We start from the raw sequence: 71,227 nt of genomic DNA on the forward strand, positions 1-71,227 counted from the left end.
CATAAGCTAGACAAATAAAGCCTTTCCTCTGTCAGAAGAAGAAACTAATCCGCTGCTGACTTGGGGGAGAAAAAAGAAAGAAAGAATGGGGCTCTGTTTCAAGATCCCTGTACATCCGCTCTTCTATCCTCATTCCTGCCCTCAATTCCCAAAGCAATCTCAAGTTAGTGCTTCTATTAAAACAATACCACCTCATGCAAATTGCTACTGCCAAGCCCCGTGATTTCGTTTCTGGTCCATACTACTACTGCTCTCCGATGCTTTAATGGAGACTGCGCCAACCTGACACTGCAGGAGGTACGTTCAATGTTATCAATAAAACAATCTGATAACGATCGCTGGCACTTTCAGGCTGAAAGGAGCAATATGTGACACTAAACCGATTAGCAGTTCATTGAAGACCGCTGCCAACAAACCAGGGCAATTACAAAACAAAACAAATCTAACCTGCACCTGCACCGCTTCCAGATTGCACAGCTTTTTTGGTATTTAAGCACTGTTATCCTAATTGGCAGGTAGCAGCTCATGCCACAGATACATTTCAATAGGAATGTTAATGACCCGACACACACTGCCGGTTAGCTTCCCTGAGCATACTTTTAAAGGAAAAGCCTTTACAACTCAACACAAGATTTACCTGGTCTGTGCCTTTAGCAACTGTTTAATTAAATAACTGATTTACATGCTGGGCACCTTGGTGCTGCTAACCTCTCCTCTTATAAGGTGTTACAGCGTGCACAAGGGCACTTGCAGAGTACCCTGTTGAGTTCATTAGGGCTGCTGCCTGCTCCGAGGAATATTCTTGTTTCTTCAGCTCAGACGATTGACTCGGCTGAAGTCAGCTGAACTCTCTTGGTAATGAGGACTTTGCTGCAGGTCTGTTGCTGGACTTGACTCAGCCATTTATAGCTTTATGAATAAAGTTAACTCTTTGGTCTGAGGGAATAAATTGTCAGCTCAGGCCGTCCAGCTACTCCACCCAAAGAATGACATCAAATGCAGCTGTCATCAACGCCGCTTTGTTAGTGGAGTCAAAGGTTGCATGTTATGTTGTAAAAGCAACGTCCACCGATAACTAAACAGAAACCCAAAAAACAACCCGAGATGTTTTCAAAATGAACCGAGCACACTGAACTCCAAACCAATTTCAATAGATTTATTATGTCAATTATTGGGATCATGTCTGTGAAAGGTGCTTTATAAAAAATTAATATAGTGCTTTTCTACTCTGAGTACTCAAAGTGCTTTTATACTACAAGCCTTTCACCCATTTATTTACAAACACACACACACACACTCACACACTCTACAAGCACATTTTTCAATGCCAATGTGTTTTTCATCTAACATTCACAAATTCACACTCCACTGGATGTATTGGGGACAACTTAGGTTTCGATATCTTGCCCATAGATACTTCACTGATCTTTCGATTAGTTATTAGTAGATCCATTTTACCTCCCGAGCCACAGCCGCCGCTGTGTCCAAATTTCTGAGTATGACTGGAGATAGTAAACAACGTTTATCATCTAAACTAGAAAAACTTCCATAGGAAATTAACCTTAAGGGCTTTGTATGACTAACAAGATGAAAACAAGCCAGCTTCCAAAGTAAGTTCATTTTAATTTTGAACCTGCTGTTACTTGTGATAAAGTTGAGTAAATCCTAAAGACGGAGCAGTTAAACTGCACTAAAGGGTTAACTTTGGCCCGATTTAGTTCTTGCATACAAGCAGAACACAGCAGAAGTACAAGAAGGAACTTCTGAGCCTCTAAACAAATAAGCTTTCTGTGCCACTGTCAGTCATTATGTTAATTCACTAATGCAGATTAAAAAGTAATTGTTAACAATGTTTACACATAATAATCTGCCTTGGCTGACTGCTGTGGAGCAGATAAGAATAGGCTGTAAAGATGTCCAGTGTAGGGCTTTATATGCTTCATTACACACTTTTGTTCCCAGTGAGTTAATTTAAATAGATTCTGTGGGCACAAAACCAACTGTAACCTTATCTTCCCCTTTCATTTTCTCTCACCCGCTCCACACTCACCTTGTGTTCAGTAATGAGGTGTCGGTTTAACCTGCAACTTTTTGTGGAAGTTGACTTTGTGTTGATCAGAGAAAAACCTGAAAGTTTTCTGTGAATGCTCACACAAGCTGTATGTTGCTCAAATATACAGTCTTAGAAAATACTAGCATTCAGAGCAAAGCTTCACTTTACCTTGGCTCGATAAAACTCAAAAACCACACACGACTGTTGTAGAAAGCTTGGGAAAAACGGCAGCCTCAAAAATAATCATGCATTATGAAAGTTTTACATTTTGTTCCAGAGGTAAGAAAACCTATTACACAACCCAAATGAAATTTGTTATGCTAATAACTAAAAATCCAACCACTGAACTGAAGTTCCTCATTAGTATGTCACACAGTGCACTTGGCTAAGTGTTCATTTTATTTACTTATTTAATATTTTTCAGCTTAGATGCCTCCACTCAACAATTTTCCTCATAACCTCTGGATGTTCAGTGGATAAATGTCACGACGCAAGAGTCGTGCCCACGAACTAACGGAGAGAAGAGAAATCTGTTGAAGGTTTTAGATTAACGATTATGGGTGTTGTGTTGTCTTAAAGTCAAGCGCAAGGACAGGCTTCATTTTTCAATACTGACAAAGGAAATGCTACATTAGATACTGCATTGAGTTGCAGATACTCGTGGAGACCATCCCTGGATAGACGTGACATTACGACTTCCACTCTCTTCACGTCCTTTCATTCAATAGTGACTTGAGGATAAATGACGCTTCAAAGAACTTAAAGGACACTTTGCTCACAATTTATTCAAGGGACATATTTGTGGTACTGACTCTCGACAAACCTCAGAGCAGTTCACGCTCCAACAAAGAGAGGTTGAGTAAAAATGGAAGGTGAAACAAAAGCTTAGTCTATTTTGTAATCTCAGAAATTCCTGCTCTCCCTCAAAGATTGGCACTGACAAGCTGATACTAGTCAATACTAGTGTTCGACTTTATGACTGAATGTGGTAAATTTGACTTCTAATCTCTGAACGAAATAATCAATTGGCCTAATCATCGTTTCTCCTTAAGAATGAGTCAAAACTGAAACCAGATGCAGTGACTTTACAATGGCAGTCAAATGAGGCGTTTTCAGAAGTGGGATTTATTAACATTGCAAGAGAAGCACTTTTGTCATAAATGCTCACCTGGCAGTTGTTTCTGTATCTATACCACATTGCCTGCACCTTCTGCATCCCCATTTAAGTGATGATTTGTACTTCTCGAGTTACTTTAATGATGCCTAAAAATCTAGGGACAGCAATGCCGTTCTACAAGGAGACCACATCTGTTTCTTACATATGCCACGTGAAAGTACAGGCGACACAGCTGACAAAATGATATGAGAAATGTTTGTTATTCGGGTGGGCAACCAGTGAAATTAGTGATGAAATCCATCATAGAGCAGGAACAGCAGAACAGAACGAAACAGATCACTGTGGCGTCGATCCGTAAGCTGCCGACATTGTGTGGAGAAGGAAAACATCCATAAAGCTTTTCATAGTGTACAATGGTTTCTTTAGGATACCAGTAAAACACTGTTTTATTCTTTCCATTTATGTGCAAGGTATGAGTTCATGGCAGAAATTACAATATAAACACTTCGTGTGCGTATCGTAGTTGAAATAATCGGGGTTTACAGACACTGTAGGGGCATATCCACCTCCAGACTCAGGCTGCTCATCTCAATTTCGAGGCAGGGGGTAAGAGGTCAGCTGCCTTCTTGCGCAATTTACAACATCTTCCTCTTCTCAAACTCCTGCAGAGATGGACAACACAGAGGAAGAAGAAAAGAAACAACGTGACATGAAGTGAGACAGACGTGAATGATTTATTCATGCAGAATTCACTCAGCTCTGTTTTGATCCCATGTATCAGATCTGCTGTTGAAGGGGGAAAACAGAGGCGGCTAGAGCTGTGGAGTGCCTGTTTTTTTTTTTTTTGTTTTTTTTTCCTGGAGAGTGCAAATCATGTAGCACGCACATCTCACTAAGTTCCAGTTGCCAGCATTAAAACAGCACACTTCCTCTGATTGATAGGGACTACCCATCTGCAAAAATCTGATTTATGCGTGGTTATGGTTGTTCTGTTTATCAGCACGGTCCAACCATGTGACTATAAATGAGAAAGCATTATGTTAGCCATTAAAAAGGATGTTGCTATTTACATATTCAATTTGGGAAATATCACACAAATCATAGGATGATAGAATACGTCGTTCCCAGAGAATTTTCCATTCCACAGGAGGAAAGTAACTTAATGCAAAAGTCATTTATCAGGTCTACAGAACACACAAGTAGTCATGCACATGTCGGCCTATTCCTCTGTGGCGTCTGGATACCTGAAGGTCTACTGCCACCTTCAGGAGGAAACAGGCTTGTGTTTGAATAATGTAAAATGCTCGGTAGCCAACGCAAGCGCATTCTTTAAAGCAACAATTAGATGGAGTGGGAGGAGGGAACTGGGGAGCCATGATCTTGTTCACCAAGTTTGTGCTTTACAGATGAGGTACAATTAGAAAAGGGGAGGAGGTTAGGCTTTTGGCTAAAAAAAAGAAAAAAAAAGAAAAAAAATTAGAGGACACAAAAAAAGGGTAATGGGTTGGAAAGAGTGGCAAGAAAGACAAGAGGGGGTGTTTGTGACAAGCAGACAGATGCTTTGTTGGTCCATGTCAACAGACACTAACTCAAAGGTAGGAATCATAGCACTAAGGTAAGAAAGCAGAGCCGTCTGTGAGGGAGGGGGAGGAGAAAAAAAAAAGGAAGAAGAAAAAAAGAAGCCTTCTTTGTGAGACAGCGTCTAATGGTTGACAAGTCAAGAGCAAGAGGGGGAGTAAAAATGAGCAAAGTAGAGGTTGCCACTCAAAAGCGACAGGTGAGAACACGCCTGGATTGAAACTGGGGAGAGCAGACGAACATGTAATGTGAAAGAAAAGCAAAACCTTTACAAGCGAGCAATGACAGCTGTGACACTTGGGCGCGGATACATGAAGAAAGCAGGCATTGTAAATATGGTCAGCACGCCTGCTTTAACTTTTAAATATATTACAAAAACAAAATCCAGATTCGATATTTTTGTGTCTCCATAAACCTTTGCAGCTTTATCAGCAGGATAAGATAATACTGTGATTTTGTAAACAAGTAAAAGGTCATAATTATTCTTCCTTTGCATATAAATTAAGTTGTTCTCAGATAAATATAGGTTTACTGATTTCTTCTCCTTGCACCCAGCGCAACTAAATTTTGCCTTTGTTTATCATTGCGAGTGTGTTACTACTAATTTTTGGCTTTGTGTGGGACGTGGAAACCTACAGGAGCTTATTGTATTTTTTGCATTTCTTGCTGGTCTGCAGTGGGCAGAGATTGTTTTGAAATGGATGTCACACACATAGTTCAGCAACAAAGGAATCTCATGACATTTGTAAGGCTGTTTGCTTATAACTAATACTGCATGATAAAAACCACATCCATGCAGCTCTGTTGAAGATTTTTTTTGTAGTGGGGTGCACATAAGATTTTCTTTTCCCCCTTAATTTGGGCGTTTAATGTTATTTGGAGATTCAACAGTTTAGAAGTTGTACTGTAACAAAAACATACAGTACATGCAAAGAAAATGTTTTTAGTTAACTTGAATAAGAAATAAAAAGGGTGTCCTAGCACTGCTGAAACAATAAAAATGGCACAAACACTAAAAGGATGATCACAATCCTGAGATCTGTGGGAAAGAAGGTGCAGCAAACAAATTGTAAAGATGAATAAAATATTCCACAATAAATATCAGGAAAAAAGAGAAAACTTCAGGCTTTAAATCTTTTAAGGCTATGACTTTATATCTAGTTAAAAATGAGCCATGAACTGGTCGTTGTCTAATCTTCATCCTGTTACCCCCCGTCTGATAGAAAAAAAAAGCCGCTGATTCAGTGCGTTAGTGCAGCTTGATGCTGAAGATGTACACCTTGTTCAGTTTCATTTTCCTGTCTAACATGCATTAGACAACAAAGGACCAAAGTTACACCCGAGGAATAAATATTCCTCATTCTGCTGCATTTTATTATTAATATTATTTTTTTTACTTTTACTAAATTTTCAAATGGCTACACACAGAATGACAGAAGGAGGCACTATTAGTATACTGTGTCCTACTTACAAGTGAGCTCTCAGTCTGAACTTGATTATTCTTATGATGAACATGGTGCAAGGATTGGAGTGGGAACAAAAAGCAGTCATGTTCCATTAAGATGTTTAAGAGGTTAAACTATTATTAACACTTGGAATTAGAGATTTTACTGAAACCTTGGCCCTTCTGAAATGTCAAAGTTTTCTCGAGCTCACAAAATACTGTTATAACATCTGATTGCATTTGATGACGCATGTATAGATTTCTGCAGATGCACGTTTGGACTCCTGATGTTCAGGTTCATGCAGGTCAGCTGACACAGTAATTCCCCGGTTGTTGTTCCTGCCTGCGGAGATAGCATTATTTCTACTTTCTTCTCTTACATGTTATTACTCCGATTAAGGCGGTCAATGAGATTAACAGAGATGTATGAACACAACGTGCAGCAATATGAGCAACCACGCAGCACGTTTTTCATCATTACACGCAATGATTATGAATTAAACTTTGGGAAAGAAAGTCATGTAAATCTATATCTGCGTGCAGTTGTGCCAGCAGTGGTAATGAAAGTATAAGATGATGAATGGGTGTAATACATGCTTTCACTTTTTATACATCTTGTTAACAGTTCTTCCCTAGAGATAAACTGAAATAAAGAGGCAATGCCAGCAACTCTGCCACAGTAAACACACATTTATTAATTTCTGCCCTTCTCTTCTGCCTTTATAGCATATTAAAAGTTCAATCTCAGCCTTTGCTACTCAGAAGAGATAAATAACTAAATAAACCTCCTTACATGAGTACATTAACTGTGATAAGAGATACAAGTGACCAGGATCACAAGATATTTTGGTCTGCAAACTAAAGAGAAGAATTATCACAATTTCACTTACATGTAATTATGCTTAAAATATGTTTATTCATTAGTTGATACATTGCATAAACTTTAAAAATAAAATAAATGCAAACAAGTATATTTTATAGTTCTACATTAAACAATGAACCACATATTTATGCATGGGGTAGATATCATAATTTTTTGCTTTCTATGCATTTCTTGTCCTAATTTTTAAATTGCATGTATCTGAAAAAACATAAGTGTGACATAAATTGTTTGGGATATAGTTAAATTAATAAGAATTCTGCTTGCTTCTGTTTAAAGCGAAGCATTTTTAACACCGTTCCCACCAATGACTAAATATTCCAGCAATAAGTATTTTCATATCATGCGATACTGTTAAATTTAACTATCAATCAGCTCTGATCCACACACAGACACATGGGGGGGATTAATTATTTATTGGATCACCTGCTGAATTTGTAACTTCGCCCATGACATTAATAGTCTCTAATTTTTGTGGCAGTTTTGTTTGAGAGAGAACAACTAAAAAAAAATGCATTTTTCACTCAATGAAATTCAAATAGATTTGTATATATGTATGCATGTACAGTATGTAGGTAAAGTATTTAAAACCCAGCCAGAATTCCCAAAGCAACGGATTGCAGTTTGTGTGCCTCATGGGGACACATGCCAATGAATTACAGATACCCCTGATCACAATTCAGTATGTTTAGAAATCACACTTGTTCACAGAATCTCTTCCTTCTATTCCAACCTTTCCACCACCACAGGTGAGACCAAAGAGCTGTCAAAAGACTGCAGAAGACTACTGGTTTAAGCCAGGGCCTCCTCGCGGTAGGATATCCCAGACCGGAAAACCTTACCCAAGAAGCAGCCGTCTCCCTTCGATGTGGAGGAGTAGCAGTTCTACTCTGAACCCCTCGCAAAGCACTGAACTCTTCACCCTATCGCTCAGGGAGAGACCATCCACCTTTCGGAGAAAGCTAGATTAACAGATTGATGGCTTTCTCATCAACAATGCGCCATTTGGTGACAGACTGTTGCATAACATTTAAGACAGTTTACCGACATAAGCCATCAATTCAATTTTACCAATTAGATTAAACGTCAGCTAGTCGACTAATTACACACATACCTAGTCGTGGGTTTTCCAGTATGACAATGTCCCAAATCATATATAACAAAGACGCCAACAAAGGAGTGCCTAAAGAAGCACATTAAAGTCATGGAGGAACCTATCCAGTCTCCAGACCTCAGTCCTATTGAAATACTGTGAAGATTCAAGCTGCCAAGTATCATTTAGAGAGTGTCAGTAAAGAGGGGTGAACCAAAATCCCTCCTGTAATCTTGCAAACCTGGTGATCACCTTAGAAAGCATCTTACCACTGTGCTTTCCAACAAGGGTTTCTCCACCAACTACTAAGTCACATCAAATACTTATTTCAATCAATGACAAGCAAAATTTATTAAAAATAATTTTGCAGTGATTTTCTGTCTCCCTCCATTAAAACAAAGCTATAACAATAATAATTTCTTTATGTGACCAAACTTAAAAATTCAGGAGGGATCAAAATTATATCCCTTACTATAGAGACTTTTTTTTTCTTTTTCAGGGCTGTCAACACTAACGGGTAAACGCCATCATCACAATTAACGAGATTAAAATTTTTAACGCAATCAACCCATCTGGAGCGTAGAATGACTCTGAATGTCTCTGCCAACGCATTTTGGGCAGTTTATTCAAAGTTTGTCCGTTCTGCGGTCCAGATGCGCTCCAAAAATTTTAATCCCGATGACGGCGTTAACACGTTAACGTTGGCAGCCCTAGTTTTTTTTTTTTTCTTATAAGAATCTTACTGAATTTAGGTTTAAAAAAAAAAAAAAAAAAAGAAAAAAGAAAAAAGTGCTCCTTACACAAAATAAACCTTTTGCAAAAGTTAATGTACGTCACTGGACTCCCTGAGCATTTTACTGCTGTAGGTGGATGAAGCAGAACTTGTTGATCAATGGTTTAGCAGTTTAATATATAGCACTGAATCATAATTTATGAACTCATCATACATTTCATTTAAAGTTTTTAATCTGAATAATACTGATAATGATAATAGATGCGGACAGATAATTTTTTTCTAAAAAAGAAAGAAAGAAAGAAAGAAAGAATAACTATGGCTTTTTCTCTAAAACAGACTCTCATTAACCAACTAGTTTGCAAACACAGAACAGTAGAAAAATGTTTAAAATGTGGATTCATGATCAATTTAAAAAATAGAGATATAGATAAAGAGAAAACTCCAGACAGTCAAGAGAATTCGGTTTGAAATGTTTGTATATATAATGTGTGTATACACGTGTTTGGAAGGTGTGTGTGTGTGTGTGTGTGTGTGTGCGTGCGCGCAAACTATTGATGTGGTTTTTGCCCTTTATTGCAACTTAGAGACAACACTGTTAAACTAACTTCTTAAAGACTACAACCACAAAAACATGACAATGTAATTTCACCTTTCATTTTCAGCAAGACTCTGATTTTAGGCGACAAAATTGGGTTACTCTAACAAATACCAGCTCTGGATCAAGCTTAATTTCACCATGACAAAACCATGCAAATACACCCACCTGGGCATTTGTTATTTATGGCACTGCTAGCTAAAAAGCTTGCTGTTCTCAACTGATCTAAAGTTGCCTGCAGTCATTTCTGACAGTTATCAACCACTGACACATTGGAGCCGTACTTTCCATCACTGTTCATGATTACTAATCTTTGATCCTTTGAATATTTACTGGTCCAAGTGACTCACCTTGAACATAGTGCTGCCCAACTGAGCAGGGGACATGCTGACTACAACTCCAGCTGACTGGAGGGCTGCAATCTTCTCTTTGGCTCCACCCTTTCCGCCAGCGATGATGGCACCAGCATGGCCCATTCTACGGCCAGGAGGAGCAGTTAGACCAGCGATGAAGGATACCACAGGCTTTGAATTATCACCCTGGAAAAGGAGGAAAAGGAAAATCGGAACATAAAAATGGGGTGAAGATGCACAGAAAAGGGGAAACTGCTCAAGAGAAAGTGTCAGATGCAAATAGCATCAGAAAGCACAAGAAGAGAAAAGTTGAATCCTCTTTCTGCACCTGCATTTTATTCATTCATTAGAAATGAAACACCCCTTGTCCTCCTATTAGAGAATCCCATGATAACAGGCTTGTCTAACCTGCCATCTCTGTCTCAGTCTGCAATATTAAAACAAAAGGGTCAATCAAGCCATTTAATTGCATGGGTTGGTGTATGACCAGATAGGGGTTCAGGCTCCCGCCGTTTCATATCATCTCATTTCTAAAATGGTAATTAGTCATGTAGGCACTGATTAGCTCAGCACCCATCTATACTGCTTTCTCACTGATGGATGATACATTCAACAGTTAAGATCATTTCCAAGGTGAAGAGAGCTAATATTTCATCTTCACCAATAACACAACTAGCAAGGGGGACTGTGTGTGTGTGTGTGTGTGTGTGCGCGCGCGCACACACACACACACACACACACACACACACACACGTACAGCAGCTAATATTTCATACTTAGGAATAACAACATAATTGCAGAGGACTGCTTGGTGCGTGTGCGCATGCACAAATTTAAACTAGCGCACAAACAAACACAAGTGCACGCACACAGTCTTAGTCCTGTGCTTTCAACAGAGGCTGTGGCTCATCCGGTGAGCTGCTTTCAGAGGGTGAATGTGGCATGCTTTACAGCCTTTACAGCAATATAGTGAGGTCCTTCAAAGACACACACTTCAAACTGCCATTTCAGCTTCAGATTCAAACCTGACACTGGCAGGAACAAAATGGCAGCTACTAATATATACTAGAGATGACTTCTGATAATTAAGACTCACAGGACATATACCAGCCGGGGAAATGCTGAGGACCTTGGCTCAGAAATGCACCACTAATGAGGCATTAACACTTGAATAGTTAACAGGGAAATGAAAATAGGGAGGGAACATCATTTTAAAGTGCTCTAAATATGTTGGAAGCATCTGCTCTATGCATCGAAAATGTATGCATAAAAACAAATTAGCACAAACAGCCCACTCAGTATTCAGGAGTCAAATCACGTTCTAAATAAACAAACCAACCTCGTGTGGATCAAGTCTTAAATCTAACTCAAACGCAAGAGGTTTAATTACTCCATTAATCCCTGCTTCCCCGGGCTCCAAGTAACAACTCATACAGGGAAGGGTGTCATATTACAATATCCCTTTACCCGTCTTTTGTCTTCCACTGTTAGCTGTACAGATTTATTACCTTAATTATGAGACCAATCGCATAATATAACGTTCTAACACCTCCTCTGTGCCAACATGACTGGAAAACGCCTTTGTTCTATAAACACAAAATACCCTGCTCTAAATTGAGGAATTGTTTTCATAAGCTTAAAAGTAAAACTGGGACACGCAGGTGGCCTCACCAACATGATGAGGGCGGGGTGTAAATAACATGTGCCAGCGCTTCAACTTCAGACTTCATCCAAACTACAGCCTTCCTTCATTTTCAGGGTGTTTTTTTTTTCCTCACAGAATAAAATGCTTATTTAAAAGGTCAGTGGAGATGGGGTGAGGACATTTTATTTATACATACCCACCACAGTAGTCGAGGTGCCAAATACTATGACGTATTTGGCATGCATGACCCAAATTTTAATATGGCGTGGAAAGCCTTTTTCTGTTAGAAAGCCTGTGAGACTCTTGTATTGATAAACCGCTGATACAGGTGATGTTATAAAACCACTTTTTACTTGGCAATAGAGGGCATCAACACCAATGAAGGCTTAATGCTGACATATGCCCTACATCATAAAATCTGACAGCAGAACCTAGTGGGAAGTATGAGTTTGTTTTCTTGCATTTCACTGAATTAAAGCAGCGGTAGACAAAATAGTGTGCAGTAACTCAGCTGTAACACTGATGGATACTGAAATCAATACTTTCTCCCCTTTTGGTCTAATATGTCGTTCGCACGTCAGGAGATCAATTTATTAAATGTTGCATAACATAAATCAATCATGACACTCAACCTTTAATTTCAATGGGCATTGAATACACAACGTGTCCAATGTGGCACAATTTGTCAAGCTAATGCGAAACGGGGCATTTAAGAAACAGTTTTGGGTTTAACGTCTTGAAATGAGTAATGTGGCCCTCTGTGAATACATACTGAAAAAGCTCAGCACAAAACTGTTTATTTCACATGAGATATTTTAATCTTTCCTGTACTGGCTGTGTTGTGCCAGGTTCAGCCAAGGCTCAGCTGGGAAAAATAATAATTTGCTAAAAATAAAACGCATCCCTTCAATAAAACCCAGTTATTATGGAGTATGAACCTGTTTTTGAAAGATGTCGAATCAGTTCGGAGGTCTGGTTATATAAAAAGAGAGTGGATGATGTAACCACGCTAAAAGACCAGAGAATAGTAGATTTGTGGTGGTGCTGGTGTGTCGAAATTTTAGCAAATAAAAAAAAAAAACAAAAAAAAAACTGATCGATTTATACTGTAAAAAAACAAACAGAAACAAGAATGACCTCCATGATTTATGAAGTCTGCTACATGTGCTGCGCTCTAGGGACGGCCATATCGTTTTAATCTTTGAGCGTTTGTTGAATTACACAGAAGTTGATAGTTTATGTGACGACATGTTGGTCTGGTAGTGAGCATATCTACAGCTGCTGGTAGAAGGTGATGGCAAGGCACCGTTGATACTAAAAGATGGAAATCCAAAGACTATGCCAGCTCTGTGTTCAAATCCAAAATAAGATTAATAAAAATAAGAGCCTTTTTGAAAAATCACAAATCTATCAGAGGAGATCAAACCAAATACCAGAATATCAAACAATGACCATTAGAGAGATGTGTAAGATTAATGCTTAAATGTGGGATTTCGTTTGGAACAAGACATAAGGTGGGTTGATCGCTTATATCACTGCTGTCAATCAAATTTAATCAAATCACACCTACGCTACCCTGATGACGCACATTGCCTGTTTTATAATGTGCTTGACACTAAACAATAATATTTGATATGTTCTTTTTCCCTCCACTCACCTTAGACCTTATTTTAGATAAATCCAAGTTTCAAATCAAACTGAAAGTTTACTGGACCAGGTTTTGGAGTTTTCCACCCTGCGATTAAAACCAAGAAGATACTGACAGAAGCAAAACATACTTACGTGTATTAACATTTTATTTTAAGGTAGCCTACTGCTTATTCCAGACACTGCCATTTTCACTTATGGGAGCACACCGCTGGCAGTGCATCAGTGACTTGAATTTGAATGTATCCAAATCTAGAAAAGTTGAGTTAAAGTAAAAACAATGTCTTCAGATATCTTTCTACCCTTTTTCAACTATTACAGTTAAAGAATGCCATTTTATGTACGATGTTCTACACAACTAACTTTCAACATGAGATCTGCAGCTTACTCCCACGCTCTGCTGGGCTTTTTCTTGCATGTGTTTCATTTGAACTGTCCCTTCCTGTCAACACTCTGGGTGATTGGGTGGCGGGTGTTTGTACTTTATTTGTAGAGTGTGAGAAGTTATTCTCCTGAGACGCCAGGAGGAGATTTGCATGCATTAGAGAAGCTGAGGGCAAATCAAATTCATTTCTTAGCTCGAGAGCACCATAAGCGCGCACGTGGACACAGAAGCAAACACATGCACACGGAAAAATTAACAGGCTAAAAGTATTCAGACCCCGAACAAAAAATTATTTTTTAAATATATACAAGTTCACAGCCACTGGGATACACAAGTCAATCCTCACCCGACTCTTTATCATATGTGGTCTCACAAAAGGTTCACTGTTCATCAGCACTGCTGATTTCAGAACATGTCCTGTGAATCATACCTTCATCCCATCTGTCAGCTTATCTTGATCACACAAATCACACTGACACAGAGAAGTAAGAAAGCCAGCCTGAAGATACGATCACACTCATAGCTCATATGATGGCTTCCAGTCTTCACTTGAGCTGACATATTTTGAAAGGGCATAACTGAGAGCTAATTCAGAAAAGGATACATTTTTTATAAGAACAGATATATGTGTTAAGGTGTGTGAGGGGATATTAGCAGGAGAGTGAAGTGAGATTATGGGTGTCCAGTGTGTCATTTCCTTACAGAGTTGTGCTGTTTCAGGTACTCTGCTGCATTCTCCTCTGCATTTCCTCCAATTTCTCCAATAAGAATAATGCCCTCCGTCTTGGGATCCTGCAGGAACACCTCCAGACAGTCTATGAAGTTTGTGCCATTAAATGGATCCCCGCCAATACCTTGCAGGAGACAAAGCAAACACTTGATAATGATAATGCCTGTGAAGGAGGATCACATGGCTGTTCAGGCTTCATCAAATAAGCAGCCGCTGGAAGCCAGCTTCACGTCAACAACATCCGATAACCACTACCAAGATAATCTGGGGATGCTTTGCCCGGACTGTTTCACACAACAATTAATATTAACTGATTTAATTTCCCTGTAAATCTGGTCTCATTTTCATTGAGCAGTGCCTTGATTAGCAAATGATGTACAATATACTGTATATCAAGTGACTTTTAAGCTCTAGTTTAGCATTTCAGCAGGGCAAAATTGACTCTGCACAACAAATAAACATTGGACACAGATCCTTTAAATGTCCTACTACTTGCAATGCCAGTGCTGACCAGTGACAGAGAGCTAAAGCAATGAGCTGGAAACGCTGTAAAGCTCTATAAAATCAAAAATAACTGCAGAGTCATTTCTGAGACATTTTGTTAGGGGAGAAAAAAAAAAAGTTCAACTGGACAGAGTCAAAAAAACCAAACATTCTCAATCATTTTTCAGTTTTACCTCAATTGTCCCAAATCATCTGCATCTCTGCGTGGTACTTTAATGTCTTTTGTTTCATATCCAGGAAACAAAAATTACAAAGCTTTTGAAAACCACAAGGGTGCAATAATCATTTTTAACAATACTTTCCATCAGGATCTACAAAAGCATGGGCAAATATCCACAAGACAAATCTCCACAGACTCAATGTCTTCTTAATTTATATTCGCACCATTAGAAAACCTGGCAACACCAAGAAAAAAAAAATTACATGCATACTAATCAAAGCGCACCCACATTAACAGCAACAAAGATGACAGTGATATTAAATATTGCATTAACTGTAATTTGTTGTAGCCCCTAGGTCATACTCAAACTTCAGAAGTCACGAGCAGACCCACCAATAAACTCCGTTTAATGAACTCTACAATATTTAATACTGTTGCGGCACTAGCTTTATGAAGTCTGGCTAGAGGACACTCCATAATTAAAATGTCTAAATAATGATGAAGCCAAGTTGTTTTTCATTTAATTCCAGAGTCCAAGTAGCTCTTTGATATGGATTTTCTGGTGGCACACAAGTTGGCCAAAAGAATTTGTTTTTGTAAAACAGTTAATCTTTTGATGTTTTGCCAAGATGTAACAGAGCTGGATGTGATTGTGTCGTTACTGAATGTCAAGATGTTCTAATAAAATCTAAACAGATATTCTGAGCTGCCTCCTAGAAAGCAAACATGCTGATGCTCATACTGTGAATAACAATAGGGAGCGATACAAAATTGACGAATGAATACACTGGGTTTTTAAACAGCGGGAAACAGAGTTTGGGAAAATGTCACAGGTTGTGCTATCAAGCAGCATGTGTTGTTAATCCATGCTGTAAATCAATGAATTATTAAAACAAGGCTATGAGACACTGTAGAGAAAGTAGGGTAATAAACAGATGGGTGGGTTAATGGAAAGTCCCACATAAACATGTGAGATATGCAGAAAATATGATATTACCTGCAATCCTTTATCTGCTTTTATTTACCAGCTACATTTGTAATAAATGTGTCATTATTTTACAGAATGTGTAAAAGCTAGTATTGTCTTTTTTGAGATGTACCTAAAAAAAAACAAAAGAAGCATGAATTTAAGAGAAAAAAGGATATATTTAAGATATATGGTACACAATCACATTTTATGTACGGCTATAGATGAGCGAGTGAGATGAAAAACACTATCCTTAAGATTTTCAGGACAAAGACTTTTGAAAGTAAGTTTCTATATCCATCTGAGCCACTCAATGGATCTGTCCGATCTCAATAGGGCTCTTCAAAGATAGCAGCACCTTTAATGCTCAGATCTGAGAGGAATATTCTGAGCACTGATCAGAAAAGTGCCTTTTTATTAGAAAACGTCTGAGCTATTTGCTGAAATGTATTAGCATCTGATGAGTTTTAGAGCAAGGTGATCTTCCAAGTTCACCTTCCTATTTCTACAGAGTCCTGTAAAATATTTTTTTTTTTTTTTTTTATTTAATCTCTGGAGTAATTATTAAAGATGAAAGTCTAATATCTTATCACGTCTAAGGTCCTGCCAACATTCACAGTGAGGTTTAAATTAAATATAAGGATGTGATGTTGAGTGCTTGGTAATAAGTGACCAGCATGTCTTCAAACCAAATGCAGCACATACTAATATAAAATTCTCTCTGTTCATGCCTACAAAATCTCCCTGGCATCTACTTCGAGCAGTTAAAAGCTTGTTTTATGTTGCACAGATATAAAAATGCATTCAACAGCACTGCGTGTTCAGTTTAAACTTAATATGCCAAAAGTCATTGGTAGCTTACCAACACAGAGTGACTGGCCCAGGCCTACTTGCGTAGTTTGATGCACAGCTTCATATGTCAGGGTACCCGATCTAGAAACAATGCCTGAAAGAAAGAACTTCTTAGGTTTCTTTGCTTACAGTTAAACATCATTAAAAGAAATATTGGTCAAAGGTGATATAATAAAATAAAATGCAGCTGCCATTTTTTTGTCAACATCTTTTCACCAAGACATAAAATACAAAACGGATCACCATCATAACAGCTGCTCCCTCTATGCTGCGGTAAAAAAATAAAAATATAATAATAAATGGCAGGCGATTTACTACATATATAACAGACTTCCTGTAAAGGTTCACTAGCCGGGAGCACATGCTGCACGTCAAGCTGTCAACAGCAGGAGCTCGATGTAAGATCTAAATAGTGCTGTGTTTAAAAATTAAAAAAAAAGGAAAAAAATTTCAACCTGGAAAGAAAGGCAGCGTGTTTTTCTTCAGCCATTTAATGACTGTGGTTGGAGAAGCCTGAACCAACAGGTGAGTGTTATTCATTTTGAATTTTGACCCCTTTATTGAGTGTCCCTGTTCAACTACTAGTTAGCACCAGAGATGGGCAATAACGCGTTACTTGAAAAAAGTAATCAGATTACAGTAACGAGTAAAGTAAGGGATTACTATTGCAAAATCGGTAATTAGATTACCGTTACTTTCCCATAGGAACGCTGCGTTACTGCGTTACTAAAACCATGATTTTTTTGCGAGAATGTCTCATGACAGTGACGTAAGCGAGTGCGACGTTCGTGACAACAGCTGTGTGCAGATCAACAATGGATCATATATCGAGTGCGGGAGAGAGTATGAGCGTGCAGCGTTTAAAGCGTGGAAGTACTGACCTTACTTTGAGTTTGATTCCATAAAAAGTGACAAAAACATTAGCGTCCGTTGTGCGTAGGAAGAAAACTTTTTACAGCGAAAAAACCCCCTAAACTTCCAAGCGAGCACCGAGTGCGCAACGACGTAATGGGAAACTCACAGAGAAACTCGCAGATTCATCAACTGACCGCAGCACACCTGCACCAGGGTAAACCTCCGCCTACCCCCAGTCCTGCTTTACAGGTGAAAATAGAGCAACAGGACCGCTGAGTCTTTGACTTTATTTATTTTCTGCTGTGTTTTACTTGCATCTATTTGAAAGAGTGAGTGTAAACACAAAAAATATTTTCTTTTATGTGCTGGAATGTGCAGAAAATAGGTTTAAATGTTAAACTAATTTATTCAAGTCAGAGAATGTTGCAGATAATTACATTTTTGCTTGATGCATAAAGTTAAAAGATTAAAACTAATAAAACAAGTTTAAAAAAAGAGACTTTTCCATTTGATTACATTTTGTATGATGGATTATGCAGAAAAAGTAGAATTGGGCTGAAAGATCTATCGCTTTATCACCTCTTCAGGTTGTAAATCGTGTTTTTAAAAACTAACTAAGTAACTAAGTAATTAATTACTTTTTAAAATAAGTAATCAGTAAAGTAATGGGATTACTTTTTGGGGGAAGTAATCAGTAATTAGTTACTGATTACTTTTTTCAAGTAACTTGACCAACACTGGTTAGCACAAATATCTAGTGAGCCAATCACACGGCAGCAACTCAGTCATTAGAATGAGAAAAGAAAGGTGATTTTAAGTATCTGAGCGATCCATGGTTTTTAAATAGCCTGATGTACTGATCTGAGTATTAAAAAAAAAAAAAAAAAAAAAAAAAAAAAAAAAAGCTGTTGATCTGCTGGGATTCCCATCTTTAGGGCTTACAAAGAATGGTGTAAAAAAGAGAGAATATCCAATGACAGGCAGGTCTCCAGGTGAAAATGCCTTGTTGATGCCAGAGGAGAATGGCCAGACTGCCTTAGGTTAATAGGAAGGCAACAGTAACTCAAATTACCACTCGTTACAACCAAGGTATGCAGAAGAGTATCTCTTACACAACTCTTCAAATGTTGAAGCAAAAGGGCTACAGCAGCAGCAGATACCACTCATGAACAGAAAAAAGGAAACTGTGGTGACAATTTGCACTGGACCACAGAAGACTGGGGAAAAAAGGTTGACTGGTCTGAGAAGTCTTGACTTCTGTTACAGCAGTCGAATCTCTAAGAAATGTTTCTAGCATCTTGTTAAATTTGTGCCATGAAGAATTAAGAAGGTTCTGAAGTTGAAAGGGAGTCCAACCTGATACTGGCAAGGTGTGCCCATTTAAAGTAGCCAGTGAGGGCATACAACACCATGTAAGCTCTCTAGATTTCACACATTCTTAAATACATTAACTTTTGGCATTTTAAAGTTATATTCAATTATGCTTAATGTTTAAAGCTTTTGCCTGTGTGACCTTAGACACATCACCACTCACCGATTCTTCCTTTCTTGTGAATGTGGCCTGGCATGATGCCAATCTTACATTCCCCAGGCTGAGAAAACAAATAAAACCCACATATTTCAGTGTATATCTAAAACAAAACACATTGTTTTTTGCAGTTCACATTTGCAGTTCATTATTACTTCATTGTAATTTTTTACAATTTAAAAACCTGTTTTTAAACTTTTTCTTCTATAACAATAAGTAATAATAATATAATAAATAACAATTTTTAAAAAGACAGTCATTTGTCATTTTCTCCATTTTATCTACTGGATAAACTCCCATGATATTAAAAAGGAAAAAAATCACTGTTATTATTAATGCATTAAATCTCAGGGAGTCCATGAGAAGGAATTTGGGCTTTCAACCCTCTCAGCCACCCCCACTCACAAAAAAAAAAAAAAGGAAATAGAAGTAAGTATATTTGTCCTCCGCTGTGTATTTATGTATGCACTTACATTAATGACTCCTGGGCAGTTTGGGCCTATGAGGCGAGTAGCGCTCTGGCGCAGAAGCTTATGTTTGACTTTAACCATGTCCTGCTGGGGGATGCCCTCAGTGATGCACACCACCAGAGGTATCTCTGCGTCAATGGCCTCAATGATGGCTGCTGCCGCGAATGGAGGAGGTACATAAATCACAGAGGCGTCTGCCCCTGTGCCCTGCTTTGCCTGAAGCAAAGAATAAAAGGCATTGGCATTGCATCAAAAAAAAAAAAAAAAAAAAAAAAAAAAAAAAAAGGGACATTCTCAAGTTATGAAACAGTGCCACCTAATGTTACGTTACAAAAATCCATCTGCAAAGGATCACAGTAGGAAGAATACAAACTACATATTTTAGTTCTTGTTTTTAAAAAAGAATTACAACAGCAATAAGCACAATTACAACACAATTAGACAAGGAGTCACACACACCTCCTTCACAGAGTTAAAAACTGGCAGGCCAAGGTGGGTCTTGCCACCCTTGCCAGGGGAAACTCCTCCAACTAACTGGGAGCCATAGTCGAGAGACTGCTGACTGTGAAACGTCCCCTACAAGTGAAGAGGAAGAGAGCGCAATCAGTTTGTGTACACATGTGTAATGAAATGGGTACAGCCACTTCTACTGCACCAACATTGAGATATCATTGCAGACAGAGTGGAAGTAGGAAATATGATGCCATCCAAGATTAATCACCGGTGCTGCTGAGAAAAAGGATAAATACAGAAACTAGGCTGGATTCTAGCAGGGGGTGAAGGCACCGGTAAATATATTCAATGAGAAGGAATCTAAATGATCTTGACAAATAAGTAATGATGTAAGCTAAGTTTAATCTCCTAGCAGAACATTTGAAAAACAAATCAAAAGCAGCGTTGGATAGTCGCCAGCGCCGAGTGTGAAATATCTCCCAAGAAAGTTAGTTTACAAAATATTTCACACACTGTCACTTCCATGTGGGCCACGGAGAACATGTCGTGCTGCACTGCCAAGGTTTGTGCATTTTATTCTAGACACGCAGGAAAGCGATTCACCACTTTTCTTCAACCCTGCCCATAGAAACGCGTAAAATATGATAATCTCAGACATCCTAGCTCAAGCATCGGGTTAAGCATAGTTAAATCTCAAGAGTATACACATTATGATGCACTAATACTTGATCTGCAAACACAAATGGGCTGTTTATAACAGTCTGTGAATGCTGTAACTTTAGTAAGACACTTTTAACTTCCACGCCTACACGTAAACAGAACATTTAGAATATTTCACATGATCAAACTACAGTTTCAATAAAGAGCTGAAAGCAACTGGCAAACAATATATGTGCCGTACACATGCTTTAAGACTTACTTCAATGAACAGGATACAGCCGCAGTAACACTAAGGGATCACAATGCATTTTGTAGATCTGTGAAAGAATAATTTAACTGAACCTCAGTTGCACCTTTGCAGAAAATGAGCTCATGAATTCAGACCGAACTGATTTTCTGCTGAACGAATCCTATCTGCGTGCAGTCAGTTAATTATCACTCGAGAGGCTGAAACAATGTAGATGGAGCAGCACAGACCGTAACTACAAGCGCAAATAAATGACCTTAATGTAAAAATTATAACCAGCCTATTAAGAGGAATTAGAAGCTATGAATCAGCATTTTCCCGCCCATTTGTAATATAGTTCTTCACCCTGCTAACTTTGCTGTTTTTGCCGGTCATTATTATCGCAAATGTTGGTACAATAATTTTGAAAAATGACTTGCTTATCAAGCCAGGAAGACACGGCAATGTGCACTCAATAGCACTTGCTTCATTTCTCATCCTTTTCTAATTACCCAGAGTGTTCACTAGAACTATATTTAACAACCTTTTATTATGTTGAAGAGAAAATGGAAGATGAAAAATGAAATGTGAGGAAGGACGCGGGGCGGGGGGAATATAAATCTGTGAAGTCCACGTTTCTGGCTTGTTGAACACACTTGCCAAGAAGATTGTAATTCTCCTTCACTGCCACTTTTCAAAGCAAATCACATAAGGTTTTTCATGCACGGAAAAAATAATAAATGAATCAAAGGCTCAACAATCTGCCAAGCAGAGTTAAGCTTGGTTAAAACCATGATAAAGGGTAGTTGTTGGGGGGAGGGGGGAGGGGGGGAGACAAGTCAAATTAAAAATGAAAATTATTTTCTATTTAAGAATAAGCTGGAAAAATTAAAGGATCAAACTTGATTTATAAGGCTGAAACAAATCCACAAAATCCACAGCAAACAGCAGAATCACAGCAGTATCAAGTGTTCCAGCATTTACACAAACTTAGCATCAGGGACTTTTTACCAAACACTTTTACATTTTGCTAACTTTAACTATTTAAATTATTACAGTGCCGCAAAGCCTTGAGCCACCCCTTATTTCTTTGTACTTTACTTCAAAGGAGCCAGGCTTTCTTGTATTTTTAAGGTGCTCTTGAACAATACTTCTCTGAGCTTTTTGAAGGTCTTTCAAAGCTGTTCTTTGGACACTGAATGTTTTTTCACTCATTTATAGCCCAGTTCTTGACACTGACCTATGAACAAAGCTCAAGGGACAAACCAGCGTTGTGTTTACATAGCATTGAAAAAAAAGGTTTTTAAAAAACTGTTTTAAATTGTAGTGATGGCAAAGCTTAAAGCTCTACAGCATATGAAGAGTATCCGAAAGTCTGGATGTAAAAAATCCAGGAAAGACATGCACCAGCCCTTCAGCTGATCCTCAACTGATCACTGATGCCTCATCAGAAATAGACTCGCTGGAAGTCATGTCCCACAGGTACACAAGAATTGGATTGAAAGTCAAATGTAAAAGAGTCCTATGGAGTGATGAATCCACGTGTGAAATTTTTGGTTTAAGGCAGGTGCAGGCTGTGTCATGGTTTGGGGCTGCATTTCAGCCAGTGGTGTTGGAAATCTTGCCAACAATTCATAAGTGTTGGACTTATGAACACAGGAAAATCCTCAGAGTCTGGACCTTAACTCTATTAAGAACAGAACAAAAAGCAGTTAACATCAGAAGGTCATTCAAAACAGCTTTGAATAACCTTCGAGAAGCCTGGAGAACTATTCCTGATTATTCCCTGAATGTTTGCACATGTTTTAATAAAGCTCTGCACTTACTTTCCGTTTTCCCAACAAAACAAAACAAAATGACCAGCAGACCAAGGCTTTTGCACAGTACAGTATTTGATTCCATTTTAAACCTTTTAAACAACTTTCAAATTGTTAGTGAAATTATGATTCTCTGTTTTGACATGAGTATGTGCCCTGAGAGAATAGAGTAAGGACTATGTTTGGGTTGTTAAGGAGTAATAAAGGATTCTGCTCTCCTTGGGACAATGCAGGAGCTTTTCTTCATCTTAGCCAAGGTTTTAATGCTAAAATGTCTGAGACAAATCTCTAAGACACAACAGACTTATTAGGCTGTAAACATAAAATTAACTTGAACTACACTGACATAACTTGTGCCATTAAAACAAAACTGAATTTAGGCAGAAATAAAGAATGAGATTTTTACAGCTGATGGAGATGCACTTTTAAAATGTCCTTCTGGTAATCTTACTCATACAGAAAGTCTTTGACATACAAAAATGAGGAATTGTGTGTGCAGTAAGGAAAACCTGAGATTTCACAACAAGATTGCAGTAACTTAAACTGATGTGAAGCAAAAACAACGAGAGGTTTTCAGTCCAAACCTGCTTCCCCGTGAAACCTTGGCAGATGACCTTCGTGTTCTTGTCGATGTACAGGTTCTTTCTTGTGCCTGTGTAGCAGTGTCTGACTCCACTGTGCTGCACTAATGGACGGGGGAAAAGGGAACAACAGAGTTTTTTTGTTATTTGTGAGAACTTAACATAGAGGCAAGACTACACATTAAACCTGTTTTGTTCAAAGGAGACATGTTTTGCAACAAGTAAACTGCAGTTTCTCTCAAATCTGAACCGATCCTAAACCACTCTTCTCACAGTGGACAGCAAAGTGTTTAATCAAATATTTACCTTTCAGGGGAACCCTAAGCTCCACACTGTTTTTGGCAACAATCTTTTACCCTCCAACTATCCTTCAAAGTTGCTGAGCAACATTTAAAACTTTCTTTTAAGACTTACAGAGATATGTTTTACAGAAAATGTTACCAAAAAAAACCCCACTCAATTTTTAAGACTTCTGTTCAGTTTTATGATAATTTTAGTTAACCTACGGAGGCATTACAAGTTAGTTAGTGTTTGGTGTAACAATGTGTCCAGCAGCTGCAGGTCACGACTCAGTTGAAGAACTTTAGTCAAGGTTTATGCATGCTGCGAGGCATCTGATAAGACAAAGACTGTAGGTATTACATAATTTCACCTAACAGGTAAAATGAGAAATATGCTGCACTACTCACAACATGGCTATGAGACACTTTTACTACTAAACTACTGCATTAATGTAAAAAGACTATGTAGTTAAACTCCCCTCACAGCAGAAAATTACCATGGAAATCAATAAAGAATCAAATATAAGAAGAACTGATAGTGACATTGACGACATTAATATAAATTAAAGCTCATCAGTCTCCAAGCAGCAAATGGGTAGCTAGGTGTTTCATATTTTACAATTCACATCCAACTGCAAGAAAAAGAACAATGTATTTTCTCATTGTGCGTACACACAGTTCGAAATGCGTTTTCTATACAAATATTAATTATATTAAAACTGCATCTGTCTGACTAATAACAATTATTATTTCAGTTCTTGCAGTTCCTTCAATGTCATGTGAGACTCGAGCTTGTCTTGTGGTGATCCTTTCTTCCCTCTTACTCACTTTGTGAAGCTACTATTCAAAAATAAAAGGTGCAGCCTATTTACTAAGAGGACACTGCCAAAATAAATAATATGACACCGCGATCTCTACAGGCTAAAACAAATAAACTCACAGGCTTCTTTTGCCGAACACACTGTCCTGTAGCCCAAATGCCCCAAAATCATTCCTGTTTTTCTTTTTCAGTTCAGCCCTAACGCGTGTTTGTGACTGGGCTAATATTAACCAGCAGCCTGACTAACTGAACTTTGGCCCGCTTTCAAACCTCCCAACAAGACACAATTTATCAGTGAGATAAGCAAAGTTCATCTTAGCTAAAGTCTCAAGAAAGGCGTACTAAATTAAAGTTATGTCGCCCTCTAAAATCTAACGCAAACTTATTTTTACATTTTTTTTTAACTGTCAGAAAGTAACATGCAAATAAACTGCCTCAAAAAGTTCATTTAGCTGCTTTCAGTTACTGCTCGATAACATGGGCTGATGAACCTGCTGTCACACACAGCCGTTGTAGTTCACAAGACATGCAAGGTCAAAGATCAACGATCAACAATTAACACTTGTACGGAAGCAGGCTGGTAGGTGCTTAAAGTTAGATTTTATTTAGCGTAAGGCTAAGGTCCTGCTAACTGTCAGTGAGTTTTCCCTGCATTCCTCTACGGTCTCCAGGCTAACGTGGCTAACTAATGTGTAAGCCCCCTGACAGCCAACCCACAGGAGCCTTGCTAGCCGGTGCAAAACTATACGTGCCTGCAAAGCTAATGTAGAGCACACAGACGGTAAGTATACGTGCGATACCGAAAGCAAACTGTCAAACAATTTGTATGACTAAACTATTGTTTGCTACAATACTTACAAAGCAGCCTAGCAAACAATCTGCTGTGAGACATCTTCGGTCATTCACCAATGACACTGGAGACTGAGGACCTCTCACAGGGATCTTAGTTGACCATAAATATCCCGGTGGAATCGAGAGTTTTAAAGAAAAGCACTATAACAAGTCGTTAATTTGCACTGAATTTATAATTGTCAGTATTAACTCAAATAAATTACTATTATTTATTTTTAGTAAGCGGTGAGCTTGACAGTTGCTACACAAACACCGGGGTTAAAAAAAAAAACAGGCGAAAAGTAGGATACTTGAACCCACAATGAACTATGGGTAATGAAGTTCTGACACAGTACTTGAAAGACAGCACCAGTGCCATAATGGCACTAGAGGGCGCATAGATCATGTTGATGTGGATAATGCCGCTGAATGTCACTTTACAGGACCCTGAGCCAGAAATAAATATTGTATATTGTGTTTAAGATGTTTGTTTCTTGACCTTGGAACAGCAGTAATTTGAAAGGGTTCTAGTTCACCAAGGTCCTGGCAGTCTTAGGAGCTTGAAAATAGGGCAACTGAACTTATTTAAGTTTGTTGAAGAAGTTTTGCCTCTCATCCAAGAGGCTTCTTCAGTTATAAAACCAAAAGGTGGAGAGTGCTGGGTATTTAAACTCTAGTGGGGATTGTCTCTTAGGAGGTGGTCGTTGACCCACTATTAATCATGTGTGTAAACACATGAGCCAAGGTATGAAAAAAGGCGTGGATCATTACTAACAGTAACAGTAATGATTCAGGTGAAACCATCGTTTTTGGAGTCCATATTTCGAAACACATTGAGGCGATTGATGTTTGAACTAGCACAATATAAATACATCTGAGGCTTTAGGATATTTTTAACTGCAGGACACAGGTAGGACACACACACAGATTATTGCCATTTTGTGAGATTTTATTTGTTTATCACAGGTACAGTAAAAACAAAGGTATTTAAACTTTTATATAGTAAAATGATACATAACAGTGAATATTACCGATACATCCAGAATACAATGCACAGCTGTAATCAACAAAACCAGACCACCTTAAATATATATATATATATATAAAAATATTAATATTAAACAGCCGTTAAATAATCTACAGACATCTTCAGCTATTAAAACTGCCGAGGTTTTCTTTCTTTGGAAATCCCATTCTAAAGCAAAGATAATGTGTACTGTTGCAGACTTACGTGTAACTCCTACTAAGAAAAAGGAGCTTATCCTACGTGAGTTTACCATGATTGGTTGGTTTCTAAAAATGAAGGCAGGTTTCTTTAAATTTTGAATTCACTGTGAAATGACAGTGCTCTTATAACTGCTGCTAATTTACAGTTCCACAAGTGTGAAACACGAAAAAAAGACTTTAAAAAAGGGGGAACTACTTAGGCTTAGGGGTGGACCGCGACAGTTACTAAAAGCGTGCAATAATTTTGAATCAGAATCATCAGAATCAGAATACTTTATTGATCCCTGGGGGAAATTATTTTTTGTTACAGTGCTCCATTTTAAACCAACATTAAGACAAGACAGACAATACACTAACTAAGAATAGTACAATATATACATATATATACATACATACATACATAAGTCACTCATAAATAAATAGTTGGAAAAGAAACATGTGTAGTTGTAGCAGCAAACAGTGTGTTAAGTGGATGCGTTGTACAGGGAGATAGCCACAGGCAGGAATGATTTCCTGTGTCGTTCAGTGGTGCTTTTCGGTAATCTCAGTCTCTCACTGAACGAGCTCCTGTGACTGACCAGCATGTCATGGAGTGGGTGGGAGGTGTTATCCAACATTGTCTTTATCTTGGACAGCATCCGCCTCTCCGACACCACCTTGAGGGAGTCCAGCTCCATCCCCACAACATTGCTGGCCTTACGGATTAGTTTATTAAGTCTGTTGGCATCTGCGACCCTCAGCCTGCTCCCCCAGCATGCAACAGCATAGAGGATCGCACTGGCCACAACAGACTCATAGAAAATCCTCAGCATTTTCTGGCAGATGTTGAAGGACCTCAGTCGCCTCAAAAAATAGAGACGACTCTGGCCCTTCCTGTAAAGTGCTGTGGTGTTTTTAGCCCAGTCCAGTTTATTGTCAATGTGTACTCCAAGGTATTTATAGTCCTCCACAATGTCAACACTGACCCCCTGATGGTATCAGATTAAAAAATAGACTTCAGACTATAGTGCTTCTGTGCTGACTCTCTGACGAACACACACACACACACCTTTTTTTTTTAGAAAGTGCACATGAAATTGCAGAAGAAGCCATCCTCACGCAAAATTCAAGTTGTCCAATCGTAGACGACCAGGTCCTCGGACGCTGATTGGTCTGACGCCACCGTCACGTGCCATCGTTACGTGTATTCACAGAGACGTCTACGCTTCTTCTCGGTTCTTTCTACTTTTCATCAGAAGGGGCTTACGTACCGGCAAAAAAAACTGCGCTTAGTAATGAACGCCGTGACATAAACGAAGCTCAGGAACTATTCAAGTCAAACACAAAAGCTCCTCAACCGAGCAATTCACAATGGTTTTAGAGACGATAGCAAAAATAATAAAAGTCCAGCTTCCAGCCTACCTCAAGAGGCTACCGCTGCCGGAGACCATCGGCGGATTTGCGAGGTTAACAGGTAATTAGCAGCTGCTGTGTTGAACTTCAGACAGTCCTGGGGTGATGAGTAGTAAACTCGTGGGAGACAGTTTTTTTACTCTAGCTAGCTGCTTCTTCAAACGCTGCTTTAGTAGTGTCGTGAAGAGCAGTCCTACAAAAACAGGGATTATGTCCCAGAGTGCTTCTTTGAGTCATGAAACAGCTAAGCGTAAATCTTTTGTGCTTGTCTGTGTGTGTGTCAAAGACAAAGTAATGACCTTACGGTCGTGCTTGTTGGTTGTTTGCGTCTGTTTGAATGTGCAAACACGTGATAATAACCACGAATTCGTTATAACTTTACAAACATTGTCTTTTTGTAAGTGAAGTCCTGTGAATGGTGTGATGCTAATTACCTGCATATCGCTTGTGTAAAAACGATTTTTCTTAATTGTCCTGCTCATTCGAGCACTGGCCAAACTGTAATTTTGTGAAAAGCAAGTTTTAAACACATTTGTTTTATTTTGCACCATATGATCATCTGGTGGCGCTCCTGCAGAAGTTTTTAAATTATTTTGAATAAATCATACAAATGCGTCTGAGACTCTCTCGGGGCCCGTTTTGCATACTAACCTACTACCCTGTGGTCCCAGCTGCGCTGACTCTTTCAGACTGTTCTGTGAACTCTTAACATCACACGTAGTATCTGCTGAACCAGTTTAACTGAGAACCGAAATGCTGAACTTTGGCAAGTCTTGCGCAGTTTAAATATAGGAACGGAAGAAGTAAACCAGGGCTTCGTGAAGTCAGTTCAAAACTTGATCTTTTGAGCCAGCATAGATCATTGAAAAGTTTTGGATTTGTGGATGAGGACGTTTAAAGCAAGGCATGTGTAGTTATAATACTCCTGAGTCTGCCTGAAGGAAGCATGTGCAGTTGATACTCTTTGTAGTATCATGATAGCTTGACCACAACACAATGAAAGGCACACAGTGTCACATGCACCCTTTGGTAATGGCATTTACATCACTAGCTAACCCTTGTGGAGAAAGTAAAACATTAATGCCCATCTGAGAAGGCCTTCAACCAAAACCAACACTCTTCTTTTGGGAGATGGCGTTGGTTAATACTCACTGACAGGCATAATATTAGTGGTTTTAAGTTAAAGCCTAGTTATGAAGGCCCTGCTAACTGTCAGTTTGTCCTAAGCAGCAAAGTGGGTCAGTTCATATTAGATGACGGTGCATAGCCATTCTCCCACATGCAAAGACATCCCTTTTGAACTGTGTACAATTTGTTAAAAGGATTAAGGATTAGAAATGTCCCATTAGGCATCAGAATCCTTTTAACCCGCATAAAGGTATTATCAAAAGCTGGGGTCTGACACAGTGCTAATAGTGAAATTACACAGCTGTCTTTAATCCCGATTGTGTCTTCACCATGTATAATTTCCCCCAGGGATCAATAAAGTATTCTGATTCTGATTCTGATGTATGGTGGAGCATAAGGCGGGTTTTCCCAGAGCACTTTTAAGGTCTCGGTGTGGCATTTCCCCTGGTAGCTGTTGGTGTGATATGACACTCGAGTTGGATCGAGTGTAATAATACATTAGTAATGCAGATCAGACACAAGCTATACAAGAAATGTGGATCCGAGAATCCACATTTTGATCCACATTTTTAGCGTGCATAAATCACTAAGATTTCTCTTATGCATTATTTATGCAAAATTATGCTTATAACTCCATACTGGTACTCAGGTTGTTGCACTCTGCTTATCGTGTTGTTTTATTACTTGTTATTCTTTTTCGTTAAACAAACCTATTCATTGATTACTTTTTAAAAACATTTCTGTTTGTTTTTTGTTTTTGTTTTTTTTTTCATTATTCTGTCTCTTCGCTCCGGGACCGTGTGTACATAATTTCGTTCCACCTCATGTTAACATGTGATGCAAATGACAATAAAGCTCCTTGAATAAATTGCATATATGAGGCTTGACTGGCTCACTAATGAGTTCATCAGAATGAGGAAGAGTGTACGGAAATGCACACAGCACTGTTGAAGATGTGTTTTTGTCACACTTGACAGACAGTGCGAAATTTAGTTGAGGTCAGTTGATTAATATAACCCCAAATCACAATAGTAGTATAATTGTGTATTATGGCGTAAAGACCCCATAATGAAAGAAAGAAACCCAGACAATCACCCCTCCCCTCTCCACGAGCAAGCACTTGGTGATGGTGGGAAGGAGAAACCCTCTAAACAGGAAGAAACCCCCAGCAGAACCAGAAACACACTTGAAACGGTAGTGATAGAGTAAAAACGTTTCTTATGTATACATTGCATATGAGTACTAGTACTGGCTCATCAACATATATGATACATTTCCTGTCAGTTGGTTTCATCTCTAATCTGAATGGCCAGTAGTAAATGCCAGTTTTAGGACCATAGAATCCAGTTCAACATTGTATGCGTGTTTTTCTTCTTTAGCTAATGTGTGTATGTTGTTTATGCTATAATATCTATAGTGTCTGAGTGGCTCCGGTTGCTTCCTCTTCTGGGCATCTTGGCTTTGCTCGGTTATCTCACCATTCGCCCCTTTCTGCCTAAGAAGAAAAAGCAGAGGGACAGCCTGATCAATCTGAAGATCCAGAAAGAGAACCCAAAAGTGGTCAATGAGATAGACATTGAGGACCTGAACAGCGCAAATGTGTGTTACTGTCGCTGCTGGCGTTCCAAAACTGTAAGTCTGTTAGTATTTTCTGAAGTATACTGTTAGTAAATCTAAATATTGTTCACACAGACTGCAGGATACATTTCTGTATTATCCACATTATTATTATTATTATTATTATTATTGCTTGTGATTTATTGATAAACCCCTCTAGTTAAGCTGGGACAAGTGTTTGGGCATTTTACGTCTTGCTGATCAGTTAATATTGTTTCCTGTTTTAGTTTCCTGTATGCGACAAGTCACACTTAAAGCACAACGAGCTGACTGGAGACAACGTGGGACCGCTCATACTTAAAAAGAAGATACTATAATTGACCACTGATCGGATTTTTTTCTCTAAACAGTTTTTCTTGCTCTTGTCTTGGTGTTATATTTACTTAAAAATAGAAACCACACTCTGTTTGAAAGCTACATTTGGGATACTTTAATGATAGTTTGCAATAAGGGAAGTTTTTAAAAAATAAAAAAAGAGTAACTTCGTTTTTGTGTGGGCCTTTTTGTTCATTGTTCACGTTTGTTGTTTAACAGAGGAGCAGTTTTATTTGACTGGGACCACTTTGAGGGGGAAACTTGAAACATAACTGCATAATTGCAGTGACTTTATGATGCATTTATCTAATGTGAGGCCATCAGGCGAGAGGTTTTGCAGATAAATGTCTGTTTAAATGGAGTCCTCAAAACTAGTCTGACCTTCCTTCATTTTGGATGATATTGGACAGCTTTTTTTTCCTTCTTTTTTCTTTAATTCCTTTATTTTGTTTGCTTCAGATATGTGTGCCAAATACTAACATTTCCATACTTAATGGATGTGACATATTTTAAGTTATTGTGTGTATGGGAAGCTACTTATTCTTTAAATCTGTTCTACTCATAGCCTTTAAATGTTGAGTTTTACATTTTGTATTCTGTTCTGTTGCCTTAATACATTTCAAACCACACAAGTAATTTCAAGATAAATCGTGTTTCACTAAACTTTCAAGGTTTGAAAATGTCTGTTTCCTTTGGCTTTTGTCATATCTGTATGAAGTTGTCTTGGAAAATTTTCTTCATTAATGACTATCAATAACAAATCTGCATTTTGTTTGTTTGTTTTTTACAGTATAACTGTTCATGAGCTTTGCAAGATAATGGTGTGAATTTATTCATGCTAGATGTAGAAATAAAGAGAATTTTGGCATCTTTAATGTTAAATTAATGAGATGTGTCTGCTTGTCACCTTTGGAAATAAAAGGTCTGTAAGGTTGTACTTAGAGAATGCTTTTTTTTTTTTTTTAAGCGGTTATGTTTATCATTTTAATATATATATATATATAATTTTTTTTAAAGTCAGTTTTTCAGGCAATGGTGGTAATGGAAGGGAGCTACAAGAGTGTGTGACTTTTCAGAGGTGGACTTCATGCCAGTCCAACAAACATTGAGCTGTTAGTATTCAGAACAAGTCTTTTTATTGGCACTAGAGGGTTGAAGTTACCATAGTCAAAAATGATGTGGAAAAACCATCAGATTCACTAGACAACTGATAATTTTGGCCTTTTGGAAGCATAAATGTTGTTGGATCACCATTGATCTTCTCATATCATGAATGTCTACTAATTTTACAGCAGTCTAGTAGAGGCATTTGTTCCAGGCCCACACTGATGGCCTTACCCACAGATCCTCACTAGAAGCGCACCGCTAGTGTGACCAGAAAGGAAACTGCTCACACAACACTTTTGAATAATTTAAGCTTTTACTGCAGCAATGTTAAAGATGGACAATAAATTTACTTTTACATAGTATTTGGGTAAAATGGAAAAAAAATTTCATAAATAGCTGCTATTATGAAATCTTTTAAGTGAGGTCATATAAATTAAAGCAAAAGACATTTCATGTTACACCAGATACATTCTGCAATTTAAAAAAAAAAAAAAAAAACTAAGAATACTGAATATGTCTGAAGGTTCTCAGTCATCCAGGTCATCGTAGATGGTCGCTCACAGTGGACATAGATGTCCACTGTGAGCGACCATCTTTGAACAGAGGCGGGGTTTACGACACCAACTCTCTGCCATCTATAATCCAGTTTTGGACTGAACTGAAGAAGCTTCTCGGATGAGAGGTGAAACGTCTTCAAGCAACTTAAAGAAGTCCAGACGCTTTTCTTTGCAAGCTCCTTTGACTAAGAATACTGAAAAATCTATATTTCTTCTTCAATTATAAAATGTTGGATTCATACAGTTTTGCAGATATGGACATGATCACACTGGCTGACATTTATCAGCATCGTACTTAAACTAAAATATTATCAATTACACAAATCCTTCCCTGACTCTTTGCAAACTACGCAACTGATCTCACCATACTGACAGAGGGCTAATATGCATACACAAATCAAAGTAAACAAACACAGCATGAAGATGTAGGATGCCTAAAACTTGCATGTGGTTTTACAGTGTAGTCTACTCATAGCAATAAAAATTGCTTATCAACAACATCCCAAAACGTTCTCCGTCCCCCACGAAGAAAGCTGCTTTACTTTGACCTTTCAAGTCAAAGTAAAGTGCTTTCTTACTGGTAATCCAATCAAGAACAGTGGAAAAATTCTGGATTTAGTGAATATGACAAGATCCTTTTAAAAGTATAAACCATTTCTATACCTTGAAAACAATATTTTTTTTCCAGACAGTGCAATGTGGGTCATTTGTTTGCAGTGTTAGGCCTGGAAATCACCAGATGCTATAAATACAAAATGATTCACGTGTTCCTGCAGGACTGCGGACACAGAGAGCTGAACAACAGAGACACAGCGAGGGCCACTCGGTGGCCAAAGAGAAGTTCAAATATCTGAGGTGTGAGGAGTTTCTTTAATTCTCCTCTCTCACACTTGACATCAGAGTGTACTTTCATAGGTGACGGGAGTTTCATTGTCATCTTGATCTCCTGCTGCAGTGCCTAAGAAAGAGGAAGAAGAGACAGGGAGGAAAAAAATAAGAGTGAGAAAATGAAAGATTTAAAAAATGAAACTAGCTGCACTTTTTGCACTGTGAATAAATGTATTTACATGAACACAATACCACTGTTGTGTGCCTGTAAAAAATCGTGAAGCTGCTGAATGACACAGTGGCCCAAGCTATGCAAATCTTTATGTCATAAGGGTGTAGCAGGAAAAATATTAGGAAAGGAAAGGATACTCACTACTCAAACACACCTAGTTAGGTTAGCAAAGGTTGCTGAGCCGAGCTTGAATTTTCAAAAGAAAGACTTTACATACCTAGGAAGAAAGCTGATAAACTGGGTTTGACTCGCTCACCGCTGACTGGGTTCTCTGGCTTTTGCAGCAGGCGAGGGCCACACAGCCCTATGATAAGTGCACCTACAGGGGCTGTGAGAAGGATGGCGAGCACAGCCACAGTCAGCACGTCCATGCCGTATTTCTGCAGCTGCTTGTCATCCTTTGTCCTCGCCATGTCCAAAGCTGTGGATCCTATAGCTGCCTGACAGAGACAAGCCAAGATGCGGCACAACCCCACAGACTTCAAAGACATTTAATGCATATGCTTTTCATTCAAAGATTTGCTAAGGAGACATACCTGCACTGTTGCTTTAGGCATCCATGCTAGGGCTATGAACACTTTTTCCTTTATGCTAAAGCCCGCAAACAACACACAGACGAAGGTGAACCCCACTCTAACCAGCAGACCAATGAGGAGAGAGACGATACCCAGACCTAGAGACATGTAGAGGCAAAAGTCATACAAGGACAACAATATTATATGTACACCATATAAATCCCCCCCCCCAAAAAAAATTACTGCAAGAAAATTATGTGCAGTGTCATTTCAGCTGCACTGACTCATGCAAAACAAACATGTCATAAGTTATTTAGTAAACTGCTATAGCTGTAAAGTGCTAACAAAGACAGAGGGATTAGTATTTACAGGACGGGAAGAAGCATCATATCTCTCACATTGCCTCTTTTTTTGGGTTATGCAAATATATTTTCATACACAGAGTAATATTTGAATTTTTCACAGTGATAACAGCCATCTTGCTGTGGGTTATTTTGAAGGCTGTTTGTGTGTGTGTGTCTGTTTATCTCACCAACTGTGTGTCCCTCCAACTCAGAGACTCGAATCTCAGCTCCTATCAGTCCAAAGAGAAGAGGCTGAAACACATCCCACGCCCACCCTATCACTTCTTCCACACGTGCCTAAGGACAAAGAATGCAGGACATGTTCACTGTTCACATTTAATTATAATATATAACAACCAAGAAGTTTAAGAGAAATTAGGTCTAAGATTTTGGACAGTTAGCCTCGTTCAAATTCACCTCCAAAGTCAGAAAACTGCAAACAGACGTACTGATGTACTGTAGTTATTAGATGCATTATTTTTACCTTTTCTGTCCCCCAGCCGAGGCCAGCCAGGAATGCCAGCACCAAGGTGCACAGGCCTCCGGAGCCAGGAAAGCCTGCCACACCGCTGCCAAACACAGCAAAAACAGACAGACCCAGCACCAAGAAGGAACGCTTCATCACCAAGTGTTTCTAGAAGAAATAGTTAACAGTAGGTTTCTAGATAGCGAAAAGGATTACAATATGCATTATTTAACAAATAATAGCTCTAAGGTCTATAAGAAATCATTTGCAAAGAAGCTAGGACGTGTTGGTTCACAGCACTTTCACTTTTGATGAAGAAATAAATCCAATATGTAATCTAAAGCTACATAGTATCGAGGTTTTTAAACAACACATGCTGCCATTGAGATGACAGTAAGAGTCCTTGGGCTAAACTGGCCTGCTTAGTCCAAATATGTCCCCAGTAAAAACATGTGGCACATTCTGATGTAAAAAGGGCAAAATGAGCACATTAAAAATAAAACCTTTCACATCTGATACTTTTTCAGTTCACTTTTTCAGTTAACAGGGTTAAAATCTGCAGTTTTATTCTTATTATGTTTCCTATTCACACACTACCCCAAACTTTTTTATGGAAAAAGGGTTATACTTTTGTGGAGATATCATCTGAATTTCAGGAGCGGGACCACTCCTCCTTCATGCCCCCTCTGGCCTCAGGCTATAAAAGCCCCCCTTCTCCAACACCCACTGTTCTCATTTTCATGCTCCACCCTGCCCCCCCCCCCCCCCTTTTTTTTCTTTACTCTCTTCTCCTGTCCTCTCCTCTCTTCCTTTCCTCCCTTTATTTCTCGTTAGTACAGAGAGCCGTCGCCAGTCCCCTTCAAGGCCTTCCCCAAACCGCAGCACTAGTCACACTCCCTCATCCCTCATTGCTCATCGTTACCAAGGGAGTGGTCCCTGCTAGTGAGTTATCCATACAAGCTTTTCCTGGCTGTTACTTTACCTGGTCAACACTAGGGAAGTACTGGATGAGAAAACCAAGAAGAATCCCAGCAACCATCCCTCCTGCCACCTCCAGCACCCCCCTGAGGAGGTTGTACCAAGTTGAACCTAGAAGAATCAATCAAAACAAACATTTGTGAAATTGTGAATTTCTAAAATATTTTAATTTGCCAGTTCAGAAACAAGTCTCTCTAACTAATGCAGCTTAATACAGAAGCCAGCAAACACTCAAAGTATATACTTTACACTTTCTTACACTTTATTTAGTGTAAGGAAGGCTTAACATGTTGGACATTTTGGCATCTACAGTTTGAGTGCTGTTGAATTACACCACAATAGAAAGAGTGTTGCAGCAATACAAAGGTAACCCTGTAAAAAAATCAGATTCTGCCATATATAATGAACTGGTGCCAGAACTCTGTATTAAGAGTAATCAGCACGCTCACACCCTCTGGTGACATCTTTACAAACTACAGCAAAAAGTTATTTTCTTCTATGTGTTTCTCTTCGGGAGATAAGGTGCTGTTGTGTGTCAAAGGCAAAACAAAGCGATAAATCCATCAATTCTTGTTTTCCTCTCACGGCTCCACACATGTAAACGCACAGAGCAGAGATTACCTGTGGCAAAGGCCATGCCCAAGCATGTTGTGAATCCTGTGATCGCAAGAATGTCATCAAAGCTGCCTGCAGCCATCAGCAGGGTGGGGATGCCCTTCTCTACACCGTAACCGTCCTTCTGCAGCAGGAGCATGGAGGGAACCACCACTGCTGGAGACACAGCTCCTAGCACGAAGCTGCAACGTGGAGAAGATAGAGGGTTCATTTATTCACTGATAAATGAAAAACTGAGCAAGCTTTACAAACATTTGGTAAGAATTTATTATATCATAGTTAATAAATAGTAAATCAGTTTTTAAGCAAACAAATAGTTATTGTATTGTGAAGAAGATGACATTATAATAGATTGTTTTTTGTCTGCTAATCATTAACAATTTAAAACTTGCCTGTATGTCATTAGTTTGTGTAATAATTATTTATTTTAAGAAACATATTCTGTTCTTGTATCAATGCTCATAAAATGCATTTAAACCACACGATGATACTAAACATGTTATATAATATAATAATTGATCATGATAATCAGACATTACTTTACTTTTATAGTAATTGTGTTACTGTTCAATTGAGAAACATATTGCCTAACATTTATTTAGCTATACATTTACCATTTAACAATGTTTATTATGACGTCTTACCATTTGGGTAGAAGCAAAAGGAAAAGTTTGAGCTGACTAATGTAAAGTGGAATTAGTAGAAAAAGATTTCTGTGGTTATGAACAGCTAACAGGGCCTTCTTTCTACTAAGTCATCCATTAACCACAACATGCAACACAACAAGAACAAGCTATCTAGATGTAAAACCAGAGCTTCTTGTTTTTTTACAAATACTAATGCTCCACTTAATACCCTCAATGCTGATGAAGCAGATATGCATCTTATTTAAATTTCAGTTTTTGTGCTGTTCTTCATGTAAACATGTTCCTTATAACTGCAGTGTTTTGGTTTCTTTTTTGGGTTTTTTTGCAGTGTTAGGTTTAATTTTTCACAAAGTAAGATTTGACCTTCACTCAGCTCTCTAATTTCTCATGGACCCAGAGAGCTAAGTGGTCACATAATCCAAATATGAATATAACACAAAGTTAAGTTGCAGGTAAAATCCAGACAAAAACAGGACAAAGTCTGGTTCATTGGGCCCTAGTCACACAGGCCTTGACACCAATCAAGGACTTCCTAGCAGCTACCAGTCGCTGGGATTAAAATGTCTATTCCCTGACTAAGAAGATTTAAAAGTTGTGCCTTTTGAAATGTGATGGTCTCAGTAGCAATGGACAATCATCCTCCCTTTCTGGTTTGTTCCAGGCTTTTTTTAATGTTTCACTACCACTTGGCAAGTAGTTTGCAGCAATGTCAACATCTTTCATGCCAGTTACAGGTAGCCATGTCAATCTGCTAGCGATCACAGCAATTTCTGGGGCAGCACCTTCTTTGCGACCGATTTCACCCAGCGAGTCACCAAATACAAATTTTGTGTTTGTGACACACCTGGGGATCACGAATGAAGCAGTAATTTTAAAGTATGTGTATAGATTTGCCATAGACATCAATCAATGGTGATTTTGGTTATGAAGTGAGAGTAGTGTTGTATTTACCCAAGGATGAAGGCCCACACCCAGGGCAAGCCCATGAGGAAGTGAGAGATCACAGCTACGGTGCAAGCCTCTATCAAGCACGGCCCAGCTGCCACACGTATACACACAGCTTTTAGTTTCCTTAGAGCCTGATAACAGACACACACATCAAACAAGTTATTAGGTTCTGCACATCACTACAAAAAGCTTTAACAAGCATATTTAGTAGTACTGAATGATGAGGTAAATAACTGACTAAAACATGAACAGATTCTTCCTGTCATTTCTTAACCTCCGAGGACCTGGCATCCACATATGTGGACATCACATTTTGGGTTCTCTAGACCAAAATACTAAATTTTGCTGTACAAGGGCCTGATATCCACTTACGAGGACATTATACTACCACCGTTTTATCGAAATTTAAAGCGAATGTCCTCATATGTGGATCTCATTTTTCTCAGAAACAAAAATTAGGTAAAAAAAACAAAACTTTTTATTCTTTGTTTTTACGTTCATCAGGTCCCAATCAGCCCAAATGGCAAAGAGAAATTAAAAATGCATGCCATGAAAGAGTTTAGGCCTTAGAAGGTTTAATTAACTCTTCTTTTAACTACTTTAACCACTTCAACCAATGAATTGCACCAATTCAAACCAGTGAGAATTTGCACCAGTATAACAATGGCATGTGAAAAGAGATGAGATTAACATATAATTACTGTATTTCTACCTCTCAATGCTGATGTTAAGCTTCTATAGTATCTAGCATACCGTGGGATCCAACCCTAGACCAGCTCTGGCCAGAATGACAGCCAGAGCAATGTTCCTGAGAGATGCAGACCATTTGAAGTCAATGTACACCCCATCTGTAACAACTGGAATGTTCCTCAGCAGGAAGCCCATGAGCAGCATACCTGCAGCAAAGCACAAGTGAGGGTGAGAAAGAGGAAAGCTGATCCTTATTACCATTAAGGTTTGTTTATTCTTTGAAGCTTTCTTTCATGTTGCTACAGAGAAAAAAAAAACACAAGCTCACCAGTTGCTTTTTGAACACAGGGTGTTAGAATCAGATACTCTGCAAACTGTGAATGTTGAAACCCTAACACCAGAGGTTTCAACAATCCACAACCTCTTCTAAAACTTCTTGACTCGGATAATTGTTCGAGTCAAACAATGCAACATTAGTATTAATTAATTATCTATCTAAAAAAGCAGTAGAAAGGTTAGATTTCGGATCTACAGAGAAAGTCTTATGCTATAATAAGTGGGGAAAAAAACATATGATGCACATATTCTAATGGGTTGCCAGACAAATATTCTACCATGGAAGCTAAGCACCATCCTCTAAATTTTATAACAGCATTCTAGTTAGTGGTTTATTGAAAGACTAGACAAACCAGAAACCTCAAAAATTAACACCTAACTGTTAAGCAAAGCTCCTTTTTGAAGACTTACTGAAAATGAAAATGAGATGTTTAGAGATGCAAACTTCTACCCCTCCCTATAATGTTATCAACTAAACAAGGAGTGGTTACAGTTTCCTTGATAAATATCAAGGAAATTGATCAAATGAGAGAGTCACATCACATCATGACAATGCACAGTGCAAATAACACTTCTGATGATCAGCACGTTTTCACCCCCTGAAAACTAGCAGCACAATTGGCATATCTTTTCAAGCCAAAGGTGCCACAATAATCTTTGCTGTGTAAAAATACAACAAAGAGATGCAAAACACAAAAAATCCAGAACATCAACGGATAACATGATTTTTAACTTTTCACATGGATAAACTTACAGTAACTTGACAAGCTCATGCAAATTAAAAGTTTCTCAAAGAAATTCAACCTTAGTCCTAGATGATGGAGAACAGAGGTGGGGAACTCCAGGCCTCAAGGACCAGTGTCCTGCAGGTTTTAGATATCAACCTGGGTCAACACACCTAAATCAATGACTAGTTCATTACCAGGCCTCTGGAGAACTTCAAGACATGCTGAGGAGGTAATTTAGCCATTTAAATCAGCTGTGTTGGATGAAGGACACATCTAAAACCTGTGGGACACCAGCCCTTGAGGCCTGGAGTTCTCCACCCCTGATGTAGAACGTTACGTATAATAAGAAGTATTCAGTTTTCAATTTAAAGGTTCAGGTTTTTTGGTATTGTTTTGTTTTTTTCTAAACACGCAGAAATATATACCGTCACCTGACTTCCCTCTCACCCACAGCAGGGATCATCACTCATCAGTTGACCTCGCTGTTGCCAACATACAAACAACGACAAAGCTTTAACACAGGACTTTTTTTCAAAAAGCTTCTAGATAAAAATATACAGACAGCACTGCAGCACTACTAGGTCTTACTCCCCAGCAAGAGCTCAGTTCAGAGAGTGAAGCAAACCTCTTTTTGTATAGTTCAGTGAGCTGCAGGATGAGTTGCCCAGATTGAGAATGAGCACCATGTGAGATAAGAACATGAAGTTATTACAGGAACAGCCATACTGCCACCTTGCATTGCATAATCATGTATGAGTGTCCTTGGAAATGCGGTTTTTAGAAACTTTACCTGCATGCTGACATAACTGCAAACAGTTTAACAAATACTGATGTCTATCATGCACAAAAAAAACAAAAAACAAAGACAAATAACAAGGTTAATACCCATTTGTAGGTATCAAGAATCCATTAAGGCAGCCTGTTAGCAAATGCTCATGGCATGTATGCACTTTTATGTCATAAATGACACAGTGCTCCCATCATTATCAATAAGTGAACCCATCATTAAAACTGTATGTGCTTTACAAATATGGAAGTTTAACAATCACAAATCTAACAACTAGGCATGCACCAATGTTTAAAATGACAATCTTTTTTTCAGTTCAATTTTATTTTATTTATATACATTGAAATAACAACAACAGTCCTTATATTCTAAGGTAAAGACCCCAACAAGACAAAAACCTCAACAACGACAAACGCCTATGAGCAAGCATTTGGAAACAGTGGGAAGGGAAAAACCCCTTTTAACAGGAAGAAACCAGGACCATGACTGGGGTTGAGGTTTCACTTTCTTTTATGTTAACCCCTATTGTTTGAGAGAAACAAAAAACAGTGTGATAAAAAGCGTTTAGCTGCATGAGGAAGAACACCGGATGCCCTTCACGATCCAGTCCCAATGGGATTTGTGTTTGATTCTAGTTTTCAAAGTCGTTATCTTTTACTTCTTGGGCAAATCTGTACACCACTACACTATGGAGCAATGCCAATGTCAGTTAACATGGCTAATATCAGTTAGAACTATATATCACTCTGATGGATAAATCTGTGTAGATATATATGGACTAAATACTTAGATTAACATGCCAGTGTCACCATAAAAAGTCAAAGCACCAGATTTTCTCTCTTACCAAGGAGTGGTGGGAAAGGTGGAAGTTTGGGCAGACGAATGAGAGACACCAATTTTCCACCAACAACTGCACAGATGAAGAGTATTGTAATGCCAAAGAGGTTTCCTCCTGGGAGACATTCGTCCTCTGTGATTGACCAAACCACTCCAAAGAGCACAACTGCCAAAAGAACTAGAGAGAACAGGGAATTATGGGGCTGCATTTCTCAGGTAGTTCAATAACTACTGTATACTCATGATCTGCAGTTTTTACACATTCTTGGATGGAAACATACAACAAATGTGCTTTGGAGGACAAATCAGCCTCCTTTTTTACCTTTGGTAATAAGGGAGGCGAGAAAGCCTCTTGGCGGACAGGGGCAAAATCTTCGCAGCAAAGGACAACAGACCACTGGTGGATCTGTGTTGGTACCGGCGTCCACTACGGGGTTACGAGGAATAAAATAAGTGGTCTCCTCTGTTACATTTGGACTTGAGCAGCGACGTACCACCACCTGGATCTGGTTCACATTTAGGTGCTTTAAAAGAAGGATCACGACATGGAGTAGAGCAGGTCAGTGTTCACACAAACTGTTCTGCTAGATGACATAGCATATTTCTAAAGGCAGTGCATAACAGATGACAAATAAATATGAAATGTGCAGATTAGTGTGCAAATTCAAATTTACTGCTCAACTCCACAACTCGTCATAACATATAGTATAATAACATAAGCATAAATACAGCATTAACATAACTAGCTAAATAGTGGCACGTGTTTCTGGATTATATTTACTATGTCTTATTTTGCACATCTTCAGTCAGAAGGATACCAGCAGTTTTACAGAGGCATGCCATATCCTAAGTTTACAGACTGCTATACACTTGTGAAATGAACGCCAAAGTGATATGCCCTATAAACTGATAACAATTTCACAGAGTTGCTCAAGGGGTTATGTTGGCTCAAAGTTGGGAGAATTCCTTGAACTGGTTTACAATTCTTTCTCAGAGGAAAAATTAAAAGAAAAAAAAAACATCAATAAGGCGACGGTATTAATTTTAATGAACAATATATACAACATAGAATCATTAAACAGAACAACAGGTGCAAAAAATTATTAGCAGTAAAATACTAAACCTCCACATGGTTTGGCACAGGCAAAGGAATTCTGTCCAATAGTGGGCTGGGAGCTGGACTAGGCACTGGACTGGGTGCAGGACTCAGGTCCGGGTTTGCAGGTTTCTGCTGGGTGTCCTCCATGGCGGTTGCCTACAATCTTTCTGGTCCACTCTTGTATCACAAGACATCAAGCTGAGGGGTGGGGTTAGCCATCAGTGGGCTGTTCTTTTACTTTTCTTTTGGCATATCCACCTCTATCCACAGGTTTCCATTCATACAATAGGTTTTTATCAGTAAGAAAAAACAAACAGTATCAGTGGTGCTGGTACAAATATTGACATAATGTGAAATGATATGGTTAAATCTCCTACATGCGCATAATTGACTAAACACACGAGTGTTTGGTGTTTAAAAGAAATGGATTTCATTACATTTCACAAATACTGCATAGTACAAGCTATAACGTGTGCAAGCAGCGATTTATCAGGCTAATACACAGGTGGACACATGGGACTGTTGAGGAGAGCTGCTGTAACCTCCACATCAGTCCCAGTCTCTCGCTCTGTGTGCTGTATGTACTATAAAAATGTGAGTGACTTGTCAACGTTTGTGTATAACAGTGTATAACATTAATATGGTGTTTTGGTGGTTACAAGTACCACATACACAGGAACGCCAAACAGACGCTACTACAATGTTTTGAAACTTGCTTTTAGCGAGCGACAGACGTCCTGTTAATCCAATTGTAAGCAAACCCCGCTAATCAATGCTTACAGCTACACCATATGGCACAGTAGCTAGCGTTAGCTCAAGTAGGTAGGTTACAGAGCGCGGATGCTAAAGCAAGTAGGTTAACGTGCAGCTGTCAACGGCAACAACCCGCTCGCACTGGTATCACTAAACCTAGTTTGTCAACTATCGCCAGCAAATCTTCGAGATATAGGGGTGTATCCATGTTTCATTCACTGTAAACACGTGTATGGCCAAAGCACAGAAGAAACTTTTGGCCATACTATTCAATTGGTTTCACTAGCTGTGGTTCCATTATCAGACATGACCCACTCCTGGGTGTGCACTATCGCCAGCTACCACCGCTCCTTCCGCCACTAGCTATTTTTTCGTTTAATATGGGAGCGTTTCGCAAATATCTGTGGATTACAGCGTTTAGGCTGTGTACAATGTCCTACTGCTAAAGTCAAACAACGACCCTAATTTCTTTAAACGTTAAATTGACGGCCGAGGTTTTCTAACTTCGGTTTATACAATCAAGCTGGATTTTACTTTTCAGTCAACTGGACCAGCAAGTATGGGGGCTAGTTTAATCTCCACCACCCTGACAGCTGGTTCTTGTCCGATATTTGATGTCCTACTGTCCAGTAGCTGCTTATGCCTGTGTACCGCCTACTAAAAGCTGACAGTGCACCCAACCTTTTATGCAGATAGCTAGCAAGCGACCGCCTCTGACAAAAATTACCTATAATTATAGAAGAAAAAACGCGCTCACCTCATATCGTAAACACCAGAGCATGCGGGCTGTCTGTGGCAGCTTTTCTCGTAGGCCTGCAGCAGATGCACCAGCTGGTACATGAGGAATGAGGCGGATTAGTGACTGCCAAGCAAGTATGTAGCGTCCACAACGGTGCATGGAGAACTTGGGTTACTTGGAAAACTGGTTTGCTTAACATCTTGCACATAGCTTTTGTTTCACTATTATGCACAGAGTAATGCACAGTAATGGAAAACGGGAAAGGTTTAAAGTTGATTACACACTTCTGTACATTATTTATATTTTGAATTTAGGATGACAAATATATTTGCAGCATAGGTTTCAGTTGCAAAACAAGACATTTTTCCATAAAATATGCAATATTACTGATATTTTTTTCTTATTTTATAATAATAATTTTAAAAAATTATCCATTTATGACAACTTTATTTGAATTCAAGGTTTGGATTCCACTTCTGTAATGATGTAGTCCTTCCAGTTTCCTCACAGTCTCCAACCTCCATCGATGATGTGCTCTGTCCCAGTCACATAGGCTGACTGTGGAGGGCCCAGACAGTTTAAAACCACTGGTAAATTACTTTACTGACAAAAATATCTACAGCTTTCTCTAGGTATGTGTATTCCTATGATACCTACACTCTATTCATACTATTATTATACCTCCTGAATTACATCTGTGCAAGCACTCACCTCATCTGAGGCCAGGTATACGCACAGGTGTGCAACCTCTTCGGCTGTGCACAGCCTGCCAGTTTTCTGTCTTGCCATAAAGTCTTTATAAGCCTGTAAATGAGTTATAATTGGATCATTCATTATCTTCATCATCCAGTCATCATTATTTAACATTGTGTAAATAAAGATAACATATGACACATAGTATATGAATCACGCAGGCATTACTGTCAGGTTGGCGAAAATGTACATCAAAGCCTGCAATACCTGTTCTGGGTCGGGCTGAGCCTGGATCCTACCCCTCAGTGATGGAGTATCAACAGTCCCTACAGAAATAGAAAGAGAGCAAGCCTAATGAAATGTTTATCAAAAGACAAGAGTTAGTTAAGAAATTATGGTCTTTGGCTAAATGAACATTTTTCTATTAATAAGTATCAAATACGATTGGGTTGGACTTGGATGTGATGTATATAAATAATCAAAATAAAAGTATACACAGCATCTTTTTAGACTGGCTCTTAAGCCAGTGTGCCCTAACATGAAACAACCTTCAGCTAAAACACCCCATCAATTTAGTTTAATTTCAAGGACGTTTACAGTATACTTTGAGTATCACTGAGGAAGACTAAAAACACATGGTGATATGGTGATTTGTTGCACTGTGTTCTAACCTTACCAGGACAAACACAGTTACAGCGAATGCCTTGCTCAATGAAATCCGCAGCTATGGACTTGGTGAGCCCAATCACTGCAGCCTTGGAGGTACTATAGACACACCGCTTAACAACGCCTGTGTTGAGGAAACACATCTGTCACTCACACACAGCCATACGCAGGCAAAGCATTTATCTGAGATAAGAGGATTGCAAAGACTGGCCAAACTTCAAAGACATCGTGTCCCTTTAAGTAGGAATAGTTCTACAAGCAACTGCAATAAAAAAAAAAAAAAGATCTGAGGAAGATCGTTTACCTTTTATGCTTGATGCAACAGATGCCATGTTAATAATGTTTCCCGACTTCTTTGCCAACATCTAGAATGACAAATGGCATATTAACAGAATTGTTTTTGTTGAATCCAGATTAAAACTACACAAACAAAGCAATAAAAAGTGCCGAGATCTGCGCTAAAGGTACAGTTTGGCAGTTTGGTTAGTTTGCAGCTAAAGCAGGATTAGTAGCTGAGCAGTCCTCACCCATCATGTCATGGGTTCACAGTGGTACAGTTAATGCAGCTAATCCAACAACGGATGAGAACAAAATTAAAGGCATATGTCACACTATTATCAGTAGCACCTATTACATTCACGGGATAAATGGTGTTAAGAGTTTGGTGAAGTGGCCAAAAGTCACCTTAGGCAAGAAAGCCTTGCTCATCAGGTACATGCTCCGCACATTGACATTCATTGTGAAGTCCCAGTCATCCTCTTCACAATCCAAGATGGTGCCATGATGCACAAATCTGTGTACGAGCACAGACATTTAGTGGAAAAATAGCCTCATCTAATAACTTTAGACAGCATTAATATGACAATTTGGACAAACAGTGAGACACAAGTGACAATATCTGTACCTAATAACTTAATCAAAACCAGAGTGGTAAACTACTGCCATTTCAAGATAAAACTCAAAGGTGATAATGTAGAAGAAACCTGTTAATAAAATTGAGAAAAGGGGAGAGGGGGTTATGTATGTATGTTATGGGGTTTTGGAAATGTAATTAAGTAGTAAGCAGGAGACAGATGGGTGAATTAGAAAAGTGTAACTTCAATTTTATCTTTTTTTCTCCTTTTGCGGTCACCACAGCAGATCATCCAACTGACATCACATCTTATTCCTAGCTTCCACCTATGTCACACCAACACTGCATGTCCTCCTTGACTTCATCCGAGAACCTCATCTGTGTCTTTTTTCCTCCTTGCTGGCAACATCCTCTGTCCACTGTCCCTCCTCTGCACATCTCCAAACCATCTCAGCCTAGACTTTCTAACTCTGTCTCCAAACCGTTCGACCTGAGCTGTCCCTCTGATGTACTCAGTTCTAATATTACCCATCCTGTTCACTCAAAAATCTGAGCATCTTTATTACCATCTTTTGAACCTTTTCTTTCACTCTTGTTGCTATCCTTCTGTCACAAATTATCCCTGACACTTGTCTCCAGCCACTCCATGCTCCTGCAATCTCTTCTTCACCTCTCTTGTGCACTGTCCATTGGTTTTGATGGTTGAACGCAGGTATTTAAACTGATCTACCTTCACTACCTTCACTTGCATGTTCACCTTTCGACCTGTGTCCATCTAATTCACATGTATTCTGTCTTTAAATAATCATAGTGCACAGTATCTCCTGTCTGACCTCATCTGTCATCCTGTCCATCACCACTGCAAACAAGAAGGGGCTCAGAGCTGATCCCTAATGTAATCCCACCCTTACCCTGAACCCATCTGTCACTCCTACTGCACACCTTACCGCTGTCTCGCTGTCCTCTTACATGTCCTGCACCACCCTCACATACTTCTCTGTCTCTCCTGACTTCCTCATGGTTAAAAAGAATAACTTAACGTTTATTTGAAACTACAAGTAAAATGCACAGTGACTGCTGATTTAGGAATTCTGGTTTTGACATATTTTTTTCAGTTTTCTACTTTAATCTGTTGTCAACAATAACTCACATGAATTTACTTCCAAAAATGGTGCAAATTACAGCTTTATTTGTTTTACTTGATGTGGAACTTCTAAATACCATACATTTTGTTTTTCCAAGAATTATGTAAGGTTTTTGTTTCTTCAGTAAATCAGAGAAATAAAAACTAATTTAAAAAGTACCCAGCAACGTTGAACAGAACATCTACATGGTCATGTTCCTTGGCCAGGGCTTCTACTTGGTCCTTCTTGGTCACGTCCACCACTTTGGTCCTGATCCCTGACACCGAAAACAAAAACAAGGACAGTTTAGATTATACTTGCACTGCTTTTGTCTTCATAACAGCTGGCTTTATTTTAGTGCATGAAATAATTCAAGGTATAGCAGCTTCATTTATCAATCATTTCCACAGTTACACAGCAAAACAATGGTCCTGGCTGCTATCTTCTTCAACATACATCTTTTCCTACTGACCGCTCAATGGCTCTGCAGAAAGCCAGTTAAGAGGGTGAAGTGCTCAGGCGTGATATCAGAAGAAGAATGTTGCTCATGTCCTTTTTATTCAAACTCATTTACTGCAGAGACCAGAATAAATAGAGATATGGTTCTCTTCTCACAGTCTTGAAGAAAAGACAATTAAAACCCATATAAAGCCTTTTACAACTAATATATGATATGCACACCAGAAATGAGATAATCTGTTTTTTTTTTTCTTTTTAAAATTACCACAGTGCAATTTCAATTTCTCTAATAGAGATACGTTAAATGGCTCTTGTAGAAAAAACAACTTCACTCTGGGGAAAGCATAGGTGTTATGCATTTATACTAATTAGCTGCTTTGGCCAAAATGAGAGAAATTAGTAGAATGCATGCATTGCTTCTTCCACTTATCTGGTGCCGGTAACCTAAGCAGAGAACCTAGGTCCTAGGCTTTATAGGCTAAAACCTCCTCTCAGTCAGACAATCCCAGAAAACCTCCCTCACGGTGCACCCAGGAGGCATCCTTGTCAGATACCCGAACCATCTCAACTGGCTCCTTTCGATGTGGAGGAACCACGGTTTTAATCTAAGCCCCTCTTGAATAACTGAACTTCCCACCCTATCTCTAAGTACAAGCTATTTCAAAGTAATCAAAATTTTAAAACTTTGCATCAAATAATTAAGTTGTGAAAGAACTTGAATGAAGGGATAGGAGTAAACTGGCATCCCTTTTGCAATGCCTCAAATAGCCAGAAGATGGCAGTCATAGATCAGCAGAGATGAAACTTGCCTTGAATACCATCCAGCTCCTTCAGCTTTTCTCCATTTATGTCTGTGGCTGTGACCTGAGCTCCCTCCTTAGCAAATGCCTACAGTTTAAAAAAAAATAATCAGTGTTCAGTTCCAAGTGGTTCCTCAATGTTCTACATGCTGTGCTATAAAATTTAAGGAAAAATTTGCAATTATGATGATTGGTTATGACACAAAACCGAAAAGAGAAGGACACCGAGCCACAGACACAACTGAGCAGGAATCTAAATTGCTGTACGAATGGACGAGGGCACTCCAACTACAGGGAATAATTCAGATCATCAATACCAATCAATATCTCATTATCAAGCATCTGAAAGCAGACTGTCAATATCCATCCACAGTTCCACAACTCTTCTGAAATCCATTCAACTTCCCATCAATAAGGCAGGTTTTTAAAGTGCAAATGGATTTGCTCAAAAGACCCCTTATAACATTTGCATCTTTTAACTTTTAGGTTGAATTCCTCCAATAAAAACCCAGTTCACTGTAATACAAGGCACCTTTGCACACTTTAAGATCACTTGGAGGGAACAGATGTAGCGATGGTCCAATCCAGTGTGTGAGATTTTCAAGTGTGTTGTTATCTCTTTGGCAAGAATATCCCTAAAGGACGGTCCTGAACCTTTGCCTCCATTAACTCAGGAATCACTATTACAGCAGTCATTTACAGGACATTAGGTGACATGCTTAAGTGTTTCTATACATAAGGAAGTTGGAAGAAACATGTTTTAAATTACATTAAGAAAAATTACATCACGGGACTTCTTAAAATCTTTAACTCTAAGCAGTATATCCTATATTAGTTAATCTATATTTAATACTTATCAAAATGTAAAGAGCACTGAATAAGTGCAATATTTAACTACTAAATAAACATTTTCTGCTGTGATTTAGAAGCCACTAAATCAGTGAGATGTTAAGAAGAAGATATGAAATGTTTTTACCATTGCTGCAGCACGTCCAATCCCCTGAGCAGCAGCGGACAGAACAATCACTTTCCCATCCAGGCGACCCATAGTTTACCTTTCACTGCTGCTGTGAACAAAACAAACAAAAGATTGGAGAATAACAGCACATTTATTTAGATAAATGCTTTCAGTCTTAATTTAAAAAGGTATATCAAGCATGTTTTTTACACAAATGTACAAATTTCTATACTTTAATTCGTGGTTTTCAGCAGTCCAGACATGCAAAGACATACATTCACTGCTAATCTCTGAAAAGTGTGGTGCAATTCGTAATTTGGTTATATAACTGTGCAATCATTGACCATTGGCAAAATGGTCTTTCGGTAAACTGCAGCATTTGATGGCCTACAGCTAAGAGAGAACTCTTAAGTGACCCCACAAAACCACTTACGAAGAGGACTTGAATTCATTAGAAGCTTGCTGTAGTGTTAGGTTTAGCGCATTCAGTCACTAATAGTGACAAAGTCAGGCATTATAAATATTAATGTAAATTTTATTACTTGGCTCAAAATGATTGTAGCTTATGGTAAAAAGGCCCTATTAACAAATGTGCTTTATCAGTGAGTCTGTCTTCCGCTTCCAGTACCAGCTTAAATTCAGTTCACAGAGTGCTGGTCCTTATTTACAATAATGTCACCCAATTCACCGGACAATTATATCCATGCTCTTTGGTTCTGTCCACCAGTTCAGAAGTTTTGGCGCGAGATATGTGAAGACTTATCAAAGTACCTGAAATATAACATTCCAACTTCCCCCTTAGTGTGTTTGTTGGGCAGCTTAGATAATGTCACTTCAGAAAAGAATATAGCCCATATGGTTTTCACTGCCCTATGCATAGCCAAGAAAACTGTCCTCATGAACTGGAAAAATAAAAATAATCTTAATTCTAACCAATATAGAAATTATCTATTAGATTACATTAGTCTTGATACAGCCTCTGCCACCACATCAGATCAATTGCTCTGGGCTCCTTTGATCAGCTCCATCACCTAGTGGGGGTGGAGGGTCATAGTTTGGTCCCGCCTTCACTGTTGTGATTGGTGTGGGGGTAGGGACAGGCTTAGGGCGTCGGGGGGTTCCCCGGAGGCATCTTCCTTGGGGGGCTCAACCCGGGGTAGCGGTCATGTCCAGTTAGGGGCTCTGTTGGCTCTCAGGTGACTGTTTCCTCGTGGCTGCGTGCAGCAAGGCTAGGGGAGGGTCTGTGCTGACGGACGTGGGTTACTGACCTGGTAGCCTGGCTGCCCCTGGGTGGGTCCGGGATGGGCGTGAGGTTCTGGGGGCGCTCAGTCTCTGGGCTGGGGCCCTGGCCGGGCCTCGGGGGCTTGGGTCCTGGTTGGTGTGTTGCCGGGGTTGTGGGCGGGTGCGTGCATGGGGGCCCAGCCCTGGCGCAGGGTGCCGCTGGTGCGTCGAGCCACCTGGGGGGCTCTTCAACTGGTGGGGGAGATTGTCACACCTTGCAGGAGCTTTCCTCTCTTCAGGAACTCTCTCTGCAGGAGGGGGAGATACAGAAGAGGTGGAGGAAGATCTCAGCCTGGGCGTCTATTGTCTTATGTAGTCTGGAAGATGAGTGGATGGTGGGGTGGGTGCAGTTTTTTCTGTGGTGGGGTTGTGTGGACTGTCCCGGGCTCTGTGGGGCCGGGAGGCGCTGCTGCACTGGGCCCCGGTCCGGATGGGCCTGGGCCCCCTTTCCCTGGCGGGTCGCGGAGTATGGGGGTGCCTACTGGGGTCAGCGGGGGAGCTGGCCCCAGGGAGGGGTCACTTGGCCCTCCCTTCTTTCCCTCCCCATCTCCAGCTGCCTCCCTCTTCCCGCTCCACCACAACCACCCACACATGCAGGGCCTTGGAGTAGGGGTGTGTCACCAGGGTGCAGAGGAGGCTACCCCCCCCCCCCCCCCCCCCTCTGTCCCCTTCTGGCTGCCTCTGCCTCAATTTTATCCCACAACTTAGACATTCACATTACTCACACTCTCATTACACATACATATAGGATCTTGGGGGTGGGCACGATACACGGAATCCAAAGTACCATCAGGGTGTACACCTCACCCCTGGCGTCGTTGCCCACCTCTCAATTTTAAATACACGTAGACATTGAGGGCTAGCAGGAGGGACTATGCGCTTACCTGCTGCTCTCTGGCAGGTAGCTCCATGCCCTCCTGGGTTTTAAATGCACCTTAGAACACACATGCATCAACACTACAATGAGCGGGTGGAGGGAGGTTTGGAGTCTTCTCTCACCCCCATTCTCTGCGGCCTGCTGGAGCGGGGGGGCTAGGAGGAGGAGTTGGCCGTCCGACTGCGGTCTGGAGTGTGGGGCCTCCCTGCTGCTGCGGAGTCGGGGCGGTCTGCCTCTCCCCACCGCAGGGAAAAGGGTAACACCACCTGGGTCTGGGTGCAGTTCCCCCCTCCAGGGGCAAGGGTACCTAGACCCGGTTCGTAGAGTACCTTTGGGGAGTGTGATCGTGTGTACAGCGTCTCTTTATGTCTGTCTCCACGTTGGTTGAGTGTGGAGTAAGTGCATATGAGAGCATGAGGGTGGGAATGGATGTTTGTATCTGTGTGTGCCTGTATGCCTGTCTCTATATGTCAGGTTGGGTATCAGACGCCACCTCTCTGGGGACATCTCAGGCCCTCCAAGGTTTGGAGGCCTATCTCCCCCCACCACCACTTCCCCTGCCAGTGGCGGACTCCCTCAGACATCGGTGCGTTGGAGGTTCTTTGTGTCCGGGGATGGGCGTCCAGGTACACACCGGCTCACTCCTTGGCGGCCGCTTATCGGTAGGGATGGGTATCGTTTAGGTTTTATCCGATACCGGTGCCAAATCGGTACTTTTGGAACGGTGCCGGTAATCAAACGGTGCTCAAACCGGTGCTTAAAGAATGGAGAACACAAAATTGGTCCAAAAACCTCTCATGTTCAGCTGTTTTTTGTAAAAAGATAACAATGTTAGCCTTTTCTGCAGCTATGGGGCATATATGGTATCACTCATGGCTGGAAGCAGTGCTTAAACAATGGAAAAAACACAAACTTTGTCCAAAAACCTCTCATGTTTAACTGTTTTCCACTTCTTCTTTGGTCATTTTAGCCTTTTTGGCCAGGGTGAAGGGAGTATCTGCCATCAAACAAGAAGACAGCTGCATGTAGCTATGATGATGTTTGCTAGTTCACCTTACATGCATTAATGTAATAACGTGGTTAGCCTACTCAACGTAAATTACACTCGAACAACATGAAGCTACGCACGCAGAAAAGAACGGCTGCTGCTGCATCACCATCCATCATCATTTCTGCTACACTGGCAGGGCTAGGGGCCAGGACTCTCCTCTTCGTGTTTTTGGGGGATGTTGCATAACAGCCAACCCACCCGCAGTAGATGCGCTCGGTGTGAGGTCTCACAGCAAGCTATCAAATACGGCGCATTTCTGGGCTTTTAAAAAAAACGCTATGCATCGCCAGGTGTTTCATCGGATTCGAGGTGTTACTTCCTTTGACAGTATCACAGTATCAGCTTAAAGCACTTGTTGCTGCTGAGTTTGCATATTTTGCTGTGAAGTACAGCCAGACTTTTGACCGCTTCGCCTTGGACATTTTTAATCTGTAGCTCTGCTCTAAAAGAACGTACGTACCTGGACCCACCTACTATTCTCGGAAACGTAAAATGATTGGCTAGAAGTGTATCACAGCTCAGGAAAAAAAGCACCGAAATAAAGCACCGAAATGTGCGCTGCTTTTCGGTCTGGTTACTACCGTTTATGTCAGAACCGGTCCCATCCCTACTTATCGGGGCCTGGAGCCTGGGGCTCGCTCGGGCCACTTCGGAGGTGGGGTGCCCCCGGCCTCTCGGCCTGGGGCTCGGTCACTCAGGCACAGCTGGCTGCCAGCGGAGCTCACGAGCGCGTCACTGCAACTCCCCCTGGCATCTGCTCCGCGACTGCTGAGTGAGCCCTCATCTGGGACTCTCCTCAGCTCTTCTGGGACAGTGGCGCGGCTGCCCCTCTGTTGGTCTTCCTTGGTCTCTTGTGTTCTGGGGGCCTCTGGATGTCTGGAGTTTTGATCTCCTCCACACCTGCTTCATGCGCTGGAGGACAGGGCTGTGGCCCCCCCACACCCTCTAGCAGATCATTACATGAAGGAACCTTTTAAAAAAACAAGCGTGTCCATGCTCACAGGTGTACACACGGGTGATCACACCCACAAACTACACCCTTTTTGGCTCCTACCTCAAAGCACACTGTGTTCTGTTGATGTTATGTGCTGCACAATAATGTTTAATATTTAGTATTTACTGTCATATTCCCATATATCATTGTGATGTTGTTTATTCTATTACTCTTGTTCTCTTCTGCTTGTTTTCTTTTTTCTTTCTCAACAGGTGATCCAGGTGATCGATAGATGCATTTTTTTTTCCTGCCCATTCTGTTGGTTTTTGTTTTTTGCCCTTCTCCCCCGTCCCTCTTCTCAGCTGTTTCTCTTTCCCTCTTTCTTTCTCCCCTTCTTTCCTCCAGTCAAGTCTGTCCCGTATTCAGCAAGTGAAAATAAAATAAACAATAAAAGGTGAATCAAATGGACCATTACGGCAAGGCTGGGATGGTCAATTTGGTAAAGTAAATCCGTTGGGCATCTTTCTTTGCCTTTAGGCAATAATTCTGATGGCAAAAGAGCCAAACAGGACAGGCAAAAAGACAAAAAAAAAAAAAAAAAAAAAAATACAATAATGTCACCCAACAAATCAGACAAGATCAGTACCATGAAACTTGTAGTGAAAGTTAGTAATTAGACCAAATATGACGTGACACAGCCCAGAAATAATGCAATATGGCAGTTTCTCAGTCAAGGACTTAAAGATATAGAATAACATACAGGAATCACATCTGTCTATACAAAGTTCAGAGCACAAAAGTTCTTCTTATCATTTCATCAATATTACCAACATGAAGATGATATATTTATGAAGATTATTGTGGGCTCTTTTACGTTAGAATATAAAGCACCACAAAGCAACTGTTGCTGTGATTTTGCTCTATATAATTTAAATTTAATTCACTTGAGTTGTAAAGCATAACTATCTATATTTTATAACTCTCATCTTACTGAACATGTGTACTTACTTACCTCTGAATCTAGAGAACCATTAAACAGACCCCCATTGGGTCCTACCCTCTAAGAATAAGGTGTTTATGAGAGAGTATATGTATATGTAATAGTATAATAAATTGCTTGTTCTTTATAATTGTGACTCCCAAGAAAATTGTCTGAATAGAGTTCAGGTCGTCCTGACTCGGGAAGGCCTGGTTTGAAAATGTTATCTGACCCTATCTCAACCTTGAGCACAGTACTGCATGTCCCTCAATTAAGTTCAAGTTCAAATTTTATTCGCCACTTGCAGTGGCAGGTTGCCCTGCAGTGGAATGAACCCGCCCCCGACCTTACACACACAACACAGACATCACATGGGGATACAAGTCAGAGAACGGTTGCATTGCAGAAAAACCACTTAAATGTACACTACAATGGGAAAGTACAAGAGGAAAAAAGAGACCTCTACTCATGCTGGGCTATAGGAGGACAGCATGAGAACAGGAAACAAAAAAACTCCTCTGCACAGAAAGCACATAAATGTCCACAGTACAACATTATAGAGCATGTGACCAGCAACAGGGTTGGGTAGGGGATGAGGAGTAATCCCAGGCAACACAGCAGCCTTCCTGCCACTGCGCCAACTCTCCAGCCCGGGCCCAGACCCGCCTCGTATTCCCAGGAGGCAACAAGCATCGAAGGCTTTGGAAGGGGAGGCGGGCTAGTATACTGACACATGGTTTTTGTCACCCTTAAGAACGGCAACGTGCGCCAAAAGTGACGTCACAACTCTTGGTACCAGTTCCACTCTTTACTTTTGTTTCAACTTTTCGTGCAGGCCTTGATTTTTGTAACCTGGCGTGCACAAGATGGTCATTGTTGAATACACAAGTTTGCAAGAAGTTCAGAGCTCAGAGATGCCCAGGGTTTACACAGAGCTTAACAACTTGAAAATATTAAACTGTTCTGAGGAAAACTCTGCAATAGCTGTGTTTACTGTTTGGACTTCTCCTTTTGTATTAACAAAAGGAGAACAATAATATAAAATAATCCTCAATAGCAACATCTATAGTTCAAAAGCAGACATTGGTGAGTCCGGTAAACGGGCTCTTGTGAGGTTGCAGTTCATACAAAACACAACCAAAACCTGGCCAAAAACAAGGCTTAAGGTTCTATAGAAGCTGCCAGAACAACTATGCAGTCCTGGTCTGACAAACTAAACCTGACAGCCAGACCTGGTTGTTTGCCTCAATCATGGAGGCCACGAACTATCCCGAAGCATGGGCATGTACACTTGTCCTCCAGATTTATAATTCAGGCCTGCAGAAGCCAAATTCTGCAGCAGGCCCTGAAAAGTAAGCCAACAAGAGGGAATTGATGCACACCAGTCTTGTGGCCAAGGATTAAGCATTGTAGGCCCCGCAGAGCTAATTAACAGTTCCTACAGTGCCTGTAAGGATGGATCCAATCCTAGTTAGCACTTGCCAAAGAATTCTTCATTTATATTTAATTCATAAAGACATGGCACTCCTTCTCTTGTGAGTGGTAACAGTCGATGCTGGGGCCTAACAGTTCTGGAGACTCCTACGTTTTATCAATTTTTCCAGGAGAAGTTTAAAATTTTTGAAAATACTGGGTTTATTACTGAGCTAATACCATTGCCACAGGCAAATGAGGTGTATACCCTTTCAAATGTCCATGGCCTTGGTGAAGCTATAGAACAAAAACACTTCACACCACTCTGGTACCTCCAGGAAAAAAAAATAACTTTTTTCTTTTAAATAACCACAAAATGGCACACCATACCATGTGGGCTGCTGGGCACTGGTGGACTGACCTGTCATAGGGCCAGTTTAGCATTTGAATGAAGATTTCAACCATTCAGTGCAGGATTTCCACATTTTGCACTTCTGCATTGTCTTAAAGCAAACTGTAAAACTTTAACTTACCTATCAGTCTGCTGTTGCTCATTAAGTATTAACTCGTGTGTAAATCCTCACATGAGATAATGAAACACAATGTGACTCAAATGAGAAATGACATTTTAAGCTTCACTGCTTACTGCTTGTGCCTGTTCTCAGTTCATTAGTCTTAGAAACAGTGCAGATTTTCAGTTACTGTGGCCATCTCAGACAAAGAAGAAAAAGTGGCACCAGTACAACTATGGTGAATTTGCAGTGTATCTAAGGATGTGCAGACAGGTATTACTAGAAACCATAATTTCCATAATTCCGTTGTACATGTACAATGGCAATTAAGAGCTATTCTATTCTATTTGATTTTAAACTGAGATAACATTAAGAAAAGATACAAAGGTGAGTGGTATTGCTAGAATCTCCTGTCTTCTAAGTAGATTTGGATGGTTTAAAAAAACCCTCTAAATACAGTCCAGAAAATGTAACAATTCAAAGTAGCATTGGACTGTAATCGCTTTTCAAACACGTTAACCTGTAACTGCAGAAATGTCATTGATTCCTATTGTTGCATAACAGATTTTTTTTCAAACGTGTGTAACCTACAAAAACTTTACTTGCATCAGCTGCTCAAGCGCGATCAACCACACAGTAATGACTTTAACTGATGAGCATGTGCAGATGCTTTCTGTAGGTTGGACTGTTAGCTAACGTAAAGATTTTAGAAACTCACCCCTCTGCTCAGCTCCGACTTCGACAAGACGCACTCAACGTCAGAGTTCAGCGAGGCTGGACACGTGACACGCAGCTAGAACTCCTGTTGGTTCGAGACCAGGAAGTTCACACGAAGGGGCAGGGTGCAATTTGAGAAGACTAGAAAGCAAGGGAGCACACCAACAAGGCTTTCTACTTTCAGACGTTTTTTTTCACCCTTTAAAAAATTAAAGACATTAAGCTTTGTACGAACTTTTTAAATTGTTAAAATAAGTTCTCTTTTGAGTGTCCTGTATAAGAAAGTACATTTGATACAAATATTTTATTTGTAAGGACCAAGAAAAAAACAATATAAGAAAGAATTTTTCAATTATTCATTTTGAGAGTAAATATGAAATTTCACAACAAAAGTTGAAATAAATAGTATGTAATGCATAATGCACATGACTCACATACTCCTTAAGGTGAAATTATATTTTGAGTTTAATCTTAAAATAGTATTTCAAGTTTATTGTCAAAGTGAACAATAATAATAATAATAATAAAAAAAGATCACTCTAAACTGTCTTTTTTCTTAATCTAGCCCTTATACTCTGTTATTGTTATTATGAGTTGGAAAATTTCACTGTCTTTGTAAATCATCTTGACTTGTAATTGGAAGGACTTTGGAAGGAAAATGACCTTTGCCCCTCCTTTGTCAGGTCTTTTCAGTGTTTATTGTTAATGGTTAAAGAGCTTAAAAGTAGGATAAATCTGTTGGCATTTTAAGAATGTCAAGATTGTAATTCAAATGAAACATTTGGGGAAAAAACATTTATTCTTGTAAAATAAGAAAATAAACAAATAAATCTTCTATTTGCCTGAAACAGAAGTTGGTTTTCACGATATAATAAGATTTTGAAGGCACTTTCACATGTGACCAAATAAAAAATAACCTCATGCAGACATTCACAAGGGGCGATCGTAGCTCAAGAGTTGGGAGGTCATCTTGTAATCGGAAGGTTGCCGGTTTGAGCCCCGGCTCCGACAGTCTCGGTCGTTGTGTCCTTGGGCAAGACACTTCACCCGTTGCCTACTGGTGGTGGTCAGAGGGCCCAGTGGCGCCAGTGTCCGGCAGCCTCTCCTCTGTCAGTGCGCCCCAGGGCGGCTGTGGCTACAATGTAGCTTGCCATCACCAGGGTGTGAATGGGTGGATGATTGTGTATAGTGTAAAGCGCTTTGGGGTCCTTAGGACCAAGTAAAGCACTATACAAATACAGACCATTTTATTCATATTATTTTTATAAAACGTAGCTTTCATACATATTAAAAGCACAAATTTTCAAATCAGTTTTTCTAGTAATTAAGGCATCAGAAGTGTGGCAAGTCCATCTGGTGACAAAGACCATGCATAACTCAAAGCTCAAAGAACATAACTGCTACCCTCAAGATGAGGCGGATTTCTCAGCTGCTATTTCCAGGGTCATAAATAAATTTTTATTTTACGCTCAAGTGAAGCATATTATTTATTAAATCAAATCTAATTTTCATTTTTATTGGTTCATTCTTGCTCTTTCAAGATACCACACTGTTACACATATTGCATTTTGAGTTCTGGGCTCTCAGCTGAATATGAAAACAGTCTGTCATTGTTCTCCATCATCATATTTCTTTTTAATGTTTTATCAAACTGCTTTATACGTTTTCCTGCATAACATTTATAATTTAGTGGTTCATTGATTGAATGTTTAATTTGAAACTAGTATTCCATCTCATTATTTTCATTTAAGACTGTCTGTTGTAATTTTGATAAACAGAAGACAGTTATGATTCATCATTCCCAATAATAGAAATGCCCAAACTGTTTAAAAACACTGATCAATAACATAATAATAATTTGAAAAGATTGATTAAGTAATGGGCCAGCTCCAAGATAATAATAAGTGCCCCTGGTTACTCATGGATGTGGGAAATTATACCATATACCTAGCTTGTGTTACCTGATTTCTAGTTTATTGTAATACATTACAAACTCTAATAAACATTGTTGTTGTTTTTTGTTTTTTGTTTGTTTGTTTTACCACTGTGGTGTGGTGGTTAACACATGTTAGTGTGAAAGATCCCCAGTTTGAGACAAGGACTCCTGTAGTGCTGGTCCCAAGCCTGGATAAATGGAAGTGTTGCATTTGGTGTAAAATCAGTGCCAAATCTGCGAATTTTATGCAATACTATCATCATATTTTTAAAATAACTGAAGCCATATTATTCATTAGATATTTGTGGACTTTCTTCTTACACTTAATGTTGAGCCACAAAGCATAATCTACAGTATCCACTATTCAGAGCACGCCTGCGATGATTTTCAGTGACATTTAGCATTCAGAGACCATCTCTCCCTCTCTCTCTTTCTCTCTGACAGAGGTGACAAAGTCTTCAAGATATGAAAATCTCACACCTTTCTTCAAAACAAGCTACCCTGGCAGGCCTTAGATGACCAGTGATAGTAAAGGAGGCAGTTGAGTGGACAGTGACAGTTATAAAATTCAGAGTATGGTTCTTACTGGTTACTGAGTTTAGCACATGCCACCATATCACATTAATCCAGGCTTTTTCTTCCAGCTGATTTAAGATTTTACTGATTACTTTCATGAGACATGTGATAGTTTGAAATGTTGTTCCAAAGTCAAAGATTAAAGCTAAAGATGCTCGGGCTCTCTTCCACAGCGTCTTTGTCCTGTTTTGCTCCCGTTAGCTTCAACCGGCTGCCCCTCCCTGAGCCAGGCTGTGCTGGAGATTTCTTCCTGTGAAAAGGGAGTTTTTTTCCTTCCCACTGTCATCAAAGCGCTTGCTTATAGGAGGTCATCTGATTTGGGGGTTTTTCACTCTGTCTTCCCTGTAAGGGTCTTTACCTCTCAATATAAAGTGCCTTGAGGCAACTATTTGGTGCTATATAAGTAAAACTGAATTGAACTGAATTTTCTATATTATTGCTTAGCTTTGAAATGAGCTTCTTGTTTTATTATTGTCATGTTTTTATTGCTATTTTATTTGTATCACTTTTATTACTTTTAAATGGCATATTTGATATTAATATTTCGCATTATATGAGTACTGGGAACTAAATACAGCATTTTTTGCTTTTTATTGCTGTTGTTATTTTCTTAAAGTTCATGCCGTTTGTGCTGTTGAAAGTTATCCTTTTATTTCACAGCTACAGGCTGGTTTAGAAGGCATGGGAGTGTTTGATCTGCTTTCAGAACAGGTGTAACCTGTCTTCTCTGGAGGACTTTTGTGAGACGAATGATAACCAAGCATGTGAGTTGTTGCACACTAATGATATGTTTGGACACTTTTTCAGTTTGTTGGTTTCAGAAAGTTTTTTTTTCAGAGGTTTGTGAGAGAGGATTTCAGATGCTCTTTGAAGGTACTGCATGCACCTTGAGTGAGGAATACTGATTTAGTACTCTTTTGAGAACCAGGGTTTTTACTGAGGAACAAAGGTCTATTGACAGACACTGGAAGATGTAGGATCTTGGATTCCTGGAGCTGGAACCATAGGGACTAGAATCAGGATATCTCATCCTTCATTGAGCTGATTCAAATCAATGTTTGTGACTCTTATGTGAAGAAGGACTAAATGGCTGGTGTATTCCTATAAGAATCAATGCACACGCACAGAATCTAAATTAAATGTGACTTGTTGCGAACCTTTAATTACTTATTGATTCAAATCAGTAATTAATAGCACTTTCCTCCTTAAAGCTACTATCCATTTAATCCAAGCCAACCTATCAAAACCTTATGTAAGATTTACATTAGTTGTTTAAACTAAATAAGCAATACCTGTTGAGCCTTTACACAACAGCAAAAGTGCTTAACAGTCTGTATCTCAGGAGAGATCATCAGCCAATACAGCCAAACAACAGAGTGAAGCTTAACCCATATTTTAGTGAACCACTTTTTTCTGTAACTGCAGCAAAATAGATGTCCTTTTTGTGTGATTATTCTGTAAAGTTTGCATTATAGAAACCTAAATGTATGAGTTAAAACAGTGTCAGTATGAATACCTTATAGGTTAAAAAGCTACACACAATAAAATAGCAGCTGTAATGATATTTGCCTGGTATTTCATGAGATTTTGGAAATCTGACTACCTGCTGATACTTCCCTTTCTTATCAGTTGTGCAAACTAGCTGGAGTAGAAATAGTCTGCCATACCAGTTACCTCTTGTGATACATCTATGTAATCCAGTACAACCTTTCTGAGGACTACAATGTTCACATTTTGTGTTGTTAATTGTACATTTTTAACACATTGTTTAACATTTTTAACATATTAATTAAATATGATAAATTTTAACAGTGTAATAGTTTATTATAATATTATCAGTATACTATAAGTCCAGTGCAATACCACCATAAGACAAGTAGTCAGCTGTGGGTGTAGGGTTGTATAGCAACTCACCTCACTGGAGACTGGGACTGATAAGCTGTCTCAGGTCCCCTGTCTGATAATAGGCCAGAGCTCAAGTAATGATAGGTAACATTTGTCATGGCTCAAGTACTGGACTGCAGATGCTAAAACATAAATATTTCCATCCGTATTGCAACTGTCTAAAAAGAGATTTTCTTGCAAACAAAGCAGTTGCACAGCGAATAGGGAAATGAGTTTGGATTTGGAAGGGTACAGGCACTCTAGTAATAAACAAACCATTCAAAAAAGCAAATTCCTACCATGGCACAGTATTAATTTGGACTGTGGGAAACTATCGTCTTCCAAATAAACTCAAAATGTGCAGGCTGATGAGACAGCATTCTACCTGGGCATGAATCCCACTTGATTCTTGAGTGGCCAGACTCCTGTTGAATGTTACTAACCTGCTCTTATTTCCATCTTTCCAGCCTTACTTTCATAGCTCATATGTAAAGGCAATAATGATTTCAGAAAGGAAATAAATAAAAGCTGCAGACACAAAGGGGTGCCCAGATAACTCATTAGATACTCAGAAACAGTTTTCAGTTGATTTCATGGTTCTGTCTGCTGCATGCTTATTTTTGCTGGTGTAATATTTCGGGAGGGTACATATAAAAATAGCCTTGCAATGTAGTCGGCATAACATTGTAGATTTCCAGCTTTCTTATCTGAAAGTCACAGAGAGCATTCTTTAAGCAGCACAATGAGGAATATTTAAAAAAAAAAAAAAGCTTTAAGATATCGAGAAGCAAATGAAGTCCAGAAACAGAGAAACTGAGTGCACCTCTACATTGCCTTCATACTTTAAAATCTTCCTAGCATTCATGTTTTAATGTTAGTAATTAGCTCAATTATGTTTCAATGACAATTATGACTGCAGAACTGCAGAACCTCACTATTACTTTGGAGGTTTGTTTTTGTTTGTTCCATGTATAAAAGTGTGAAACTTTAGTTTTAGATCATCTCAACTTTTAAAAGGTTTTATAGAAAAAAAGCAGGTTATATAAGAAGCAATACGGATGGCAGCTCAGTGTCTTATCTGGAAACATAGTAACAGCTTTGGTCGGAGTGCAGAAACTGTTTGCCATGGATTTGCTGGAAAATATCACAACAATTTCCGCTCTACCAACGTTGGATCCTATCATTGCTGCAGAATGAGAGCACTGAGTAAAGTTTGCTTTTCTGGCAGTTGCATTGCCAAACAAATGGTACACGGCCTCAGTTTACAATGTAGATATACTTGAAGCAGTGGGTGTAGAAAGTGGAGCGTGAGAATTTTTGATTCTGGTTCTAATTTTGATATAATCTGATCAAAAAATAAGCATTTGTGTGGTAGGCTTCCATTTCTAATGCTATTGTTTTTCCATCCCACTATAATCGGACCACCTGCTTTCAAGGAGCCTATCCCTGAAATAGTTTAATGAGAGGGGTCCACCCTGAACAGGATGTTAGCGTTTAACAGGGCTAACACATAGAGACAGAAACTATTTATGTTTATATCCACAGCTTTAGCTAACATGCATGTCTGACATGCAGGCACACAGAAAACATGCCAGACTATAATTTAACCAAAACAAGTGGTGTATCTTTAAATACAGTCAGTTCGCATTTTCCTTCTCATACTTTCCTAAGAGGAATGGGTCTTTAAGAATATGTTTCTGGTAATTAGTTGCCCCTGCCTTGATAGTATTGCCTTAATGACTGCTTGCTTTCACTGAGTCCATTAGATTAATTTCAGTTTGTGGGACGGTATTGAAGCCTGCTGGACATGGCAGCACCTGCAGTTTATGCAGTCATGGCCATGCCTTTCCCTCTCCATGTGCTTTAAAGCACGAGGAAATAATCTTCTGATCTAGCTCTAGCATGTAAGCAAAGAGAGCAGTATTACCTAAATCCTCTAATCTTGACTTGTTAAGATAAAACACTATAGCCACTCACAGATAAAATAAATGTTTTGACTAACGTGTAGTATTGTTGCACTCTAAGATCGAGATGGGGTAAAGGGAAACCTTAGAGACTTTGATAATGACCAAGATCTCAAAGCTTGTCAGACTCCCACAGTTAAGTCCATAGTCCATAAAATGCTTTGTGGAGGAGATTCTAGGAGAAACACCAGCGTCATACCAGTGACAAGGTGTTGGGGAGCAACAAAGCTGATCCAGGACGTCTCCAGCTCATAATTGGGAGGGTTTGAAGGCGGAGCTACTAAGACCTCAGCTCCAATTAACAAAATGCAAAAGTTTTGTGGAGTTCATGTCTCATTTTGTTGAAGCTGCTTTGGCAGATCTGTCTCTGTCATAACAGCTGGACTCACTATAGATTTGTGATTTTTATCTGGCAAACTGTTATGTGTACAGAATTACACATAACAGTTAGAAAAAGAATTAGAGGAGCCGTTGCATTTGTTGAGCACTTTACAAACAGGACATTTTTTTCAACTGTTTCTCACAAGACCCATCTGACTATATGGTCTTGATCTCAGTCCATAATATTTCCTGCAGGACTTTGAGGAAGAGGCCCAAATAGAAGACTCTGCTCCATTTGGCTATAGCAAGTGAGAGGGTTCAAATACTGGCTGCACTGTGTTGTGTTTAATAATAAAATTAGCATTTAAATGATTTAAGCTTGAAAAATTGATATTTGAGCTGACATTGAATAAAGTAGTTTTTGCCTCTTGCTGAGGGACGTGTTTACCCTCACAAAAATATAGCAAATGGAAAATCCTCATAACAGCATAGTGACTTTTTTCCCTTATGAATGTTTTCCACACAGGCTCGGCAAACAAGAATTCCCTTTCTGCTGTCTCCAAGGAGCCCTTCCAAAATAATCAATGTGCTTTACTCGCATGTGTAGTTCTCGTACCTTTCACACAATGCAGGAAAAAAACAGCATAAACGATAATTATATTTTATTAGCAATATATTTCCACTTTGAAAGGGCCTTTAAGCTACAAAGTTCCACTAATAATAATCGCCAACTTCTAATTGAATTGCTGTCAGAAGTCTCAAGCGTGCGTCGCAAGTTAGAGGCACATGGATCCATCGCACTACAGCAAAAAGTCATTATCTGCCAGAGAAATGAAAGCGAAAGACAAATTGAAAATAACCTATTAAATTAAATTCCCCAAAAGAGATAAGATATAAAGATGCATTACTAAAACCAAATGTGCAACACAAAATTAGTGCCCTATGAGAATGTTGAACACTCTTTGCCATGGAAGCTGAGGGAATAAATGACCAACGGGAAATTTAGATATTACACACAAGCCTGCACCATTGTATTTTATGTTTCCCTCTGATACCTCTTCTTGATTATCTTGAAGAAAAGAAAGCAGAATAAAAAAAACATTTGTTATGGTTTGGTAGAAATAATGCCGTAAGGCCAGATTGACCTTGAATATAGAACCAGATGCTCAAGGTTCCTTTATTATTTCTAATCAGATACAAAATGAGAGTCTAATAAGGTTTTGTATAAAGAGTTCAGGTAACAGTTAAATTATCCAAGTGTATTTTCTGTTTTTACATTTCTAACAGGAATTTAAAGACATATAGCTTCCTGATTTGAGGGGCTTTTACCTTCATAGAATCTGAGTTTTGGACGTTGTTTTCATAAACTCCATCTGAATTTGTGCATTTATGTTCATTTGTTATAACATCTGCTGCCTTCTTTCCAATGTCAATTTTGTAAAGCACACTTTTCATCTCAGTGAAGACAACATCACTTTAATTTCTTTCTATTACTTCCCCTCATTAAAGGCACAGAGAAGGCCTGTGATCAAACTGATGCAGCATCTATACAAGGATGGATTCTGACATCTTTCCATTCTTCTCATGTTGTGTTGTAGATGAGAATCAAGCTTGAGGCACTGACAGAGTCTTGTGGCCAGAGCCAGTTAGATGAAGAGATGACGTACAGATTTGTTTTTTTTGTTTTTTTAAATTGTAACTAGTCTTTCTGAAATGTTTAGACAGACATCCATGTGCTCTCCCTTCTCAAAACCGATTCCTTCGAAGTAACAAAACACACAGCAATTGTATTGTATATTTACATTTATGATCATGTCTTACTGTAACAGGGCAGCCCTTAGCGGCTGGAAACACAGTGAGACAGACCAAGGCAAGTGTAGTGGAACAAAGTATTTATTTGCTATATGGCTCTCCTTAAAACAATTAACTTGTCGAGCTTCTTCACAGCACAAAAATCCCCTAATGACAACTGGCAGCCTTAAATATGTTCAGCTGTCACAGACTTAACCATTATTCCACTCTCAGGTAAATTCTTAAATCCCAACCTTCCATCACAGTATACAATATATCAATAAGAATAAATAAATACATAAATACATCTTCACATTTACATATTAATAAATATTTCACACTTTAATGTTACACAAAACCCAATATTATAAAAACCCAGAAACCCAAGCACAAAAAGATTCACCACACTCTTTACCCATGGTCTCTCCCGGAACCTTTAAATGGTGTCTGGACCCCAGGGGAAACATTTGCCCAAACACCTTGAAGAGGACACAGGCAAGAAAGGTGAGTAATCATTAACTTACAAACTCTTATTTGCACCACTTTTATTCCTAGATTTCACACACACATTTGCCTTAGTTTTCCTTATTGGTAAACCTTAATCACAATCTCAATCACCATTCTTCTCTCCTGACAGACAACCACCACATTCCTTGATGAGGAGCAGCTGTGCAGGATCTGAAACAAGGCCACCAACTGATTTTAAAATTCCCAATAAATAGTCAATAAATATTTAAACTTCTTGTGTGCAAATCCATGCTTAAAGTGCAATGCTACATAAAGTGCTTGATAAGGTGCTTTTAATAAAGTGAAAGGTGTGCTCTAAAGTGCTATACAGACAATACAATATAAATAAATGCAGTAAGGGAGTCCTCTTCCTTACACTTACAGATCATCAAACTGACAATGTTGAGGCATGCTCCTGGCAAATGTGGACCAGGGGATCACTGAGCTCCTGGACAGTCTGAGGTGCAACCTGGCAGTGTCGAATGGATGAAAAGATAATGTGTTTTACTGAATTTAGGTTAGATGAGCATGGGGGCCAGTTAATGGTATCATTTACCAGAACATGCAGGAACTGCTTGCAAACTCTCACAACACGAGGCCAGGCATTGTCGTGCAACAGGAACACAGGACCCACTGCACTAGCGCAGGGTCTCATAACAGGTCCAAGGATTTCATGCTGATACTAAATGGTAGTCAGGGTGCTGTTGCCTAGTCTGTAGAGGTCTGTGCGCCCCTCCATGGATATGCTTCCCCAGACCTTCACTGACCTGCCACCAAATTGACCATGATGAATGATGTTACAGGGAGCATCAAGTTCTACATGGCTTCTCTAGACCCTTGTACCTCTGTCACATGTGCTTAGGGTAAACCTGCCGTCATCTGTGAAAAACACTGCCAGTTCTTGTATTCTATATCACATCCCAATTAGGCTCCATGGTGCCAGGCAGGGAGCACAAGGCCTGCTAGAGGAAGCTGGGCCCTCATTAAGTCTGTTTCTGTTTCTTTAGTTGGAAACAGTTGCACTAGCTCCAGCTGGAGGTCATTTTGTAACACTCTGGCAGTGCTCATCCTGTTCCATCCTTGCACAGAGGAGCAGATACCAGCTCTGCTGATGGGCTAAGAACCTTATAAGGCCCTGTCTAACTCACCTAGAGTAACTACCTGTCTCCTGGAATCTCCTCCATGCTTTTCAGACTATGCTGGGACACACAGCAAACATTCTGGCAATCCTGGAGGTTGCACTCCCTCACCAGCAGTGATACTGACCCTAATCAAATGCATAACTATTGAAAAAAACAGTCAGAAAAGATAAGGAGGGAAAAGATTTCACTGTCAGCCATGACAGATACAAAAAGTATGTTTGGCCACTTTTTATTTGTTTTTGGGGAGGGGTTCTTTGTTTTATCTGTTTGTTTTTTCTGAGGCAAACCTATTTGTCCCTCCATTTCTTTGTACATTTCCTTTTCACATGTCAGGTTACAGCTAGATTACAGTGCAGGGTTTCACAGGTTTGCTATTATGATGTACCTACAGCGTGAATTAAACACAAAAGTCTAAATTCCCTTTTAGCAGGAAATTACTTCTTGGCTGTCTGATCTCCAGCTACCCTTGTGTCTTTTTCTTGTATGGAGGAGGGAAGTAGGACAGCAGGTTATGTGCTTAGTCAGACAACACTGTGTGCTTTTGAGCACAGATAAAGGTTTTGTAACAAAAGTCAGGGTTTTTTTTGATGGTAGTTTTAAAATTGAGTCTTGTGTTTAGAGTTTTCAGTGGATGGAAGGTTTAAAGAAAAGTGTTAGCAACTGTAAAAATGTGCAAAAAATTTAATTTTCCAAAGAGAAGAATTACTTTGAGATTAAAATGCAAGAGAAGATTTATGCTGCATCATAAAAGGAACAGGGCAGGTAATCCAAAGGTAGCATAATAAAAGAAAAGAAAACAAAAGCATAATGGACTGTTCCACCCAAAGAACAATAAATGATCTTGTATCAGAGCTATAACAATACAATGAATTGTATGAATTTTTAGAATAAGTAATGCACAAAAAAGAATGTGCTAAAATGTCAGTGTTCCCCTTTATTTTGACGATTTTGCAGTGATTAAAACATTTTGCTTTTTTACTCATGTTGCAGTGCTGACAGCACTGAGCAGCTCCTTCAGTGGCTGCGGCACCCACGATGTGGGACAGAGAGATTTTGCAGGTCTTTCCTCCCCACTGCTGTCAGACTGTACAACAAAGACTTTTGCAGCTGATCAAACACACACAAACCCACACATGTGCAATAACACTAAGTGCAATAATCTTTTCTGACAAAGTTGTATTTTTACTCAGTTGTATATAGAATTTGTATTCTATTTTTATCCTATTGTATATTTTGTTCTATTTTATTCTACTGTGTATAGTATTTTATTTTATTCTATTCTATTCTGTACAGTTGTGTACAGTATATTATTCGTATTGTATTCTAATTTTTGCTATATAAGTTTTGCACTGTCCACTTCCTGCTGTGACAAAACAAATTTCCCACGTGTGGGACTAATAAAGGTTATCTTATCTTATCTTAGTCTTGTTGGCTCAATTTACAGCCTGTGAATGTTTTGGACTTTCAAAATAGGATTACCTTTAAGCATCTCTTTTTAACTGTGTCGTTATCCAGCTTTATCCACCAATAAGCAATTCATAGCTTCTCTCCACACATCCTGTTAACTTCTATTGGCTTCCAAAACTCAACCGGCTGTAGGTACATTGGGACACTTAAAATTTCATCAAATATTTTTATTTAGAAATGAAAAAAAGAAGAATATTTGTCATTTCATTGTGACGCACACCATGCAAGTGATTCAATATTTTACAACAATATTTTAATATTCAAACAGCATTTTTTTTTTGACATGGGGTCAATTTCATGGCACCTTGAGGGGAAAACATGTTTTTATTGTCACTGAATGGACTCTTCTTGTCATTTTCTGTAAAGCTTGGGGACAAATAGCTGACAGGATGAAAACCTGAGAAGATCTTTGATCCTTTTACAGGCAAGCAGAGTGTGTTGGAGGAAGGCAGGGTGTCTTTTTTCTGTAACTGAGTGAAATTATTAAACCTGACTCACAGGCATGTAGAGGAAATCTATTTAAACATATAAAGATTAGACTGATATCAGTGCACATTTTGATTGAGAATAAAATATGTAATAAAATAAACTGTTTGCTACCTTTCTGCACTATGGTGTAGGGAGCACAAAGTAGGAACTTATAGTGTGGGGTTCAAGTCAAAGAAGGTTTGTACTTCTGCGATGTGAGGAGTCATGTACAGCAGGGGTTCACAGTATATCCTGAGATGAGTCTTACTTGTGCTGCAATGTCTTATTTTTATCTTGCAAGTTTTCTTTAGTGTCTGCTGCATTCTGCAAATGCCCGCACACCCTGCTGTCAAGCCAAATCCTATAAATATGTAATGGTCTCTCTCAGAGACACTAAAGAAACACTAAAGCATATTTCATGCCAAAGTGCAGTAGTTATACGTGGTCATTTTGTAATGCTGGACTGCTCAAGTTAAATTAAATCAAATCAACCTATTGTAGAACACATACATTTTGTGAAGCAGCCTGTATGTATAGGCAGTTATGGCAATGAAGCTAAAGCAGTTTTCATTTCTGTGACTGTCAGCAGCAGAAATATCACATATTTCACCCAAATTCTGATTCTAAAACTACAGCCCACAATCAAGAACATTACTAATTAATCCCAATAGTGCTGAGGTTTTGTGGTTAGTCCTTTTTGAGACATATGCACAGCTTGTGAATATTATCCTGTGGTGTGATTTACATGTATTCAAGTCACTGCCTAAAGATTTTCTTCTCCTCAGTGGAACAAAACACTCCTCCTTTTATAATGACAACATTAATCCACTAGTTCAAAAATTCACGACATTCACCCTTTCAAGGCAACATCCAGGGAGGAAGTGAAGTCCGTATTTGGAACCTTCCTGTGTGATAACAGGCAGACAGTTTGTGCTTTTTTTTCTGTCAGTATGAAATCTCTAAGATGAAAGAGCTGAAACAGAATAGCTTGTCAGATAGCTGGCACGCTGGCAAAACCAACAACAAAGAATAGCTTCACTGAATATGTGACTGCTCAACAGCATTTTCTTGTAGGTACTCAGAAAAAGTGTTTCAGAATAATGCATGAACTACTTGAGGATCAGGGAAGGGACCCCTCCTGTCTCACTGAATTAGCCGTAGTAAGTCTTCACATCAAGCCCAATTCAGCTGCCTTAAGAAACAGGTTTGCTGCAAAGTGTGGAAAATGTCTGTCATGAAGTTATAAATGTCTAGGTATAATGTACTGTGCAATAGTCTTGAGCTACCTCTCGTCAGTTTATATTTTACTTCCAAGGAGCTAGACATTCTTTTCTTTTCAAACACTGGCTACTTTTTCACTCATTTTTAATCCAGACCTTGTAGCCGACCATTTTCAGAAAAATGTTTTTGCTTGTTATTCCATTTGACACTGACTACTACTACTGACCTTTAAGTATAAGAAAGCACTTAACCAAGCAATTTTAAGCTGTATCTTTAGGCTTTGTTGCTAGCAGCCTATCACAAGAAACACAGAATTTGTTTCCATTTCTTTAGTCTACATTTCAGCCAGTTGTTAAGTGATGATTGTCAAAATTGAATGATTTATAGACACAGAAAAGTACCATCAGATTTGGAAAGTGTCTCCTTGGCTGTACAATGACACACTATCGATCATGGATTGGCCTCCTCAGAGCCCAAAACTCAGCAT

At 39.3% G+C, this 71,227-nt stretch overlaps 4 protein-coding genes across 9 annotated transcripts; 1 reads left to right on the forward strand and 3 right to left on the reverse strand.

Moving 5' to 3' along the window:
* Positions 1 to 2,812: 2,812 nt before the first annotated feature.
* Positions 2,813 to 25,375, reverse strand: suclg1 (succinate-CoA ligase GDP/ADP-forming subunit alph). Of its 2 annotated transcripts, none has more exons than XM_026171099.1 (9): positions 25,289 to 25,375; positions 23,333 to 23,433; positions 20,052 to 20,168; positions 19,596 to 19,808; positions 19,129 to 19,186; positions 16,750 to 16,833; positions 14,229 to 14,380; positions 9,847 to 10,035; positions 2,813 to 3,832 (listed from the first exon to the last, which is right to left on the reverse strand). In XM_026171099.1, exons 1-9 carry the CDS (start codon positions 25,320 to 25,322, stop codon positions 3,806 to 3,808), a joined length of 975 nt encoding a protein of 324 aa, XP_026026884.1. In that variant the 5' UTR covers positions 25,323 to 25,375; the 3' UTR covers positions 2,813 to 3,805. The 2 variants fall into 2 exon arrangements, with proteins under 2 accessions (XP_026026884.1, XP_026026883.1); XM_026171098.1 differs by lacking the exon at positions 25,289 to 25,375 and adding an exon at positions 24,551 to 24,772.
* Positions 25,376 to 27,694: 2,319 nt separating this feature from the next.
* On the forward strand, positions 27,695 to 31,822 carry cisd2 (CDGSH iron sulfur domain 2). The gene is made up of 3 exons (XM_026171106.1): positions 27,695 to 27,941; positions 30,426 to 30,640; positions 30,853 to 31,822. The coding sequence occupies exons 1-3, from the start codon at positions 27,839 to 27,841 to the stop codon at positions 30,940 to 30,942; spliced, it is 408 nt and encodes a 135-aa protein (XP_026026891.1). The 5' UTR covers positions 27,695 to 27,838; the 3' UTR covers positions 30,943 to 31,822.
* A 923-nt stretch (positions 31,823 to 32,745) lies between these two features.
* Positions 32,746 to 44,399, reverse strand: LOC113024223 (sodium/hydrogen exchanger 9B2). 4 transcript variants are annotated; one of them, XM_026171101.1, is made up of 13 exons: positions 44,165 to 44,399; positions 42,679 to 42,852; positions 41,878 to 42,079; positions 41,563 to 41,733; positions 38,931 to 39,073; positions 38,181 to 38,308; positions 36,589 to 36,764; positions 35,972 to 36,078; positions 35,008 to 35,157; positions 34,712 to 34,820; positions 34,201 to 34,337; positions 33,882 to 34,104; positions 32,746 to 33,562 (listed from the first exon to the last, which is right to left on the reverse strand). In XM_026171101.1, exons 2-13 carry the CDS (start codon positions 42,799 to 42,801, stop codon positions 33,501 to 33,503), a joined length of 1,731 nt encoding a protein of 576 aa, XP_026026886.1. In that variant the 5' UTR covers positions 42,802 to 42,852; positions 44,165 to 44,399; the 3' UTR covers positions 32,746 to 33,500. The 4 variants fall into 4 exon arrangements, with proteins under 4 accessions (XP_026026886.1, XP_026026885.1, XP_026026887.1 ...); XM_026171100.1 differs by having other exon boundaries at positions 42,679 to 42,914; positions 44,165 to 44,398; XM_026171102.1 differs by lacking the exon at positions 44,165 to 44,399 and having other exon boundaries at positions 33,921 to 34,104; positions 42,679 to 44,158.
* A 177-nt stretch (positions 44,400 to 44,576) lies between these two features.
* On the reverse strand, positions 44,577 to 57,545 carry bdh2 (3-hydroxybutyrate dehydrogenase, type 2). 2 transcript variants are annotated; one of them, XM_026171105.1, is made up of 10 exons: positions 57,465 to 57,545; positions 49,718 to 49,808; positions 48,751 to 48,829; positions 47,663 to 47,759; positions 46,190 to 46,298; positions 45,810 to 45,870; positions 45,516 to 45,629; positions 45,107 to 45,165; positions 44,858 to 44,950; positions 44,577 to 44,704 (listed from the first exon to the last, which is right to left on the reverse strand). In XM_026171105.1, exons 2-10 carry the CDS (start codon positions 49,787 to 49,789, stop codon positions 44,651 to 44,653), a joined length of 738 nt encoding a protein of 245 aa, XP_026026890.1. In that variant the 5' UTR covers positions 49,790 to 49,808; positions 57,465 to 57,545; the 3' UTR covers positions 44,577 to 44,650. The 2 variants fall into 2 exon arrangements, with proteins under 2 accessions (XP_026026890.1, XP_026026889.1); XM_026171104.1 differs by having other exon boundaries at positions 49,718 to 49,805; positions 57,465 to 57,544.
* Positions 57,546 to 71,227: the final 13,682 nt, after the last annotated feature.

This window comes from Astatotilapia calliptera, chromosome 6 (genome assembly GCF_900246225.1).
Source record: "Astatotilapia calliptera chromosome 6, fAstCal1.2, whole genome shotgun sequence".
NCBI classification, from domain to species: domain Eukaryota; kingdom Metazoa; phylum Chordata; class Actinopteri; order Cichliformes; family Cichlidae; genus Astatotilapia; species Astatotilapia calliptera.

What these genes read in the sequence shown, in the direction of transcription:
- LOC113024223 (XM_026171101.1), bottom strand. Translation starts at nt 42,801, where the DNA reads ATGGAGGACACCCAGCAGAAACCTGCAAACCCGGACCTGAGTCCTGCA. An exon ending in CTGTGCCAAACCATGTGGAG is followed by an intron (nt 42,080 to 42,678) that starts GTTTAGTATTTT and finishes CTTCTTTTAAAG; the next exon opens with CACCTAAATGTGAACCAGAT. An exon ending in ACTTCCCTAGTGTTGACCAG is followed by an intron (nt 35,158 to 35,971) that starts GTAAAGTAACAG and finishes TATTTCTTCTAG; the next exon opens with AAACACTTGGTGATGAAGCG.
- suclg1 (XM_026171098.1), bottom strand. Translation starts at nt 24,602, where the DNA reads ATGATTTTGGGGCATTTGGGCTACAGGACAGTGTGTTCGGCAAAAGAA. An exon ending in AAGGTTTCACGGGGAAGCAG is followed by an intron (nt 20,169 to 23,332) that starts GTTTGGACTGAA and finishes CTTCACTTGTAG; the next exon opens with GGGACGTTTCACAGTCAGCA. An exon ending in TCACAAGAAAGGAAGAATCG is followed by an intron (nt 16,834 to 19,128) that starts GTGAGTGGTGAT and finishes TCTTTCTTTCAG; the next exon opens with GCATTGTTTCTAGATCGGGT.
- cisd2 (XM_026171106.1), top strand. Translation starts at nt 27,839, where the DNA reads ATGGTTTTAGAGACGATAGCAAAAATAATAAAAGTCCAGCTTCCAGCC. An exon ending in CGGATTTGCGAGGTTAACAG is followed by an intron (nt 27,942 to 30,425) that starts GTAATTAGCAGC and finishes TAATATCTATAG; the next exon opens with TGTCTGAGTGGCTCCGGTTG. An exon ending in GCTGCTGGCGTTCCAAAACT is followed by an intron (nt 30,641 to 30,852) that starts GTAAGTCTGTTA and finishes TTCCTGTTTTAG; the next exon opens with TTTCCTGTATGCGACAAGTC.
- bdh2 (XM_026171105.1), bottom strand. Translation starts at nt 49,789, where the DNA reads ATGGGTCGCCTGGATGGGAAAGTGATTGTTCTGTCCGCTGCTGCTCAG. An exon ending in CTGTAACTGTGTTTGTCCTG is followed by an intron (nt 45,166 to 45,515) that starts GTAAGGTTAGAA and finishes CTATTTCTGTAG; the next exon opens with GGACTGTTGATACTCCATCA. An exon ending in CTCAGCCCGACCCAGAACAG is followed by an intron (nt 44,951 to 45,106) that starts GTATTGCAGGCT and finishes ACTCATTTACAG; the next exon opens with GCTTATAAAGACTTTATGGC.